The sequence below is a fragment of the Podarcis cretensis genome (genome assembly GCF_951804945.1).
Source record: "Podarcis cretensis genome assembly, chromosome: 4".
In the NCBI taxonomy this organism is placed as follows: Eukaryota; Metazoa; Chordata; class Lepidosauria; order Squamata; family Lacertidae; genus Podarcis; species Podarcis cretensis.
In genome coordinates this window covers 37517867-37589955 of record NC_137173.1, presented here as the reverse complement: position 1 = coordinate 37589955, position 72089 = coordinate 37517867, and the positions used below count along the sequence as shown (strand labels likewise).

Sequence of the window (72089 nt, the reverse complement as noted above, 5' to 3'; positions counted from 1 at the left end):
GGAAAGAGGCGGTCCTTGAGGTATTGGGGTTTTGAGCCATTTAAGGCTTTATAGATCAAAACTAGCACTTTGAATTGGGCCTGGAAACTAATTGGTAGCCAGTGTAGTTGGACCAGGATTGGTGTAATATGGTCTGGTGAGCAACCTGGCCGCTGAATTCTGCACTAGCTGAAGTTTCTGAACCATCTTCAGAGCAGCCCTACATATAACGCATTGCAGTAATCTAACTTTGAGGTTACCAGAGCATAGACAACAGTAGTTAGGCTATCCCTGTCCAGATAGGGGCATAGCTGGGCAACCAGCTGAAGCTGATGGAAGGCAGTCTGAGCCACTGAGGCCACCTGAGCCTCAAGTGACAGCAAAGGATCCAGGAGTACCCCCAAGCTACAAACCTGCTCCTTCAGAGGAAGTGTAAGAGCAGGTGACTGTCCAGCCATCCGGTCTAGGGAACCACCCACTAACAGCGCCTCAGTCTTATCTGGAGTGAGTTTCAGTTTGTTGGCTCCCATCCAGTCCATTACCGAGGCAAGACACTGGTCCAGCACTTCCACTGCCTCACCTGCAGATGTAAAGAAGAAGAGTTTGGATTTGATATCTACCTGAAGGAGTCTCAAAGCGGCTAACATTCTCCTTTCCCTTCCTCCCCCACAACAAACACTCTGTGAGGTGAGTGGGGCTGAGAAACTTCAGAGAAGTGTGACTAGCCCAAGGTCACCCAGCAGCTGCATGTGGAGGAGCGGAGACACGAACCCGGTTCACCAGATTACGAGTCTACCGCTCTTAATCACTACACCACACTGGCTCTCCATTGGAGAGAATAGAGCTGTCAACATACTCCAAACCTCTGGATAACCCCACCCACCGGTTTCATGTAGATGTTAAACAATGTAGGGAATAGGGTTGAGTCCTGCAGAACCCCACATTGAAGGTTCCATGGAACTGAAAAGCATTCACCAAGTAACACCCTATGGGGATGACTATCCAAGTAGGACTGGAACCACCAGAAAGTGGTGCCTCCCACCCCTAGTTTGGACAATCACTCCAGAAGGATACCATGGTTGATGGTATTGAAAGCCGCTGAGAGGTTGAGAAGGATTAACAGAGACATGTTTCCCATGTCTCTCTCCCTACAGAGGTCATCATGCAGGGCGACCAAAGCAGTTTCTGTGCCAAAACTGGGCCTAAACCCTGATTGAAATAGATCCAGAAAATTGATTTCTTCCCAAAGTGCCTGGATGTGGACTGCAACCTCCCGCTCCAGAACCTTGCTCAGGAAAGGCAGATTAGCAACTGGCCGGTAGTTAGTTATCTGAAGAATAATTTGTTCAAGAGAGGCAAATTAGGTTGGCTTGCTTAAAAATACAGAATAAGTGACCCGATAGCATAACTGAGTTGTAGCCATTGAATGGTCTTTTTTTAAAAAAATGTGTAGCTATTGCAAACAATTACTCAGTGGTAAACCCCAATAAGGTCAGTGGGTCTTCCTTACAAGTAAGGATGCATGGGTCTCCAGCATTCAGAAAACTGTAAAGGTTTTCACTTGTTCTATAGAGATTTCTGGAAATGAGCCATTTTAGTAAATAGTGAAAAAGGCAGCACTATGTAGAGTCAGGCAGGTGAGCGGAGAAACTGCCATGCAGTTCAACCCAAGCTCTGCTGGTATTCTTTCACATTGTCTCACTGAGGGCAAAGGGAATGTAAAGAAGAACATAAGCTTACCAGGTAGCAGTCAGGGACATGGAGGGGTTGGGCAAAAACATAATAGAGAGAACAACATAAAAAGTAAGTTAGAAAAGAATAGAAGAAGAAGAAGGGTGTTGTGAAGAGAGACATATTTCGTCATGTATCTCAAGCTCGGTAACCTTGGAGAGAATTCTCTGTGTTTATACTTTCTGTCTGTAAGGTCAGAGTAGTGGAAGGTTCTCTAATCTCTCTTACTGTATTCTTGGCATACAGGCAGATCAGTAGCCTGGGAATTTTTCTTTAATGAGAAGCTGTTTATTTCTGCACAGGCATGAAGCATCGGAAAGCTCCACTTGCCAATCACCTTAGTGAACGTATGAGCTTGAATCCCCATGACTGGCAGAGGAAGTTTGCTTGTCTTGGTAGACAGCAAGTGATATAAGACAAGAATATCTATTTTTATTATTATTATTTTTAAAATGCTTGCTTGCTTGCTGCCTGCTTTTTTATATTTCCCTCCAATAGCTTTGTGAAAAGTGTGAAATTGAAGGTGTTTCATCTCACTAGATGTTGCACAACCAGCATTCACAATTTGCAGGCGATCCCCTAAAGCACTCTTAATCCTGCCACTTAGTTCACTTGCACGTATACTAGTCTGTCTTGGCTGATCCCAGGAGGCTAAAATATTGCCCTCATCCCATATCCATGATAGTTGAAGATCATTCTTAATTATTAAAAATGGAACTGCAAGGTAGATCAGTAGATCTGACCAGTCTTTACTGTTATAGCTTATTGTTGTTGTTGTTGTTGTCATTGGTTATGATTATTTTATACATCAGATTGAGTCTCCAGTACATGTATGAATGAGAAATAAAATGACCCTATGCACACTATTTTTTTCTATTTTTTAATTTCAATGAGATTTTTTGTTGACTAAAAATATGTGTTAAAGCTCTGTTCATAGTTAAGAGCAAGATGTATAGATCTAAGGTGAAAGTTTATTCTTTGCCTCGGGCTCTATAGAATCAATTCAAGATTCAGAGTCGCTCTTCAGAAGGCAATGTCAAAAGTGATTGTCAGGTGAAGAATGAGATTAGCTGAATGATGCTTTTGGCTATGTCTCTTGCATACATAGTGCATCTTTACTGTTTCCCTTAAAATAACAATCAGATTTTGCACTGCGGTTTTTGTCCCACTGGTAAGCAAATCTCCATACATTAAATTTCACACATTAAACTGGCCCAAACCAAACTGGTATTAACAGGACAGCAACAATATGAAGTCAATATTTCAAATACTCACATGTCCCACAGAAGTGATGTACACAGCCTTCTTTGTGCTTTAGACTGTTCAAATATTGCTTAATGATTACCGTACTTGCTCACTTCCTTTGATTAATTAAATAATCAACTAGACACATCTAGTTTGCTGCTCACTGTGATCTTGAAAACTTAATCAGAGTGCGGCTATAATTTAATTGCCCTTAGATAAGCCTTCACACTCTTAATACTGCTGTTCTTTTGGAAATTAGTCATCACAACTATGTAAACCTTATTAAGGTAAATATGCCTCAGTTTTTATTGACTTGAAATTGGTTAATTGACATAATCAGCAGTACATGCTGTGCTGGACACAATAATCTCCTACTTATTTTTTCTGTGGCGTGTTGTTGCGTGTTTTAGGTCCACAGTTCCATAAGAGAACAGGTACTGCAGCATGAAATTATTATTATTATTTATGATTATCATTTAGTAAAGAAACATTAGGACATTATGATCAGGAAAACTGACACAATATTCCCCGTGTCTGAATGCAACCTAAGTCTTCTTGAAAAGATTCCTGTCAAAAGCAGAAGGGAGTTGAAATCAGGAATCATCATGGTCCCATTGACATACAAGCCCTCTTCAGGTGTGAAACAGAACACATGAGGGAGGCACAGGGAATACCATTCCAATTATCCTGAAATTCAGGTCTGATGACCTTGTGAAATGGCTCTCAGGGGTTCTAAATGTCAGGAGCACAGAAATTTCAGAGCTTTATGATAATTCTCCTCATGCGTTTGAATATTTGTGGAATGGAAAATGAGTTGGCCTACTCATCCCTGTGCCTATTCTTGCACCAACTGCCCAGGGTGTTTTCACACACGTCATGTTGGAAAAAAGGCTATGGTCATATTTCAACCCAGGCTGTTTTTCAGTTTTTAGGTAGCTGCTGGCAAACAGAGGGGGAGATAACAACTGGAGACCTGGAAGTCTGCAAGGTGCCATGAATATGAATGCTGCTGCATAAATTAATATACAGCATAATGTTTTTAAAATACCCAGAGCTTCAGTAGGCTCATATAGTTGACGAAGGATGTATCTCGGTGGCAGATGGGCACTTCGATCTAGTCTGTAAAGCATTTAGGGACCATACCCATAGGATGAGAAGAGGATCAGTAAATATTTAATTTCCTCCCTCCCTGCAGCTGCTTGAAGGCTGCTCTGTTTTCATAAGCACCTGACATTTATGGCTCAGTAGGAGCCAGAGTAACTTATCTTCATGCCAAGCGGCAAAATCTCAGTTTGGAGGAGTCAGTCTACGCATCCCTTTATCTGACTTCCTAAGGAGCATCATTGCCAATTTTTGTGCCTTTTTGTTAAAAAAGGAAAACTAAACATTTGTTAGCTAATACCGAACTTCATCACTTCCATGAAAAAGGTAAAATATCAAATGACCTTTTTGTTTTGTTTGGAAAGCAACAACAACAACCCAAAATAGTGTATTATGTTGGCAGCAAGTTTTGTTATTTCTCTGTGTTGGTGGCAGAGAGAAATCCAATTCAGTTCACTTTAAAAGGCAAACCTAGTTAATTTGCAGTTTCCAAAACAATACGGGAACTGAAATACAGCCATCCTTGGAAATATGAAGCTCTCGGAAATCGGCAGAGCAGCTCTCCAACAAAGCACCACGTACAAAAATGCTTATATTGGGTTCATTAAAATGCATCAATTAATACAAAATGCCCTATTTTCGGGAAAATTGTTTGCAAAAATGAGCATCTTTGGCAACATTGTATGCAAACGTGTACATTAGGAGAAATGCCCGTTAGGATGATAATGAATAATGAGTACTAAAAAAAAAGGTGGAAATGTGTAGAACTGAATTTAAAATTGGAAAACTGAGAAACTGTCAGAAACAGAAAGTGACAATTTCACCCACCCCCAACTGGTAGCTTGCCTCCTCTTCTCACCATAGTTATGAATTTAAATGTGAGCTACTATCCCCACTGACTTATTTATTATTTCTTTATAAAATGGATTATTAAAGGGAAAGGTATCCTTCCTTAAATCCTTGATTGGTTGCCACTCAGCAATGACCAGCAGTTCCCACTAGGGAACCACTTCCGTGACTTCATCTGGGCTTTGTAAATAATCAAACTATTTATTTTTTGTGCTTTCTACATAATCTGAAAATGCTGCTTATTTAAAGGACCTGACACAGAAAATAGGATGAGCATCCCCACTCCATGATTTCATTTTATTTGCACTGCTACATCCAAGATGCTTGCATACCCAGATATTAAAACAAATAAACAAATGGGAATAGTATTTAGATAGGGGAGCATTAAAGACACACTAAGAACTCAAAATGTTTAGAAAATAATGGGACTGATATGGGGATTTGATAGAGGGGCTTGAAGCATTTCATTGCATTCATCTTTTAAAAAATAATACTGAATCGTTGTGTTGTTTTTTTTGTAACATGCTCAGTTGAATTGTCCTCTGTAGGAATGGGGAAGAAATTTGATTCAGTTCATATTTAAGGCCAAATTTACCATTTCCAAAACAATATGAGAATCAAAATATAGCCATTCTTCAAAATTGGCGTTTATATGAATTTTGCAATGCAGTTCTGCAACCAACCATTTATTATTATTATTTTTAAAATGCATATACTGGGGGGGGAATGTGCATAAAATGAAAATATGAATGAAAATAGCATACAAAGTGCATTTTAATAGGACAAAACTGCTTTCGAAAAAGTGTACTTTAGTCAAAACTGCATACAAAATTATGTTTATTTGGAGAAATTCACACAAGTGCTAAAGAATTAGAAACTTGAACATTTTTGGCCTCCAGCAATATGATTTTTCTCAGGCTGCAGAGCAGAAGGAGAGAAGCAAAGCAGAACGATTTCATCACTTCTGCTGAGAGGCCAGTTGTCTCCCTCCCTCTTCGGCCACCTAGTGGTAGTTATTCTTCCAGAATTCCTGAACTGTTTGCATCCCAGCATGTGACTAACTGCCACTTTAAGAACTGGTGCCTAAACTTGCCCTCTCCCAAATTCCTCTTTCCTTTGGTGCCATGCATTTAAATAAATACAAAAACTGAAGGAATTGCCTCTTCCTCCTACCCCTCTGTCTTCTTTTCTCTCCAGGGGCAAAGGATGGCAATGGGGAAGGCAATTGGAACATAAATAGCAAATGGGATTGTCACAGAAAACATAAAACCATAAAAAATATAAATGAGACAACAGCCTCAAAACCATTCGACTTCTTAATGGATAATTAGATTTCCAGCGCTCACAAAATTTCTATTATACCACTTCAGGTATAGGCTAGATTCTGCTCTACAATGTAATTATCAATGAGGGCCACCTCCCAGCCGGCACTCTGTCAAATTGACTGTGCAAATTGGCATTTGAATTGCAAGCATCTATATTGACTTAATCTATCCAATTTCATCTAAGCTAACAACTGTACAAAAATCCTGTGGCACAGAATTTCAGAATAGGTGAAGAATAATGGATTTATGTACATGAGTTTTGCTCTGTGCATTCTCTATTGATAGCCCCATGACATTGCACCTGTCAGTGGGACAAAGAGAAGGGCTATTTGGAACATGTGGTTTGTAAGATGTGAGGTTGGGGCACTCTGCGTGTACTCAGACAATCATTTATTTTGCAATGTTTGTATTCAATAAATTGATTATTTATTTGTTGAATTTTCACCAGTTCATTTATTTTAAAATGAAAGGTATGCTTGGGGACGGGGGGCTGAAATATTTACTGTGGGTGCCTAGTCTATCATGCTATTTCACACAGTAACTAACCAGTTGCTTCTGGGAAGTTGAGAAGCAGGACATCAAAAGGGTTAGTTTTTGCTAGAAGGAGTTGACATCTTTCCAAAGTCTGAAAGCCTGCCAGCACTCTAGACAAAAAGAGAGGAAAAGGTTGTGTTATCTAAATCACAAACACTCCTGTGAATGAAACATTCTTTGCCACTACTACGATGACTAGGAACAGCGACTGGGAGGCTAAATTGACCTAGCTCAAAGGCTTCGAAAAACCAGCACTATTTTTAAACTCCCAGCCACCTGAGCAGAAATTGAAATGTTTTGCTGAATAGCAGAAGTTCCTGCTCCATAAATATCCAATTGAAAATGCAATGTCGGAGTCAAGGCACATGAATAAAGATTGGGACTTTGGCTGTATTTGAAGTGAATAGCTGGGTGGGGGTGAAAAAGGATGAAAGATGTGGAAAACATCTTAATATACCAAGCAGTTTCTTTTCAAGCCTATACAAAATGGAAGTTGGCACTGCCGATTATTAGAGGATAAAACACACTTTAGATCAACTGCAGTCATTTCTCACTAGGTCAGAAAGATCCATCTTGAAAGGGCATGATATGAACCAAAAAGTGGCTAGGGGAGATTACATTTTGCCTTCCTCCTCATCCTTATAATCATATTTGGCACAGATATCAGTAAATATCCAACTGAATGCGAAACGGCCAGTTTCCTTTACTGCAAGTGGGAGGAAAATATTGCATAGGGAGAATTTACCATTTCAACTTTATTACCATAAGAATTCAGAAGCTTACATTGGAAAGGTGAGAGCCCAGAAGTTGGGGAGATAGCAAGCCATGCAGAAGCATTACAAAAGGGACTGAGTGGTGAAACTGGATAATAGACTAGACTACGACTCAAGAATTTGGCACTGTGGAATAAATAATAAATACCATTTCTGCTTCTATTTTCCAGAATCATCATAGCCAGAACTCAGTAAATAATAGTATATTCCACTCAGTATTAGTAAGAACCCCCACAATCCTCTTTCCTCATGAAGATCAGAAGTTTGAGAAAAGATGTGATAGTTAATATGTGGTTCTGTTATAGTATATAAGATTTATATGTACTTTATAATTTGTATAGAGGGTCTCAGGGAGCCACAATAGAACTAAGACTGTTTTCCAGGTGCCGTAGTCCATTTTACTTTACAATGTTACCTTGGAAATGCATGAAAGGAAGAACTATCAATGACTACTACTAATGAAGACTACATGCCTCTGAATACCAGTTTCTGGTAATCACATGGGGAGAGCCATGTTGTGTTCAGGTTCTGCCTCCTGGTTTCCCCTCAGCACCTGATTGGCCACTGTGAGAACAAGATGCTGGACTAGATGGGCCTTTGATATGAGCCAGCAGGACTTTCCTTATGTCCTTATACCTCAAGCTTTTGCCAAATGTATTGCTTTGCTTTCCAATGGACCACCTCAGCAAGTGTGTGTGTGTGGGGGGGTCCTGTCATCTGGGCAGCCAAGGAGCTCCATATCTACTGGCCAGGCTCGCACCCTGTGAAGGTCACTTCAGTGCTGCTAATGTAGTGGTGTGACTTCACCCCCCCGAGGCACAGTCCATTGTCTCTTGGGACAGATGAATGTCAACAATACCTCAGCTTAGTCTTGGGAATGTTCTCAAGAGGATTTGACATAAGCCATGGCTAGCCAAGACGCACAGCTAAGAGTACAGGAGAGCTTCTCCACATAACTAACTAAGTAGCTGCCGACTTCCCATCTGCTCTGCTTATAACTGGGTTGGCTGAGTAATGGCCACACGTCCAGTATCATCAATACCTCCTTTCCCTTCTAATTCCTTGTGTCTCTTCTTTGGCATCAGGACTCTTGCATTGGCTGTCCTGTTGCCTGTGCATTTTTAGCCCCTGCCTGAGTCTCATTTGTGATTTGAAAGCTGATGTTGCATCATTGTTTGGGAGAAAGAGACACATCTGCCTAAAGCCAAGAAGAAAGCTTAAGCCACCTGCGCTTTTGGACTTCAAACTTTAAAAATGTGAAGCGCAGCTTGAGCTTAAAATGTGAACTGGAAGATGTGCATTTTTGGAAAACAAAAAATTAATATAAGGCAGTCAAAATTGCATGTTCAGCCATCTGTGACAGATGCTTTAGTTACATTGCAGGGGGTGGTTTAGATGACCCTCGGGGTCCCTCCCAACTCTAGAATTCTGTGATTCTATAAGAAAAAAGGAGGAGGTTGGCAAATCATGAAGCACTTTGAATGAGGTAAAAAGTTGAGAGTAGTATCAAACAAAGAAAGGATCGAGGAACTGGAAATTCCAGCATGCATTCAATTTCCCAGTATTGGATATCTTTGTACAAAGGTTCCTCAGATGTCACCAAATGATGCTGCATGGCTCTTAAAAGCTTCAGTTGTTCTTCAGAAGCAAAGAAGCTGTTGGGAACTGGGCTGAAAAGGAGGGCTGGGAATCTCCCCCTCCTCCCTCTCTGCTTCTTTCAGAGGAGGAGGGGGAGTGGGAAGGATCACCCCCCCCCATTGGTTCCAAGAGAAGAGAGAGACTGGGCTGGATTCCAGCAGAATGCAGAGTTGCCAAGTTATGAGATCTTGGGAGGAGAAGGGGGAGTTGGAGAACTGCCAGCAGAAACATCTTTAGAGAGCATAGAATTACCACCCTCCCCATGTACACGCAGGTCACTTAGAATTCAAGAGCAAAGGGCTCAAAGACATTTGACTGCTGAGGTTTCCTGTAGAGCCACAGGCTGTTGCTGGGGAAGGAAGGGGAGGGGATCAGGGTGAGCAACGCCACCATGGAGTACTGGATTCTTTGCCTTGCTCCACTATTACTGAGTAAAACCACAAATACAAACTTTCTTGTTTCTTCTTTGATCCTTCATGCTACTGGGGAGAGGATCCCTCGAGTCTGACAGAGGCCTTCCTTGTGATGGATTAATCATGCACAAAGCACCACCAGTAGTGCATTAGTTTCTCATTGGTTGCACCTGCTCTGCACATCTCCTGCTGCATCTACTTACAATCTACTTACAATGCATCTACTGAGGGAATACCATGTTTCTTCTGTGCTCAGATACCATTTCCCCACAAATGTTGTGTGTCCCGAGCCCTTATTAATTTATGTGTGTGATGTGCTTAGTGACAAACAACACAAATCCTTTCACCCTGAGCCAGATTCTCATGTGCTGTATTATATCTGACTGGTAAATCTGGGATACTGTTGGTCAAATTTCTGTTTGAAGCCTCTGCACGGTAACCATTTGTGTTTATACCCTGTAGGTCTTATGACCTCATCCAAGCTATTGTTGGTCCTAAGTAATATGACATGCTGCTGTAGAAGCAACTGCATGCATGAAAAAAAGTCTCTTAAACACAGCAAAGGAACATAGGATGCTGCCTTATCCTTAGTCTGACCATTGGGTCCATCTAGCTCAGAACTGTATACACTCACGGAGGCTTGTTCAGATTTTTGTGTGAACCTACCTAATTTGCACATTCCAGAAGAATGCACAAACTGAAATACAGCTATACACACTTTTCACACTCCTCCAAATGTTGTATGCATATATACATGTGGGAAGTGTGCATAAAAAGTATGTTAATAACAATAGCATAGAAAAAATGCATTAGGTGAAATTGCTTGCAAAAATATGTATATCAGGCAAAATTGCATACCATAATGTGTGTGTTAGGATAAATACTCATCAAAATGCCAATGAACTTTCATCAGGTCCCCCCCCCCCCCCAGATTGCAAACTGATCCAGAAATGTAGTTGCTTGAACTTAAAATTGAGAAAATAAGAAACTGGGGAAAACCAAAATTGACAGTTTTGTCCGTTCTTAATTTACAGGTGGGTTATTGCAGTCAAGGGACGCGGGTGGCGCTGTGGGTTAAACCACAGAGCCTAGGATTTGCCGATCAGAAGGTTGGCGGTTTGAATCCCCACGACGGGGTGAGCTCCCACTGCTCGGTCCCTGCTCCTGCCAATCTAGCAGTTCGAAAGCACCTCCAAGTGCAAGTAGATAAATAGGTACCCCTCTGGTGGGAAGGTAAATGGCGTTTCCATGCACTGCTCTGGTTCACCAGAAGCGGCCTAGTCCTGCTGGCCACATGACCCAGAAGCTGTACACCGGCTCCCTTGGCCAATAAAGCGAGATGAGCGCCGCAACCCCAGAGTCGACCACGACTGGACCTAATGGTCAGGGGTCCCTTTGCCTTTGCCTTTGTATTGCAGTCAAAGAAGACTGACTTGCCTTGCAAAAAAGTCAACCTACACATTCTAATTCATATATAGGTCTGCTTCATCATCCAAGGAAGGAGAATCTACCACCTTCTGAGGGGGTTTGTTCCACTGCCAAAAGGTTCTTCTCTTGCTGTCAAAAAGTTCTACCTGATGTTTAGTCGGAATCTCCTTTCTTGTAACTTGAATCCATTGGTTGGGGTCCTACTTTCCAGAGCAAGAGAAAAAAAGCTTGCTCCATCTTCTATGTGACAGCCCTTTAGTTATTTGAAGATGGTTATCATGTCTCTTATCAGTCTCCTCTTGTATCCAGGCTAAACATGCCCAACTCCCTCAACCATTCCTTGGTTTCCAGACCCCCTGATCATCTTGGACTGCCTCCTCTGCACATGTTCCAGCTTGTCAATATCCTTCTTAAACTGTGGTGCCCAGAACTGGACACAGTACTCCAGGTGTGGTCTGACCAAGGAAGAATAGAGTGGGACAATGACTTCCCTTGATCAGGGCATTATACCTCTGTTGATGAAGCCTAGAATAGATTAGCTTTTTGCTGCTGTATCACACTCATGTTAAGGTTGTGGTCTACTAAGACCCCTATATCTTTTTCACATGTACTACTAGCAAGCCAGGTGTTTCCCATCTTATATTGGTGCATCTGGTTTTTCCGCCCTAGCTGCAAAACCTTACCGTTCTTCCTACCAAAATTCTTTCTTTTCTTTTCTTAGCCCAGTTCTCCAGCCAGTTAAGGTTATCTTGTCTCCTGTGGCATTAGCTACCCCTCCCAGTTTGTTGTCATCTGCAAATTGGATGCACATCCCCTCCATTCCTTCATCCAACTTGTTTATAAAGATGTTGATCAACAACAATTTGAGAACATTCAATCACACACAGAAACATGTCATTTGAATCATCTCTCCTAAACCTTTTTGCTGTTTTATGCATTTATGTATTATGCAATATGTGTTATCAGATTCTCTGCATAGAATGATCCACATCCTTTCCTATTTCAGCTTGCAGCTCCAAAATTAACAAGTTTTTTTTCAGATGTTCAAAGCTTTTCTCATCTTTTTTTTTTCTTTTCTCCAGCAATTCAATTTTCTCCAACACTTCAGCCTCCTTTGTCTGCAGCAATAGCATAATGGGAGGAAGCATGAGTGTTTCTGAGGAAATATTGCTACCATCTGGGGATAGCTAGTATATACGTGTTGTCCTAGCCTTGTGGCATTAATCCCTTCTCCTTACAGCATGGACTTTGTGGAGGTTGATATAAAAATAGTATATTCTGTTTAACCCACCCTTATATCCTATCCAGTGTTTTAGAGAGCCAGATTACATGTTGCTATTCTTCCTTCAACCCTTACTTGTATGGGAAAGTGTTGTCACCACATCAATCCAAAGCACAGCATTTCCCTCAAGTGCCCTCTTTCATTGCTCCATCTCCCTCTGGAAGCTCATCGTTATTATGGCTATGTGATAAGAATCCACCTTGAAATCTGATCTCCATAAAGGATGACAAAAGCTAAATTGCCATTGTCTCAACTTGCGATCCTATCCCCACTTACCTGGAAGTAAGCTCCATGAACCTAGTGGGAGCTGCTTCTGAAGAGACATATATAGGATGGCTCTGTGACTCTCTTGTATGAAGGCATCTCTCCAGGGCCAGCTCAAAATAAAGGAAAACATGGCACCTCTATGCACTCCACATGCAGAAGCTGACAGCACTGGAAGTTGATTCTTACTTCAGTTTCAGGAACAGTTTAGTGTTTTCCAGTGCACTTGAGGTAACAGGCTGATTGTTGGGGTGGGGGCGGGGGAGACACAATTCCAACTAAGGGAAATGGCTGAGGAAATGGCTTACCAGGAACAGCCAGGTGGCTGCTGCTGCCCCCTAGCATTTGCTGCCTGAGGCAGCTACCGCACTTTGCCTGATGGTAGGGCTGGCCCTGTATTTCTTGCAACTTACTGGAGCCCAGACTAATTGGCCACGGTTGTTAACTTTTCCTATAAATTCACTGTTATACTAATGTCATGTTCTGGTGGGAGAGAATTGCCTTCATCTCTGTCACACTGAAAACCAAAACAATGGAAAACATTAAAATATTTGCCTGTCCCTGGTCATTAAGAAATAAAACTTCTAGAGAAAAAGGAAATATATTAAGAAGTTAAGGTGGCAAGCCAGTGAACATGAGCTACTATTAACAATCTGCTGCCAAAGTTAGGAAACCAGAAGGTCAATGCAAAATTGTTTTCCTCCTGATCCGTTTCTTCTATGTATTACTTTTTTATATTAAAAAAAATCAAAACTCTACAAGTTACCTCTTGAACTAGCAACCTTTTCAAAATTTGCTTCCCTTTAAGCAGTGTTTCAGCGCAAATGGAGATTCGTAGTGAAAGATGACAACATCTCTCCACATTCCTACATTTCTAAAACTACAACCAACCTTTTGAAAGTTTCTAGGATAGTGTTTACATAGAGCTCAGTACACTATTTTGAATGGAAGCAGATTTTCAGGAGCAGAGGGAGATTGGCTCCAGCTAGGCAAGGAAGCACGGTCTGAAAGCAGCCTGTTCTCACCTCAGATCTGTTTCTCAGACTAAAAAGCCAGGCCAATGCCTGATCAGTCCAATCAAACCAAATTATGTATCCCAAATTATACAAATTATCCAATAATCAAACAAATCCCAATGTTATGCCTAATTATAAATTATTATTATTATTTAGCTGACTTCCCATGCTTCGAGATCAGAGGGAATCCTAATAATCTCATAGTTCTACTGCATTTCAAAATATTACAATAATTCCCTTAATACATTCTGATGTTAATCCTTCATTATTTTCTGCAAGTGAGTTTAAGTCCAAATAAAATGTTTCTGTGTGGATTTTATGTCAAAGCCTGAGGCTATTTAACAAGGCCAGCTTCAAATTTAAGGAAGTCTTTGGCAAAGTACCAACACTGGTGGGCCTCCTCTGCCACCAGCTTACCTGGCAGCAGGTAGCTATGAGTCACCATTCAAAATTCCTAACGCTTTCCCAGAGCACCAAATGTAGCATCTCTGACAGTTGTTAAGCTGGTAATTTCCATTCTACTTTTTAGACTACAGCACCTGTGACACCAAAGTGCAGCAGAGATAGGTCCATCACCTCCTCATGCTGGTGCCAAAAATAGGACCACTAGGTCTTGTTGCCAGAGTCCTCAAATTTAAACCTCCCCAGGCTCCATGCTTTACAGAGAATGCTCTAGAACAGTGTGATAGTGGGGAGCAAGGTCAAAATGAATGAACTGAGAACCTGAAAGCTCTGGTCAGGTAAATGACCAGAGTGAACTCTATCAGATACCCAAATGAATCTGCTTATTAGGAAATCAGTTGCCCAAATTAATGTGGTTGGTAGGCCAATTTTAGGCCCATAAAAACCTGTGAAACACTAAAAGTATTCCGTTCATGGCCTCTTCTGTTCCAGAGTTATATGTGGATGTGCAGAAACTAGTTGGCTGCCCAGGTGTGCTTCATATAACTGAATTAGCTTTTGCTAGAATCCTGGCATACAAAGATATACAAAGTGCTACCAATGGCAGAAGAACAATTGATATTGAATTAGGACAGTAGTGCTGGAGGCAATGGGAACAATATCAAGAGGGAAGGGAACAGCAGACTGCTATAGGGCAGGTGGGGGGAAAACTTCATTAATTCTTCTTCTCTCTTCTGAATCTTCTCCGAGTCTGTCTGTGTTCTCATGCCTCCTTAGAAGCACTATTCACTGACTTCCATTGCGGTGTATCATTGCCAGTGATCCATTGATTAAGAGCTCCCTTAGTACACATTGGTGAGAGATTATGTCAATGATCCATGAATTAAATATGATGAGATCTGAACAGTTACATTTTTAATTGAGCAAGTGTGCCAATTCCATTGATAGTGCCAGATGTGAATATGTGTTCAGTTTTTCTGCAAATAGACTTTCAGCATTAAGAACATAAGAAAATCCCATCTGTAGTCCATTGAATAAAGACATTTGGGTACACTCAGGGTACATGCACACACACACACACACACACACACACACATATATATAGCATCCACTCTGAGTAGTTTAGTAAGCACTCATTGAACTGCCACATTACATTAAAAATGTGGAAGAATTTCATAACAGCTATCTGGTTAATAATTTGCAGCCGACTATATGAATAAAATCATACTTTGCATTTCAAATGCCATACACTGCAATAACTCTCCATTAGTCTTCTGTAGTCTTAAATTCAAACATAGGTGTCATCTGAGCTTCCATTATACTTCTTGAGCAAATTCACAATTTATGGATTTGTCTCATTTCAGTGTCTTTTTACTGTTTCCCCTTCTCTGCTTGTATTTCTTTGCTTTACCTGGTGTTTGCCCTAATTTGTTTTAAAATGATTGTATTAGATCAGAAAAGTTGACCACCTGATACCTTACAAGGAGCAGGCCTCAACACTTAATTTTCTTGTGGAGAATTTCAACAAGCACATCTCACTCTTCTCCACCTCCATAAATATACATCACAATAAATCCCAAGTCATATATTTTTCTTATGGTTGCTTCGCACCCCTTCCAAGTATTCATATTGTTTATATTATACTAATGCACTTTTAGGTTAAATACTGTCTTGTGATATTTTACATGGCAGTATGATTTATAAATATTTAAATAAATAGCTTTTTAAGAGGATTAGACAAATTCACAACTGATGCGGTTATCAGTGTTGACTAACCATGATGGCTATAGTCACAGGCAGTATGCTTCTGAAATTGCAATGGGGAGAGTGCTGTTGTGTTTGTTAGAATTCCTGGCTCCGTGATTGCAGTCATAGGATTGTTGTCTTTCACATGACGGTATATGTTTTGACTCCACAGAGTGGGAAGTGACAAAAACAGGACGTTTGTGTTACTGTGTTCTATGAAGTGGGACTATTGTCCTTTGTTCTTTTTTCTTTGCTGTCTGATGCTAAAGAGAGAGGGAGCCATGTTGCAGTGCTCCATGTGTGTTTATATGTAAATAAAGTAGACTAGCCAAAATGCTGAGTAGCTGAGGTCTGTTACGCGAGATGTGCAAACTCTGCGTATCCCTAAGTGTGCCGGTGCCAGTTGGCATTGGTCGCTGTGATGTTCAGGCTGAAAAAAGCTTATGAATCTCCTGAATGAAAGATCAGGAGGGAGAGAACATGCCAGTCGGGCATGTGTCCCTGCCAGGGTCCTACTCAAGTGTAGGCTGAACTCCTGACAGTGTTCAGGTTCTGCTTGCAGATTTCCCAAAAACATCTGGTTGGCTGCTGTGAGAATAAGTTGCTGGACTGCATGGGCTATTAGCCTGATGCAACATGCTCTCCTTATGTTCTTAAATAAATGTGTAAACCTCATATATGTAGTCTTCATTTACATGGCTGATTCCCAGTTCCTTTTCTGGGACTCCAGTGCATGATTTTGACCTTATGTGCATTAGGATTTTACATGCCTGGGTGGCCAGGGAAAGCTCTGCACTTGAGCCATTGGGATTGTTTGGACAATAATTGAAAGAGCCAGAATTCTGTGTGACTTCCAGGTGCATTAAAGCAAAACAGGTATCATTTTAACAGAGTGAGATTAATGTGTACAAGAATTTGTATAGCCAATACAGAGAAATATTTTTCACTGACGTTCCACGGGTATTTGGAAGTAAATAAAGATTGAATTTCTTAAACCGGTATGAGACTAGATGATGATATAAGAAATTTATGCTTGTGAACATTTTGGAAAGTGCTCCAGGATCAGAATGGTCCTAATACCTTTTAGATTATTGCTACAATTCACACCTGATGCGCACAACCACAGGAAAGCCATCTGCTCCGATATCAGTTTTGCCGCTGTGGGCGTTTCGTGAAAGAAGGTGGAAAAAGAGAAGAGTTAAATCTACTTGTCAAATTTTCACAAAGGCAGAACATATCAAAACATTTACGACATGTTTAATCTTTATAGATGTTGCATTTCCCCCTTCTGATCTTTTGGCTAAGATCGATCCATTAATTCCTGCCTGCCACAGATGTTCCCTTTTCCTTCCTGAAAAAAAGAAAGGATGGCAGTGAGTGATTATTACACATCCAGTCTTGTGGCTGCAGCTGCTACCTGTCAATGTATTTCTTTTTCCCATTACTTGTATCAACGCTGCCCACTGAAGCCTTAGAACTGCTAAGATGTTCTGGCAATCCCAGTCTTGTTTATGGAGGTCGCATTCTGTCCTGGAAACCAGCACATGGACATCCTGCAGTTTCACAGTGGGCTTGCCCGGTGCAAATACCAGCACAGTCGGATTGTACCGCAAGCTCTGAACATCAGCCCCGCCTGATGGTGTTTCTCTAGAGATTTTCTCTCTCTTCCCTGTTCAGTGCCTGTTCCTTAAATAGGCACTGTGACAATAAGCCTGCCACCTCTTCAATAGACAAAGGTGCTTTGCCTGCAATGGCTGGCAAACAGATCTGTGGCTAAAGCTTTTCCCATTACAGTGTTGCCATGCTTCCCACTTCTAAGATTGCCTGTTATACTCTGAGCTTATGATTGCAGTAGTATGATTACATAGTTGCTCACATGGCGGGTGACTTATTTATCTCCTTGACAACTGATGGGAGGGTGTTTCACAGAGAGGATGCCACTGCTGAGAAGGCCCTCTGCCTGGTTCCCAATAGCTTCACTTTTTCCAGTGAGGGAACCGCCAGAAAGCCCTCAGAGCTGGACCTCAGTGTCTGGGCTGTATGATGGGGATAGAGATGCTCCTTCAGGTATACAAGGCTGAGACTCTTTAGGGCTTTAAAGGTCAGCACCAACACTTTGAATTGTGCTCAGAAACGTACCAGGAACCAATGTAGATTTTTTAGGACCAGTGTTTTATGGTCCTGGCGGCCACTCCCAGTCACAAGTCTAGCTGCCACATTCTGGATTAGTTGTTAGTCTAAGCCACCATGCCAAATGGAGCTGGTAGACAGCTGCCCTGGACACAGCATTAACCTGCACCTCCATGGACAGCTGTGAATCCAAAATAACTCCTAGAGTGCACATCTGGTCCTTCAGATTACCCCACAATTACCCCATTCAGGACCAGAGAGTCCCCCAAACCTGCCCATTTTCTGTCCCCCAGAAACAATACTCTCTTGTCGGGGTTCAACCTTATTCTGCTCATCGCCATCCATTGACATGATTTCTTCCTTCCTCTCAATCCCTTTTCTTTTTGTGCTCTGTCTTTTAGATTGTAAACTGGAAGGAGGGGACCATTTCATTACTGCTATCTGTAAACTGCTTGGGCCTTCACTGACTGAAGTTCAGGGTGAACGTGTGTTAACAGAGCAAGCTTACTATGTCAGGAAAGGGTCTGGTGGGACAAATGAAGAATCCAAAGTTCATTGGGCTCTCGAGAGTAAGTTAGGAAGTGGAGGGAAGCTGGATTTCCTTTTCAGTATGCCAGCCCCAGGACCAGCATACATCTCCCTCTAATCCAAGGGCATGTCAGGAGAATAGGAGGTATTCAGATCCAGACCCTCATCTGATCTTATCCTGAGTGCCCACCATTTCTGCCCTTTTCACTATAAGCTTCTCTCTATCTCTCATCTGACCTGATTTGCCCATGGATGAGGAGATCTGCAGTACTCTTTGGCCTCAGGGAGTAACTTCCTAGGAATCATAAATGTATGCTCTAAAAAAATAGATTTGTGTTCTAGTTAGACATTTTCATGGCTGCCTTCTTCTCTCATAGTGTGCATGTTTATAAAAGACAGGTCAGAATCAAAAAATCAGTGTGTTGTTTCTCAGGCCTGTTCAGCTGTTGAAATTAGTTTCCAGAAGAGGGCAGCATTCATATATGCAAGGGAAAAAACCTGGGTGCGTTCCAAGGTACTGAAAAAGCACAGCCAGATTCATAGGCTGTCAAAGTCAATAGAAAATATCTAGTGACTTCAGTAGATTTTTTGAGTAGGCACACAGTTTGAGGAGATTTTGGCTATCACAAAACTGAACTGAATGACAAGGTTTATTTAAGGAGATGAAAAAAGTTGATATTATTTGGATATGCTGAGGGAATTGGGTATGTTATGCCTTGAGATGAGAAGATTGGGGTGGCAAGTCTGAATTATTTGAATTTCCTCGTTCAAACAGTGCTGCAAATACTATTTCATCCTCCATATTAGGGCTTTGGGTTAGGTTTGTAAGATATAAGGGAAATGAACATTTCATTCCAGTGACTGAAAGGAAACGAGAAACAAAGTGGGTTAAAAATAAAAGCAATGCCTTAAGCTTTAGTGGTCTCACCTGAAAACATATGAAAGCATAATTTTAATTTTTGAATAAGTGGATAATAAAGGTTAACATAAGTAGAGGTGCCCAGTAGTCCTACCAATTAAAAAATACTGTATGAGTCAGAATGTAGGACAAAGAAATGGATGTTTGTAATCAGAAGCTACATGAAATCAGGAGTTCACCAGAAAACAGAAGCCAGGATCAGAAAACCAAGTCAGGTATACAAGGTTGAAGAAGTGTGGCATCTAGGAGGATGGGAAGAAAAGAAAACAGCTGTAGATATAGGAGCCAAAATTAGCAACAAAAAGCAGAAACAGCTGGTGTCTGTTTTATGTTGAAACTGAGATTATTTTTTTTGCAGTATATAACAACTTTTCTGCTTGCAATCAACACTTTATAGCAACATAGGAAGCTGCCTGATACTGAGCCAATGTCCCTTGGACCATCTCGTTCAGTGTTGTCTACACTGGCTAACAGCAGCTCTCCAGGTTTCAGACAGGGGTCTCTTCCAGCTGCACCCAGAGATACAAGGTATTTGAACCTAGGACATGAAAAGCAGTTGCTCTACCGCTGAACTACAAAAGACAATTTTGTGTAGGACTTAACATGAAAGGTTTTCACAGTGTGTACATAACATTTAAGCACACAAACACACCCACACAACATGCAGGTTTTTCATTGCCTGTAAAATATATGTGTGTGTTTATGTGTGCATGCGTTCACAGATGTGAATGTAAACACACACAACCAGACACCTGCCTGAGATGAAGGACAACATGGTGTCCCTCTAATTACGTGAAAGAAGCTGACTAGGCTCACAGCTAGGAAGGAGGAATCAATTTAGTTCGCATGCAAAGTCAAATTTACCAATATTCTGAAAGAATATGTGAACCAAAACACATGTGACCTTTGAAATTTACACTTCTATAGATTTCACAATTCCAGCCAAGAAATGTGTATACAAATGCATATATAGTGGTACCTCGGGTTAAGAACTTAATTTGTTCTGGAGGTCTGTTCTTAACCTGAAACGGTTCTTAACCTGAGGCATCACTTTAGCTAATGGGGCCTACCACCGCCGCCCCGCTGTTGCTGTGCGATTTTTGTTCTCATCCTGAAGCAAAGTTCTTAACCTGAGGTACCATTTCTGAGTTAGCGGAGTCTGTAACCTGAAGTGTCTGTAACCCGAGGTACCACTGTACGTGTACCCTGGTTTTCGAACTTAATCTGTTCTGCAAGTCTGTTCGACTCCCGAAACCATTTGAAAACCAAGGTGCAGCTTCTGATTGGCTACAGGAGCTTCCTGCACTCAATTGGAAGCCGTGTTGAATGTTCCAAAAAACCTTCACAAATCGGAACACTTCTGGGTTTCCTGCATTCAGGAGCCGAATTGTTCGGGAGCCAAGCCATTCAACTACCAAGGTTGTGGTACAAGTATGCATATAAAACAACATACATTAAAAAATGCATTCCATGTGGAAATATTGCTTTGCAAAAATGTGTGCCTTAGGAAAAATTGTGCATCAAATTGCATATCGTAGGAGAAATTCGCACATACATGGTAATGAATTTTCATGAGAAACTTTTTTTTTTTTTAAAGCAACTAATTGGAAAAATGAGAAGCTACGAAAAACCAAGACTGACATATTCACCCATCCCTACTTGCAGATTAATCTTATTTCAACACTGGTCTCGGGACATACACTGGAGCACAGTAGGATGGATTAGAGGGCGCAGAGCAGAGGACACAGCACACAAAAATCTGTACTCCAGTTCCTCAGTGTTGCTACCTGCCCCTCAGTATTTGATGTCTGAGCCACCTCATCCTGTTTTGTAGCAGAAGTGGCCCTGTTTGTGTACATTTCCCCATTATTTAGAAGTGAAGTGAAAAACACTTGCAAGATGATCAGATATTGCAAACGTATGATTTTCAAAGGGTTTTGGTTTCCCTGTCCTAGTTAGAGAAAACCATAGTTTGCTGTGGTATTCAGATCTGTCACTATGGTTGCATTAATCATAATTCTTCCAGTTCAAATCTCAGAGCAAACTATGGACTGCTCAAAGTGACAAAAGAAGGTTGAATGGAAGGAGGGAAAGGAAATAAGCATGTGAATGATGGCAAAATCATGGCTTGACTGTGTGAATGAGCCACTGTGTTAACCTGCACTCTCCAATCTGTTGTCTCCAAATATCGGAACATTTTGCATCTCTCCCCTGTGCTTTGTTTTTGAAATGGCAGGAAAGACACAATACAGATATAGCCTTAAAGATCAGAAGCCCAGCCATGTGAATTTCTCTCACTTTGCTTGTTTATTTGATCTCAAAGAATGAAACAAGTTTTCCCTTTTTACAAGGCTGTCTGAACAAACCATTTTTGTCAATATTCAGTAATATGTCCAAATTGGTAACACAGAGAGAGTGGGTCTTAGTGCTCTTTTCACACTCCTGAACTTGAGTAATACAAGGATATTTTAAGTGAATCTCACTCAGTTCAGATTGGGTTGTATTGATTGGTCTTGGTCTTTCATAGTGAGGCAGATGACTGAAATACTGACAATAGTGTTCTCTTACACACAGGCAACCCGACTTAAGCTATTATTGAACTGTTATTTCCACTTTATTGTCTGCCTATAATCTTCTCTAATGAGATTTCCAATGCCACCCTAATTCACCTTTTTCGTCTGCTAAGTGTTTTTCTACGGCCTATGCCTCTTCATTAAAGCCCAGATTTTTCTACACTTCTTAAGTCTTCTCATTAAAAGGTAAAAACTTCACCAGTAATTCTTTTTCTTTTTCTAGGCTACACCAAATTTCTAGCCTTTGTTTTTCATCACAGAAAATAATGAGCAAAGGCATTAGGATTTGGTTTCTCAAAGGCTGGTGGTACTGAAATAAAGATCCCTTGTCAAGTTACAGCCATGGAGATATATTTTAAAATTCTACTAAAAATGTTGTTGTGTATGTAGATGGAATTAATACAATAGAGAAAGATGTACGGCGAAAGATTTATTTTCAGTTATTTATATTTTGGCAGCTCAAGCAAACCTCCTTCATCGTGAGATTTTCTCTAGCGCGAGAGTGAGGAAACTGTGGCTTTTCAGCTGCTGTTGAATGACAGCTCCATTAAGGTTGAGAAACCATGCTCAGTGACCAGGGTTAACATCTGGAGGGCCAAAGGTTCTCTACACCTGATCCAATGCATCTTTTGAAGAGTTGGTTGCAAGTGGGAAAGAGCACCAGTTTGGGAAATAGAAGGTGACAGTTATGGCATGCCATGCAGAATTGACATTATCCCCAGATGGAAAAACTCACCTTTTGGTTGCCTGTCAAGGGCCAGACAGAGGCAGAGACTGGAGAAGAGAGGGGGCCTAAAACCCATCTTTCTCATCTCACAAAGCAGCTCCCTAATTGTACAGCCACAGCATCAGACAGGCACACTGGCATCAGCACATGGCATGGTGGACCAAATGCTGGGGACCACAGGCCCTGGACAGCCCACCATTGACACCAGCATCCTTTGGGAGATCTTATAATAACATCTGAATTCCACCTGCCTCCCTTTGTAGGGCTTGATCATCTAAAGAGGTATGCCGGGTGAGGTGGCTACAAATGTCACCATAAAGTTTCCCCCATGATGCTTCTGGGCTTATAAGCATCTTGAGGAAATCACCATGATAGCAGTTTTGGCTCCTCCACCCAGGACTTCTCTTCAAAAGTTCCCTCTGGTAAGCTCACTGATGCACCAAATGTTGTGCTACACCTATAGGGTTAGATTCATACCACAGCTCCACAGTGGCAAGGGACTTCTGAACATGTGGTGGACCTTCCTCTTTCTCTCCTGACCTCTCTAATCCTTTACACACTCTCAAAACCAGATCTAAAGAGTTGGGGGACCCTCCAGAACAGATTTTGTGGGTGTGCAGGGAGAGGAGAAGAAATGGAAGTCCTGTTGCACCATTCTGCTGGCATGGGATTGGATACGATCCATAGCAATACATATAATATGTAAAAATTGTTCATGCTTTTGTTGGAACAGTGTGTGTGTGTTTGTGCGTGCACAACTCGCTTCTTGTTGGGATTAAGAAGCATGGTGAGAATTAGAAAAACTCTGTGTGGATAAGCTTGACAGAGATTTTCAGAAAAGTCTAGCCCCTAAGGGACGAAAGGCATCTCATGGAGCTTGCTGCTCAGAAAAGCTAATGAAATGTCCCCCTGCCTCTTGCTCTCTGTTGTAAAATGCACATGACATGGCTGCCGCTCTGTAGCAGTCAAGGGGGAGGAATGTTGGGATTCAGAACTTACAGGGTTAAGATATTCTGAGTGATGCCTCACATTCTGACGTGTAATTTGGAAGGTGGGAGGAGTTTTGCCTTACTTGTCTCTGTGTCTTCGAGAGAGACAGCAGCCATTAGCCATGAGTGCTAGAAGTCCGGGAGAATTTATCTGAGAAATGCTGAGTTGTAAATATTCTGCTGTAATAAAAGACTGATAAAATGGACACACAAGTGCCTGGTGTGTTTGCATGGATCTGAAGCAACAGTTTTTCCGCTGTGTTTTTACTCTGCAAGGCGAAACCGGAGAGACGCAGATCGGCGCAGCTTGGCTGAGGAGCGTGCCGGACCGCTATAAACTGCAGCTAATTGGGGTCGTAAACCAATTAAGCTTCATTTTCTAACCTGACAGGGCTTGTCTCTCAGCAGAGCAGATGGAGAGGCCCTGCTGCAGTCACATCTCTCCCTTTGCTAATTTACTTTATATTTTCTGCCTTAAATCACACACACACTCATAGGCTATTGCTTTCTCTCATCCCCCGCCCCAAGTAGCAGCCTAGAAAAGTGTCCTTAAAAAAAATATTATTGATTGTGGTGAATGCTGATAGAAAGAGACATGCAAATATTACTATCTTGACAAAAAAGACAATGACAGGATGAGATCAGGCTTCTTAAAAAAAAAAAAGTCCTTAAGAAACAGAAGTTATCTAATTGCTTATTTTACCTAGAGGTAGAGCAATCTATTTCTATCTATCACATAGTAATGAGAAGTCATTATCTTGAACTCTTCTTTAATTAACATCAATCCTGATTAGTCAGAATAAATTACGCCTTTGTCTGTTACCATAGTAGTAGATCCTCCAATAAAACAGGCTTTTAATCAGACATTACCGTTTGCCCAGCACTTCTGTGTAATTATTACTTTACCTTCCTTCATGGGCAGTGTATTTTGTCATATTTGAATTATGAACTATATTATAGCACCACTTCTCAGGACAGATCTGGGCATGCTACACTTCTGCATGTTAATAGTAAAACGTGTATGAAAATGAAGGGAACATTATTAGATTTGGATATAATTGGGTGCAAAAGTACAAAGCAGAAAGTATCAGAGCCCAGGGTTTTGTTTTGTTTTTTTGGCTTGGGGTGGGGAGTAGCAGATATCTTTTAACATGCAAAATATATTTGGGAACTCATTTCAGGTCCGTATAAAGGTGGGTGGAAGCAAGAGCACAAAATGGCAAACGTGCTAACAGCTGGGGGGGGAGTCTTAGGCAATACTTTCCTTATGGAAGGTCTCTGCTATTACAATCACAATGGCAGCACATTAATGAGGGTAGAGAGTGATACAGACACTCTGGCTGCCAGTTCTCTGCTTCGGTTTATGCAAAAGAAGTAGAAAGAACAGGAAAGCAACATGAGCACATCAGTTGTTAGGACCCCCCCCCTTTTCCCCCTTCCACAGTGTTACAATTCCCAGAGTTCCCTGGGAAAAGGGATTGACTCCTAAACTACTCTGGGAATTGTAGCTCTCTGAGGGTACTTCTTGTTGTTTAGTTGTTTAGTCGTGTCCGACTCTTCGTGACCCCATGGACCAGAGCATGCCAGGCACTCCTGTCTTTCACTGCCTCCCACAGTTTGGTCAAACTCATGCTGGTAGTTTCGAGAACACTGTCCAACCATCTTGTTCTCTGGAGCCTCAGCTTCAGGATCTGTCCTTCCAGCGAGCATTCAAGGCTGATTTCCTTCAGAATGGATTGGTTTGATCTTCTTGCAGTTCATGGGACTCTCAAGAGTCTCCTCCAGCACCAATAATTCAAAAGCATCAATTCTTCGGCGATCAGCCTTCTTTATGGTCCAGCTCTTACTTCCATACTAGGGTACTAGGGGTCTCCTAAGAAGTCTCAGCACCAGGGCTTTTTTTCAGCTGGAACTCATCAGAATGCAGTTCTGGCACCTCTCAGGTGGGTGCCATTGCCATGATAAGAGAACAAGGGAGGCGCTCATGGTGAGTTCCAGCATCCCTTTTTCTAGGAAAATGGCACTGCTCAGCACCCTTAAAAAACTACAGCTCCCAGGATTGTCTGGGGGAAACTATGACTGTTAAAGTGTTATAATAGGGCTTTATATAGCATGGATGTGGCCATAGCCTAACCTACCTCACAGGCTCAGTATGAGGTTAAAAGTGAAGAGCAGGGAAAACCATGTAAGATGCCTTGAGCTCCATACAGGGGAAGTGGGATGCAACAGGAATGAATGAATGAATGAATGAATGAGAAAGAGCCCTTTGGGAACAGACCAACATTATGTTAGTAGCAGATTATGCCGAGCTACTTAACACACCACTGCCTGCCCCCAAATAGTGGAAAGGTGGGGAAGTATGGATGCTCTTTAGACTTCTGTAGCCAGACCATCTCTTTCCCTCGTTCACAGAGAACTGGAATGGGAATAAAGGAAAACAAAAGATATAAGAGTGTTCCAGATAGTTCTGGAATTAGGTCCTAATTTTTAATCTGGCCAGGAGGCATGAGGAAGCTCTTTTAGCTAGTAAAGGATTTAGCACATTGAAGTGATTTTGGGATGGCCTGTGTATAAACCCAGCTGAAAAAATTGTGCAAATGATTTAGAAAAGACCGTCAGAAAGGTGCAATGCTGAACACTCATGAAAACTTGGGCCTTGCCTATGAATCATGATTTTTAAAATGATGGATCCTCCCCACAAGCGCTTCTCGTGTAACTTTGTGTTACACGATAGATGTAACTTTGTGTTGCCAGCACTGATGTGAATAACATTTACCATCAATGTTTTGAGACACAGGAGTGAATTGTGATAGTAATTTCTGTGGTTGTAACTCATAATGCATGAAGTGGGCCTTGTTTTTTGAGTCACCTTCAAAGATGCATATTTTGATGAAGTTTGTGCTAACTTTATTGATATTAAAATATATTTTTTTCTTTATAAAAAGTATGTATGTTCCCAGAATTTTAAGCTTCTGGTAATTACTATGAAATTAGTGCAATCATGTTTTGGATGGAAGGCTGAGTGGCCCTGGGAAGGTCATGCATGGCCAGGGAACCGCCAGGACTGGTGAGGGGGCCTAATGTGCCCCTGGGAAAGCCACGCAAAGCCTGGCAGCCACCACAGGCTACCTGCGTATCGGTATCAGTATAGCCAGGAGGGGACAGGGGGACAGTTCTTCTAGGTACTGAAGACTCCCAAACCGGTAACAAGGGGTGAGGTGATCCCCTTTGGGTCTAGAAAACTTCAGGTGTGGGATTGTTAAGAGAGTGGGTAACTAAGGAGAAGTGCCCCTTGCTCATGAACCTAAGTATTAAGCTGTGAAGGAAGTGGTATGGTGTTGAAAATATTTAATTGTAATATCTGCACGACAGAAACTGAGTTGAGCATTTTACCAACTATTCTATAAACTTGAATATTTACCACCTGAAGTGTAATATCTGATTTTTAGTAACTGAAGTTTAAGAGTTGTGCCTATAGTATTGTGTTTAAGCCTGAGATGTCTTATAGTTTTCTTTAAGGTAAATAAGTCAACTTCTACCTGAAAGAATCCACTTTGTTCCTGACCCACTTTGTTTCATAAACTTCTTTTTGTTTAAACTTCTTTTCTTGTTTGTTTGATCGGCTCCTGCCTGAGATTCTAAATCATTACGTTTTCCCTCACACAAGTCCCACACTAGATAATCTGTGGTAAATTGTAGAAATTTGTGTAATTGGTGTACCGTGAGGTGGGTGCACTATATTTAATTGGGGGCAGTTAGTGGAAGTGGATCTGCGACATTATTAATTGGTGGTATTAAGTGGTGGGTCCACTACAGCTTCAGAGGTGGAGGATTAAGGATGGGGGAGAAAATTGATCCAGTTCGCATTTAAAGGCCAACCTCCCTAATTTATACTTTCCAAAACAAGATGTGAACTGAAATGCATCCGCCCCTTCAAAATTCACACTTCTCTGAATTTTTCAATGCAGTTCCCCCAGCAAGGTAATGTTTATTTATACCCCGCTCACCTGGCTGGGTTTCCTCAGACATTCTGGGCAGCTTCCAACAAAAGATTAAAAGTACATTAACATATCAATCATTAAAAACCAGGATAAAGTGTTCAAGGGAATTTTCTTTAAATCACAAACTGAAATATGGAGAACTGAACTTAAAATTGGAAAACAGAGCAACTGAAACTCACAGCTTCCCTCTTCCCTTGGGAGGGAGATTCTGAAGTCCCCATTTTTCAGCTTCTGTGGTCCTTAAATTTGTTTCCATAGCCTCATTTGATCTATTCAGTTATAGAAAACTAATCACATTGAAGAAGAATATTAGCAGCCTGAATGCTCTTAATTAAAGCAATTTGGGTTTGGAGTGGAAAAGGAGGATTTAACAAATTAGATATTCAGTAAAACAACAAAAGGATTTCTCTATTGATTTATTCATTCAATATAGTGAACCCTTTTGAGTTATTAACCCATGTAATAGTAATAGAGTCTTAGGCATAAAGAAGAAAAATATATCCCAACATGGAATACATGGGGGGGGGGAATGGTTGGGGTTTGCCGCTACAACTGGTTTTTTTCATTGCTGCCTCAAGAATCCTCATTCTACTTTACAAGAGTACAGCATAAAAAATCCAGTCATGTGAACTAGTGGATATGGATTTATTTGTCCTTAGAGAACAAACATTACTTGGCACTCTTTAAATATTACTTTCCAAATTCACCAGCCACACATACTGAATGTTTTTTAAAGAAAACAATTGCTCATTGGATGAAACAGGCTCCAGACATTAGATGTAAATGTGCAAACCCATTAAAAATACTGTTTTCTTTGAGAAGATGTCCTATTATTGCTGTCACTGTTGCAGTTGGGTAGCCTTTATAAGCAGTGTTGCGATTTGTGGAATGTTAACTAACAGCCCTTGCAATTCAGTAAAATTCACAAAGAGCACCATCAATCAGTCACAGGAATGCTGTGTATTAGTGATTTTGTTCTTTGGCAGTGTCATGCTCTTCTACATAATACATCAGAGTGAAATCAGAGGCATAAACAAAAGATTAAAATGATCGTTCTTCTCTTCATTATCAGAATATAAAATAGAGCACTCTCCTCAAGGGCACACTGCAATTTATGTGTTACATATTGTTATGAACTGTGCTGTCCTCTTATTCAAAGCCCATCTATCTTTGTAATGGCACAGATAGGACATCAGCTTTATAGGATCCTATTGGCCCCTTGTCAGTTCGTGTACTATAGCTTAGCCCTCTATTTGAATGAAGACACCCACCAACCACTCATTATTCTGTATTATTACATCCAGCTAACATAGAATTACCAGCAAGCAGAGAAAGAGGTAGGAGGAATGACCCATACGGTTTTCTCCAATTCCATTGTAATGTAGGAAATGGGATTTAAGGGGTTCTCTGGTGGTTCGATCTACAAGTCCCACTTCCTATGATACAAAAGAAGTGGGGAAAGCAGAAGAAATAGCCACCCACTCCACCCACTACTGCTAGGTAATGTATAAACTAGATGAACTAACAGGGGAAAGAGATTTGGGGAATTTCTGGGTAGAATTTCTGGTTGTTAAGGTAGTTGAAAAGTTCTCCTCCTTAAGTCCAAATTCATTCTACTTGAGTTCAGGTATTTACCAGTAAAAAAATTAAAATATGCATCACTCAACCTCAGAAGTTCTTCACAATGGTAAATTCAATGTTATGCCACATCACTTTCTAAGCTTAATATTGGTTTTAGCACATTTCTCCCAATATTTCTCCTCTGTAGTCCAGAATGACTATTAGTAGAATCTCAGTCTTAATCAAGTTGGTACCCTCCAGCATAAATATCTCTGGAGGGTATGGCAAAGGCTGTCATAGCTTGAGATACTTCCAGCATCTGACTCCTACACTACACTTGATCTTAGACAAAAGATTGAGAAGTGATGGCTACTGTTAGAGAGTAAAATAGAACATCTTTTGAAATGGAGCACTGAACTGACCCCAAGATGGCTTTCCTTATCTTCACACATAATGGTCAATTATAGGTCAATGGGATGAGCTGCTGGAAACAACACATCAAATTAATTTCAGCATAGTGGTAGAGGTGGAACAAAGATTGTCAGGACAATGATTTTCCCATTTTAATTGAAGCAGTCCAGAATTTCACAATGTTGCCCCACCTGCAAGATGTGTTTCACTTTTTATGGCTTACTAATTTTGTACAGTTTGTAAAACTAACTTTAAGATGAAGTTAAAATGTAGGTAACAAGTTAGGCTGGCCTAGAACTATAGAAACCCATTATTCTCACCCTGGTCATTCTATGCTTCTTTGTGCCATTCCCCTGCTATCAATATTGAAAAGTGACAGGAGCTGCAGACCACCTCCAGAACTCTATATACTAAAAGAGGCAGCACCTGAAATATTATCACATTGTTATGTTGGGGGAATGAAGCTCACAGGTATTCATAATGGAGTTCTCCTGTGTCACACACCTGCATGCTCCAACTCCTCTGAGCTCAGTCCAGCTCTGAGCTTACCCCTTGGGAATTCACATGGAGCGCAGGAAGGAAATAACCATCCCATTTGATTGTTCTGCAGCAACAGGTAATCAGAGAAATATGGCCTTTTGAATATGGAGACTGTGGCTAATAGCCATTGATAAACATATTTATGAATATGTCTAATCATTTAAAAAATCTATCCAAGCAAATGGCCATCACCATATCAATGTACTCCATAACGTAATTATGTATTGCGTGAAGGAACATTTCATGGAAAGCATTTATCAGGTGGCTTTCAACATGGAGATGTGTCTCCAACTTCCCTCCTCCCACTTCAGTTGCCCCGATTACCCAATTACCTTCTGGCTTTTGGCTCTCTTTTCTTTTGCTATGATCCAGTTTAATACCTGTCCTGTGGCTAATGTCTAATATGTACTTTGATAAGTTTTTCTTCACTCACTTATGATTCTTCTTTTTGTTTTGTTTATTTTTAAAAGCTGTTTTTAACTAGATCTTCAAAAGGTTTATATAATTTCACAAAACCATGTTTTCCTTGCCTCTTGATAATCTGATCCATTTTTCTACATCAACTGGCTCACTTCTGGCTAGAACATTCTTGAAAATAGATTTGTCTCCTGTGTTTTGGAAATGGTGTCATAAAACACATAAATCACACAATGCATTCCTCACTTTGCTGGTTTTACATTTTATAGATGGCTCTTAGTCTTTTAAATGTTCCAGAAAATCATCAAGCTTTCTTCCTGAGGTGAAAACCAAATGCATAAATGAAAGCCTGTGTTAGGATATTTTGCCTTTCTGTGGCATATGTTTCACTGTGTTAATTTTCAGAAATTGATCTTACAGCTTCCCTATTCTTTTTCTTTAAACAATATAAAGACCATAGGCTTGCAATGGCCCTGGAAGTCATCTAGGCCAAGTCACTTCTCAATTCAGGATCTGCAATGCAGAGACATTTACTGTATACCTGGCAGAAGCAACACTGTACAGCAGTACCTTGGTTCTCAAATGGCTTAGTTGTCGAACAAATAGTCTCCCAAATGCCGAAAACCCGGAAGTAAGTGTTCTGGTTCGTGAACGTTTTTTGGAAGCCAAATGACCAACGCAACTTCCACTTGAGTGCTGGAAGCTCCTGTAGTCAATCGGAAGCCGTGCCTTGGTTTTCAGTTTTGGGAAGTCGAACGCACTCCCGGAATGGATTAAGTTCGAGAACCAAGGTACCACTGTAAATGCTTTTAAATCTCCTGAGGCAGCCTGTTCCACTATTGAGCAGCTCATACCTTTAGAAAGGTTCTCCTAATGCAGAGATGGAGAACTTTTTTCAAGACTGAGGGCCACATTCCTTTCTGGACAACCTAACAGGGGCCACATGCCAGAGACAAAAGTGGGTGGAACAATGGCTGCAAATTTCCCCTATGCACACTCATACACTCTTCTCTATCCTCCAGGTGGGCAAGAGATGTTATCAAAGCTCAATAATACATTTCCGCTGGGCAAAAACTCACAGTGAGGACAGGCACAGTTGGCAGGAAAGGGTGGTGGTGATTATTGGAAGAGGAAGGGCCAGTGTGGTAGGCGGGTCATGGCTGAGCATACCTATGGGTGGGAGCACAACCTCATCCCTTCCCCTCCCAGAAAGCTGCAGCAATGCAGATGTAGAGAGGCCACATAAGCATGGACTGTGCTCCTGCCTTTAGTTCTGCCAGTGCATCTACACATGCCTTCTCCTCTTGACAAGATGCAGTGACAGTGGTCTTAGGAAGCCTGGTAAGCCTTGCCATTCCTGCCTGCCATCTGTTCCCACCCTTGGCCCCAGCAGTGTGTCTCCACAGCACTGACCTTCCCACCTGCCTGACTCCTCCCAGTAAGCCATGGTGATATTAGTGCCGGGAGGCCAGTTAGCATCTCCAACCATCCCTGCCGTTTGCTCCTGAATATTGCGAAGTAGGGTAAGGTTCAAAACTGGGCTGGTGAGGGATGTGGCCTGTGGAGAAGGGGTGCTGACTGGGGTAAATTACAAGGCCCATATAGAGAGGCCTGGAGGGCTGCATTTGGCTCCCAGTTCAGCACTCCTGCCTTACACTTTTGCCAAAAATTGGATTCCCTACACTTTTGACTCATTGTTTGCAGTTCTGTCCTTTGGAACAGCAGAGAACCTGTCTGCTTGTCTTCGGCATAGCAGCTCTTCAGATACGAAAGTGTCATCACATCTCCTTTTAAATACTGTATTCTGTTTTCCAGAGTAAACATGCCTGGATCTTTCAGCTGTTCCTCATAGAATTCAGTTTCCAGGAAACTTCCCCATCTTGGACACCAGTGCCCCTCAGTTAAGTTTACCAATGTTTCTCATGTAAGCTTTAAAAACTTTTCAGAAGACTCACAATACTTTAGATACTTTAGGTCAGTGACACTATGAAATTGGCAGATACAAATGACATGAAGTGCTTTCCACATGGCTTGTTTGTATGAATTGGACCTAAGGTAAGCTTACAGGGCCTTTTAACATTCTGTGTCTGTTCTTTTCTCATTCATATATCACTTTCCTTCCCAGCACTGGGTGTGTTATATTCATTTATTTCCTTTCCCAAGTAGCATGGCTTAAAAGATAAATTGTGAGAGGGAGGTGATTTGAACATATGCATGTTGATGATACTTATTTCAGTGAAACATTACATATTCCACTTTCCCTTTGAAAAACTCTTCAGCATTAATGCCACAGTCTTTAGAACAAGTACAAAGTCCTACACATTTCAGCATTATTGACTTCCAAATAAACCTGCTGGGCTTTTAATCTAAGTTTCTTGAAGTTTCCTGCTGGACACGACTAGGCAATTCATTATTCCCCATATTTGTAGCATAATTCTGATTTGAATGCATCCCTGGCACTTCTTCTTTGATACCTGCCAGGATATATACCTACAGTATAATCTTGTAAATGTCAAGTACCAGTAAGCCTGAGGCTATAATCTAACGCCTCCTTTCTTGGGGGTCAGCCCCACTGAACTCAACAGGATGTACGTCTGAGTAGATGTTCACATGATTTCACTGAAACAGCATTTCAGAATGTAGAAGGTTGTCAACTGAATCCACAGCAATAAATATGGTTTATGGTAAAAGAGGTGATCATACAATGGATGTTGAACAGGTCAAGTGAAGCCACAATCATATGAAATATATTTTCTTTTCATCCATTATCGGATTTACCAGCAGTGTTAACGGTAAGCTGAAAATTCCTATTCAACGGGCGTATGGTTGTTTTTTTTGGTGGATTTTTTTTTTTATATACATGGGTTAGCCCCTGAAGTATAATTTCAGTCATTAGGAAACATCGCTTAGCATTATCTTCGCTAATGTTAAATTATGTTGTTAATACAAAATGTGCTTCATGCCCTCAAAATGCCATTGTGGATAAATGCACTGAGATAATGAAGCAGAAGTAAACAATAAATATTCATCTAAGCCTTTTTGCTTATGAATTTCTCAGAAGGTAAGAGTCATGAATAACTGAACTGATCCAACGTACAGGTGATACTTGATGCAAGATTTTCTACTAACAAAAGGTCAAAAAGCACAAACAAATATGAGGTGGAGCCCTCACCAGACATTGCTTTCAGAATGATTGAAAGGGCTAGCCATGTTAGTAGCATTGTAGAAAAATCAAGAAAGAACCTTGTGACACTTTAAAGACTAACAAATTTATTATAGTATATGTTTTAGTGTGCTAGAATCTATGTCATTAGATGCAGGGTTATCCTGAGCGATGGTTATGGATGGACGAATCTGTCAATTTTGAATTCTTTCACAGTTTCTTATTTTTCTATTCTTAACTTTAATTTGCCCCATCTCCATTGTCACACAGACTTGTGAAATTTTGTAAAAAAAAACAACCAAAAACAAATCAGAAATTTTAAAATGTATTTTTATATAATAATCTTCTAAAATATTGTTACGCATTTTGGGTGTGGGTGTTAAACTGTATGTATAACCATGCTAATCTCTGCATCCAGCAAGTGTCAGAATCTAATCAAGACCTTTAATCCTTGGATCCGGCAGATATTAAAATCTAATCAAGCCTTCTAATTCATGGAAATAACCAAGCTATCTTGCTGGTGAGATTATGGGAAATTAAGAGGCTTTCTTCGAGATGGCAAATGAGTGGGACACCCCCTCCCCCCAGCTAAAGCCAGAGTTGAGAGCAGGCAGTGACAGTGATGTGAGCTGGAAGCAAAGTAGCAAGGTGGAGGGAGAGCCATGCCTGATTTCTGCTGGGAGAAGCAAGATCTTCTTGCAGTTTTAATACTGTGAACCTCTCTATCGTAGGGTCAGGTTGTATATATGTGTAAATAAACCCTATAGCATAAAGATACCACAGTCTCTGCTGTGCCTCATTTCCAAATGAAACACAAAACTTGGATAAGTGCCTGGAGCACTGGGAATCCTGCACCACATGGAAATTGGGATGGTATGCAACAATATTTATTTTGCATGCAATTCTGCCTGGTACAGGATTGATTCAAGTACTTACTTACTTACTTATCAAACCTTTATTAGGCATTATACAGGTAAAACCATAAAAGGAAAATAACATATAAAAGCCTTGAGATATATATAAAAAGGCAGGAGTTGGCTACATACAAATATAAATATATACATATAGAATCAGTGGTTTTCCTTGTTAACCTGCTCCTTGGAGGACTGCTGCCAAAAACTCGGCTACCCCCGCCGTTACCCTTTGGTCAGCGTCGGATAGGTAGAGTCCCACACATTCAGCTTGCTGGGGTTCCAGACCACCCGAAAGGGGGGACAGCACGCGTTGACGGAGCGTACTGTACAATGGGCAATGAAAGAGGATATGCTCTACAGTGTCCGGGACATTCATAGAACATCTGCAGAATCTCTTGCTTCTGGGAATGTTTTGATATCTTCCCCAGACAAATGCTGAGGGAAAAACATTCAAACGGGCCAGCATAAAAGCCCTACGTTGGGCTGGGATTATTAATTTAGAGACGTAACTGGCTCTGCAATCTAAGATATTTAAATCGTAGAATCTGGGGGAGCAAATTTTGTTTACAGCTGCCATAATATTTTGTCTCTCGACATCCTTTAGTCTAGTTAGGATATTATGGAGAATATATTGCTCATTAGAATTGTACAGGAGCTCCAGCTCGATGCCTAAAGATTCAATTTTTTTTTCAAGGTGCTGATACCATCTTGATTTATAAGGGTCTTTGAGCAAATCAGCGAGCAGACTTGATGGAGGGCAGCGAAAATGGCAGCGTAACCAATACTTTATTGAGGTGGACCATGCCCAGTATTCCATTGTGTGTATGCCTATTTCTGCACACATTGTTTCATATTTGATCATAAGAGGGAGTCCAAGAATACGTCTCAAAAAGCTGGAGTGAATCTTTTTTATATCACTGTTATATGCTTGGACCCATAGCGGGATACCATAGAATATCTGGGATTGCACTTTTGCTTGAAATATCTGATTGGCCGCAGGAATAAATTGATTACCTTTCTGATAATAAAAACGGGCAACTGCTGATGAGATGCACTTTGCCTGTTTTATGGCATTTGTGCGATGGGTTGCCCACCCATCAAGTAATGTTACCCATCTAGAAGGCAACTTTGTATATTATTTTCATGGATATATGTATGCTTGTGTCTGCTTTTTATGAACACACACATTTCTGTATGCATTATTTGGTTAGAGAACTGGGTTGCAAAATTCAGAGAAGTGTGAAGGGGAGCTGTGTTTCTGTTCAGGAAGTACTAATCTGGTAAATTTGCAAAATGATAAAATCATTCTCGAAATGACCTTCAGAGGCTTTTGATGTGTCAGAACATCCCAACAGCCAGCTATCATGCCCAAAATGTATTGTCTGCAAAGATAAACACTATGGTGACAACTAGTTTGGTTGTATTCCTCTCTTATGTATCCTGCGGCAGGAGGTCTAGTCTGTTGAGCTATATAAAACATCTTGCCAGTGATATTGCATAGCAATGTCTGACTTCAGTGGTTTGGTCACTCTGCACTTCTAAGGCATCACTTTTTATTTCCTCTAGGGGTGCACAAAAGTGCCAACTTGGCCAATTTATAGTGGAGGCTCTTTATGTGTGGAGAGCACAGAGAGGAATTGGCCCCAGTGGGTTACACATCAGCAGTGCTGTTGTTTCTGTAAAAGTCAGGCTCCATCCTGATTTAGTGTATAGAGGCTGCAACAGTGAAGCAGGGAGAAGGCAGACAATTCTCTTGGCCCAACTCCCCTCTTCCCCTACCCAAACCATGCTTTTTAAATCAGCGAGGATGTATCTTGCTCATTGCATAAAATCTAAAATGGCACCACTCCTCATTTCTCCCTCCCAAACTTGGCTCAGCAAGGGGAAGGCAATTGGTTAGGAGATGATGCAAATGAACCAAATAGACAGTAGACCAAAGACTATGTGCAAAGGAAATCCAATGGAATATATCATCAGAAAATCCTCATGAGGTGGGAACTTTTTCAAATCTGTAAATGTAGCGGGAAGGGATCTGGATGCTGGGAACATGACATAAGGGCCCATATTAACTCTGTTCTTGTTAATTAAGCAATTAACCATTTCTGTCCAATGGGCCCTTCCCCCAAGTTTATACTTGTGACATTCTGTGGAGACTTAGTGGCTGGAATGATAAATGTTAAGAGGGAATATTTTATCAAGCTAAATGCAAATTTTATCAAATATAAACACCACCAAGCACAACAGATATGCCTAATCCTCCAGAAAAACAATCTCTTAAAGGACCTGTTGATGGCATTTTACCATTTTACTGTGGAGAGCGTATTAACTTATGGTCTCTGTGTGTGGTTTGGGAGCTGCACGGCCAGGGAAAAAACAACGCTATCCAGGGTTGTAAAGACTGCAGAGAGAATAACTGGGTGCACTCTTCCCACCTTAGATCAAATCTATGCTGCCAGGTGCCATAAGAAAGTGGCAGAGATAGTGCAGGATAGTACGCACCCCGGAAATGATCTCTTTCAGCTTCTGCATTCTGGAAGAAGGTATAGGGTTATAAAGGCCAGGACTCACCACCTGAAAGACAGTTTCTACACTAATGCAATTCTGGTTCTAAACACAGCTTAAGGGGTCTCTATAGTATAGTGTATTTTAAAATGGGGTTTCAGAGTTTTTAGGGTTTTTGAATGTTTTATGTAGTTTTGTAGTAGTTTTATGTAGTTTTGTAGTAGTTTTATGTAGTGCTATGTAGTTCTATGTAGTTTTATGTAGTTTTTCAATTTCATTGTTCTACATGGGACAATGACAATAAAGATATCTATCTATCATCTATCTATCATCTATCTATCTATCATCTATCTATCTATCTATCTATCTATCTATCATCTATCTATCTATCTATCTATCTTCTATCTATCTATCTATCATCTATTTATCTATCTATCTATCTATCTATCTATCTATCTATCTATCATCTATCATCTACCTATCTATCTAAAATACAAAATATACATCCTCATCATACAGCAGGGATGGCAGAGCTCAGGTTTGGCGCTGAACTCAGACCTCTATTTCTGACCCTTGGGGTTCTTCCCCAGTCACTCCCCTTCTTCTCAGGCTACACTTTTTACCAGCCCTACTTTCTACCCTCTGTGAGTGTTTCTGCCTGATTAGAATGTGCCCTTGATATCCTATAATGCTTCTTGCATACCTGAAGAATAGACAGAAATGTGGGAGTAGATTAGCATATGTTGCTCCACCCACTTTTGCTTCTAGTCCCGCCCACCAAAGGCAAGTGGCCCCTGGGACATTGCCTAGAAGGAATGTGGCCCTTGGGCCCCTGTTCCCTGATAATACGGAAGCATTCCTTCATCTAAGGCTGCATTCAGACAGCACTTTATTTTCCTGCCTTTTCATTACCTGATAATTCCCATGTTTTATGGGATCTCTCACACAGCATAAAAGCATAGTGGAATTTAGTGAAAATATAGTGCTCATTTCCATGTTTCCAGGGGGGGAAACAGTTTGCAACCCTCTTCTCTTGGTAAATCATGAGATGTTTTTGTTGTAACTTTGTGAGATGAAATTTGAGGCAGTACTTTAGCATACCGTTCTTTCCTGCCATTTACAATTTAGCACAGCATGGTGGAATATTGATCAAAAAGCCACAATTCCATAATGCAACAGGTACTGCTTTGTAAAACGAATGTTAGAAATTAGGGCAGAAGCACTAGCATTATAACCCGTAAAACTAAAGCAATAAACCTCACATCTGAATGCAGCTTGAGTGTAAGCTGGCTGAACTAATAGCTGCTAATGTTGTATATTCACTTTGCAACAAAAACCAAAAAAAAACTCCCTTTATTTGTTTTTTGTTTTTTAAACTGAGCTCTGCTGCTACAACAGATGCAACTTCCAAATATTTCTCATTAGAAAAGTAATTAATATGCATAAATCTGTTTGCCAAGCAATCTAAAAGTGAATCAAGAATTAAATTAGACGCAACACACTAGCTATTTCTAATTTGGCTTTAAATGAAATTTTAGGGAGGCATTCAGGACAAATTACAAAAAAGGGGGGAGGGGGTGTTCTCAATGTATTGTTGTTTTCTTCATTAGCTTCATAATTCTAAGAAAATAGAAAACTTGTTTTTATTTTAAGATCGTGCATCAATTCAGTAGCATTGGCAAACATTTTTCTTGTTCCATTGTTGGGAGAGAGGCGGGGAGTGCAATTCTATTGGTTGTCCATGACATCCCAGCAGCCTTGGACACTATTGACCATGGTGCTCTTTCTGTCACAATGTTCTCTGAGGGTCCAGGAAGTTGCTGCTTTGGGCCTTTCCTTGAGGAGATTTCCCTCTTTCCTCTTGCCACTGCCAGAAGCTTCCTTGGGTATTGGGGCTGGGTTGTGAAACTATGGATGTGCCTTGTTGTTCCCTCTACAATGGTGTAGATAATATATAGGCAAAGAGCTTATACGCTTATAGGGACAGAGGAGTTGGACTCAGAATTGGCTCTTCTGTTACACCAGGCATCCTTGTATCCCACCTGAACTGGGCTCTGGCTCAAAACAGCCCTTCTCTAGAAATCAACTATAATTCAAAAGCTGTTGAAAGGAATCCAACATCCATCCCGTCTCTAGGAAAGCTCCACACCTGCTTTGGAGCAGGGATGAATTATTTTGAATGCTGCCATTTCCTATCAGTTGTTCACAGCTGGAAGTAACCAGTAAGTTTGTTGTTGTTGTTTTAAATGCATTATGGTGAATTGCACTGGAATCCATTTTAGATGAAGAGTGGTGCATTCCATATTTGGTTTCAAAACTCATGGTCACTCAAGCTTTCAATAGGTACTGCTAGACTTCTTCAAACCCAGCCATTTAGTTCTTCCCTTCATCATGACACAGTGCAGAATTACTGGTGCAATTCAGTGCGTCCCATAATAGCAGGAACTGCAGAGCTGACGACGTCTCTTCTTGTTGAACAAAGCATGTATGTGTTCTCAGTTAAACACACACACACACACACACACACACACAAATAAAAACAGAGTAATGAACAAATAACGAGCTACTTACATCTAAATGGCACAGCTCTGTTTCCAAACGAGTCTTTTATTACAGCATGGAACCATGTATGAAATAATTCTGAAATGTTATAACATTATTTCTCAGATGTTGTTTTATAGATTATCGCCTCTGATGGTAATTGCATAGGTCTCAATCCCTCATTTTCGGCAGCTTGGTGCTTTGTACTTGTGGCACCCTATTAAACAGAACCTTATGAAAAATATTCTAAATTTAGTAATAGTCTAAAGCAGGGCATCCATCAGAAAGCTTGTTCTGTGTCATAGATGCAATATGATAATCAAACCAATCTTTAGCCACAGAAGCCATTGCTATCATCATAATCATCACCACTGCCAATGTCAAATTAGCTCAGACTTTAATTTCAAAAGACACCAACTGTTTATGTCACGCTGACATAAAAGCTTTGCTCATTTACTATGTAAAAGAATGAAATTTTACCGTCTCCCTTCATTTTCCCTTTCCTTTCTCCTCCTACTTTTACCCCAACCACATATTGCCTATAACAGTGATGTCATGACTTTCTATGACAGATACTTTATATGTACTATTGCTATCCAAGAAATATATATACATATACGTGTGTGTGTGTGTGTGTGTGTGTGTGTGTAATATTCACATTATTTCCTTATTTTCCATTATTTTCTAACCGAGTAAAAAAAGAAAAGAGTACCTTTTTTGATACTCTGCCTCCTTCAATCTGTTAATGTTTTTGAGATCCTTTCAAAATGAGTAGCACTCTACAATCAAACTGATTGGCTAGTGATAGTTTAAATTGTTGAAAATTGATGTTAATGAGATTTAAATAAGTGAGAAACATGGATTGATGATGAAAAGTGTGAGGTGGGGGAGAGATACAATCCTAACCCTAGAGTGGCAAATTATATTATACTGATATTGCAGTTAAGGCTCACTTCAGATATTACGTAGGTGGCATGGCTATCAGTAAACTTGGAAATAGAGTGGGCATTTATGCAAAGTAGTAATCTTTTGTAAGGGGAAAACATTGCATAAATGGTGCATAGACTCTAAAGAGAGATCAGGTTATGTAAGAAAATAAGAATAGATCAGGTCAGTGGCCCATCTAGTCCAGCATCCTAAACTCACAGTAGCCAACCAGATGCCCAAAGGAAACCCACATGTAGGAGTTAAGTGTAGAAGTAGTAGTAGTAGTAGTAGTAGTAGTAATAATAATAATAATAATAATAATAATAATAATAATAATAATAATTTTATCATTTATACACCCATCTGGCTGGGTTTCCCCGGCCACTCTGGGCATCTTCCAACAAATTAAAATGCAGTAAGACATCAGACATTAAAACTTCTCTATACAGGGCTGCCTTCAGATGTCTTCTAAAAGTCTGATAGTCAGATAGTTGTTTATTGCCTTGACATCTGCTGGGAGGGCGCTCCACAGGGCAGGCACCACTACCGAGAAGGCCCTCTGCCTGGTTCCCTGTAACCTCACTTCTCGCAGTAAGGGAACTGCCCGAAGGCCCTCAGAGCTGGAGAACGATGGGGGCGGAGACGCTCCTTCAGGTATACTGGGCCGAGGCCATTTAGTGCTTTGTGGTTTCCAGAGAGACATAGTACCTCTCATAACTGAAGCAGAGTCTAGCCATTGATAGCATTATCCTATATAAATATGTCTAATCCCTTTTTAAAGCCATCTGAGCTGGTGGCCACCACTGCCTTCTGAGTCAACATATTCATTGAGCTATCCACTATGAGTGCAACATCTCGCTCATGGTCATGAGTTACGATATAGATATATATTCTGCTTCATGATCTTGGGCTCTACAAATAATAATAAAAAAAGAACTGAATTCACCTTTACTAGACGCCTGATTTTTAGGTACCCTGGATCAATATGCCCAATGCCTTTAGAGCAAAGAAGGTACTAGTGTTAATTTTTTGTGCAAAAATTTGGGGCTTTCCAAATATTGCATCTGAAAACGTTTAAACTCATATTTTGCATATGACTTGGGGCTTATTAAAATGTACTTATTTAATTAGAACAGCATAATTTTGTGTTGAGGCTATCTGGTCTAATAAATTCTAGGGATGCCTAATTATTGGCTCAGATTAATTCAAATAGGTGAAAATTGGGTCTCTAAGGTCCGCTAGCTCTGGGCAGTTTCTCATTTCAAAGATTTCCAAATATTGCAGCAATATGTATTTTTAGTGCAGGCACTGAATTCACTTGAAAATATAACCAGAAACATCTTTAAACAAAGAGTATCAGATGTAGAAGCACAAACTGGCAGAGCTGCCATTTCCTCTTCAAGTCTTATGCATTGGTTAGTAAGTGTAAAATATCAGCATCAATGGAAAAAATGCCTTTAATTTCCTATTCTAATGGGAAATGGGAAACTGGGCTCTGCTTCGAATGGATGGAATTATTAGTTCAACTGGCAATGTTTGCGGACATACCAGTCCAAAACCTGTGATGTATCTGTAGGACAGCAATATTACAAAATGTACCTCACCATATTCTTGAATGGCATTGATTCTGATAATAGAGAACATTCTCTGGAGCCCTTTCCAAAGGACATGAAATATTAGGATGACAGTAATGAAAAATACTAATTACAATAACAATCAAGCATTAATTAATGGATTGTGAATTGTGCATGTTAAACTACTGTTTTTTTGTGTATTGTTGTTTTAGATTGTATGCCCTTCAGGGTAGAAATTTTTATTTTAATTGTGTACAGGAGTATGTACATTGATGGTGCCATGTAAATAAATGATGGTGATTATAATAATAATATGATTTTTATAGCAATTCATTATATATCTCTTTGTAATAAATACGAGTGACTCAAACCTTGCACTTTATTATTCCAATAAATGATAAGCAAACTCCACTTCCCTACAAACTTTTCATCGCCCAATTTGCCTTCTTATATTATTTGTCAGATGGACCATATAGGTCATTTCCCACGCCTTAGAAAACAAAGAGTCTATAAAAGGTAGGGTGGAATTTCTCCAGTTTTGACAAATTATCATTCCAGCTGCAGTTAGCAAATGGACCATTTCAATGTATTCTCTGATGTCATGCCCCTTGTTTGTATTTTTGTGTGGGGTTTAGAATGTATTTTATTTTTAGATGGACTTTAAATGAGATGGTCTGAAGACTAAATTAATAAAAAGGAGGGGGGTCCAGATGTATCCCCTCATGCTTTCAATGAAAGCTCCCCTTGCATGCTGAAACAACTGCTGACAATGCCCTGTGTTCAGTGTTAGTGAGAGAAGGATATGGCAAGTGTGCATCTAGGGCCCCTTTTTCACTAATGCAAATGTGTGGCTACCAGGCTATGTGGCTTGAGAAGTGCATCAGCTTGCGATGGTCATGGCCAGCAGGCACTTTCCTGCTAATCTCTAACATACAAATTGTGAGTGGGTTCCCCTGAACACCTCTAATTTTCTGTCCTCTCCCTCCAAACTGATAATGCTGAAATTTGATGGCTGTAAAATAAGAGACACGGGGGAATGATTAATGGACTTCAATGTCTGTACACTAATGCGCAAAGCATGGGTAATAACAAGATGAGCTTGAGCTCTTGGTACAGCAAACTAAATATGACATAATAGGCATCACTGAAACCTGGTGGGATAAGTCCCACGACTGGAATGTAATAATGGAGGATTACAATCTATTTCAGAGAAACAGACCAGACAAGAAAGGAGGAGGAGTGGCGTTATATGTCAGGGATGTGTATACCTGTGAAGAGATCCAAGATTTAGAACCTCAAAGCCAAAGTGAGAGCATTTGGGTCAAAATTAAGGGAGAGATTAATAACAGGGACCTCATTGTGGGAGTTTACTATAGATCCCCAAGCCAAACGGAGGACATAGATGATGTCTTCCTGGAACAGATGGCCAAGCATGCAAAAGGAAGGGAGATAGTAGTAATGGGGGACTTCAATTACCCGGATATATGCTGGATGTCAAACTCAGCCAAGAGCATAAGGTCAAACAGATTCCTCACTGGCCTTGCCGACTTCATAAAACTTAGGGAAGTGCTGGGTGAGATCCCATGGACAGTAATACTAAAAGGAAAGGGAGTTCATGATGGCTGGGAGTTTGTTAAGAGGGAGATAGTAAAAGCACAACTTCAGGCAATACCAATGAGACGGAAACATGGAAGGTGCCTAAAGAAGCCAGGGTGGCTATCTAAAGAACTTTTAACTGAGTTAAGATTAAAAAAGGATGTGTACAAAAAATGGAAAAGGGGGGAAACCACCAAAGAGGAATTCAAACAAATAGCCAGCACGTGTAGACACAAAGTCAGAAAAGCTAAAGCCCAGAATGAACTCAGGCTTGCTAGAGAGGTTAAAAGCAACAAAAAAGGCTTTTATGGGTATGTTCGTAGCAAAAGGAAGAAGAAAGAAACAGTGGGGTCACTCAGAGGAGAAGATGGTGAAATGCAAACAGGGGACACAGAAAGGGCTGAACTCCTCAATGCCTTCTTTGCCTCAGTCTTCTCCGATAAAGAAAATAATGCCCGACCTGAAGAATTTGGAGCAAATGATTCAGCAGAGGAAACACAGCCCAGAATAACTAAGGAGATAGTACAAGAATACTTGGCTAGTTTAGATGTATTCAAGTCTCCAGGGCCAGATGAACTGCATCCAAGAGTATTAAAAGAACTGGCAGATGTGATCTCAGAACCACTGGCAGTCATCTTTGAGAATTCCTGGAGAACAGGCGAAGTCCTGGCAGACTGGAGGAGGGCAAATGTTGTCCCTATTTTCAAAAAGGGGAAAAGAGAGGACCCAAATAATTACCACCCAGTCAGTCTGACATCAATACCAGGGAAGATTCTGGAGCAGATCATTAAGCAAACAGTCTGTGAGCACCTAGAAAGGAATACTGTGATCACCAATAGTCAGCATGGATTTCTGAAAAATAAGTCGTGTCAGACTAACCTGATCTCGTTTCTTGACAGAATTACAAGCCTGGTAGATGAAGGGAACGCAGTGGATGTAGCCTACCTTGATTTCAGCAAGGCATTTGACAAGGTGCCCCATGATATTCTTGTAAAGAAGCTGGTAAAATGCGGTCTTGACTATGCTACCACTCAGTGGATTTGTAACTGGCTGACTGACCGAACCCAAAGGGTGCTCATCAATGGTTCCTCTTCATCCTGGAGAAGAGTGACTAGTGGGGTGCCACAGGGTTCTGTCTTGGGCCCGGTCTTATTCAACATCTTTATCAACGACTTGGATGATGAACTCAAGGGCATCCTGATCAAATTTGCAGATGACACCAAACTGGGAGGGGTGGCTAACACCCCAGAGGACAGGATCACACTTCAAAACGACCTTGACAGATTAGAGAACTGGGCCAAAACAAACAAGATGAATTTTAACAGGGAGAAATGTAAAGTATTGCACTTGGGCAAAAAAAATGAGAGGCACAAATACAAGATGGGGGACACCTGGCTTGAGAGCAGTACATGTGAAAAGGATCTAGGAGTCTTGGTTGACCACAAACTTGACATGAGCCAACAGTGTGACGCGGCAGCTAAAAAAGCCAATGCAATTCTGGGCTGCATCAATAGGAGTATAGCATCTAGATCAAGGGAAGTAATAGTGCCACTGTATTCTGCTCTGGTCAGACCTCACCTGGAGTACTGTGTCCAGTTCTGGGCACCACAGTTCAAGAAGGACACTGACTAACTGGAACATGTCCAGAGGAGGGCAACCCAAATGGTCAAAGGCCTGGAAACGATGCCTTATGAGGAACGGCTAAGGGAGCTGGGCATGTTTAGCCTGGAGAAGGGGTGATATGATAGCCATGTTCAAATATATAAAAGGATGTCACATAGAGGAGGGAGAAAGGTTGTTTTCTGCTGCTCCAGAGAAGCGGACACGGAGCAATGGATCCAAACTACAAGAAAGAAGATTCCACCTAAACATTAGGAAGAACTTCCTGACAGTAAGAGCTGTTCGACAGTGGAATTTGCTGCCAAGGAGTGTGGTGGAGTCTCCTTCTTTGGAGGTCTTTAAGCAGAGGGTTGACAACCATATGTCAGGAGTGCTCTGATGGTGTTTCCTGCTTGGCAGGGGGTTGGACTCGATGGCCCTTGTGGTCTCTTCCAACTCTATGATTCTATGATTCAAGGTTGTACCAGGAGAAAAGTTTCAGGTGAGTAAGCACATTTGTTTGGGAAAGTTTTCTAGAGCCCATCGATATCACTTGGCCTACTCTGGCCAGTTAAGACACTATCCGTTGTTCCTCAGGGTCACCTGAGACTTCAAGCCATTACACTGGGAAACAGACATCAATAGTTGTGTCCCCAATGCTCTCTGCAAATTTTGATTTCAGGTAAATGCTAAGACAACCACAGGTAAAATGCTTCAGCAAGAGGGAGAGACTGTGTGTCTGGTGCCTGCCTGAAGCATGAGAATTAGAGGGAAAACATGGAGAGCTTAGAAGGGATGTTTAGCTGGCACCTGTATTTCTTTTCTCTTATCTATTTCACACTTATCGGGTGTGTGATTTTTCTGCCCAGCACACATTAGAGTCTGTAAGTAAAAATGACATTTAATTTTAAGCACCAGTGCATACCATTTTTAGTTAATGTACCGTGTCTCTTGGGTGAAGAAGAAGGAACTGCCTTGCGTAGCACTTGCCAGCCTCAAGAAACATGATTCCAGGAGAGAAATCAAGAGGAAGATTCCAACAAAATATGACTTAAACACTATATTTTAAAGTGTCTCTTACTGCCCTTGGGACAGGGTAAGCAGCACACCTAAATACTTTGGCCTAGTTATCACAGTGAATGGATAAGTTGTGAGGAATCCATTTCTAGACTGGAGCACTTCAGAGTTCAAGTAGGGACTGCTTCTCCCTAGAAAAGCAAATAAATAAGCTCCTGTGTACAAAAAAAAGTAGCATGAAAGGCTAGACTGTGGCCCTGTAAATGTCACTCGTCTTCCATCAGCTCCACCCACAATGGCCAATGGTAAGGGGTGGGCTCTCCAAAAACAACTGGAGGGCCATAAGCTCCCCACTCTTCCTTTAATTTAGCCTTCCTTCCTGACACACCAGTTTTCTATTTGTGCTATTCTGCTCTTCCTCTTTCTTATTGTCATCAGACCCTGGCAGCTTCCCAAGTTGAGAAACACTGTGGGCAGCTGAAGAAGAGGAGGTGGGGTTAAGTAAAAGCAGCAGCCATCATTGCTACCTGCCTGTTTATTGGTAGCAGCTCCTCCTCTTCCCTTCCTCCTTTTTTTGCCATTGCAGTGACACTATTGGTTGCATCTCGCCACCACAACAGCAGCGGAAATGACCTGGGAGTAGTTTGTAAAATGAAAATTAAATGTATTCCTACATTTAAATACAGTCGTACCTTGGAAGCTGAACACCTTGGCTCCTGAACAAATTGGCTCCTGAACGACAGAAACCCAAAAGTGAGTGTTCTGGTTTTCGAATGATTTTTGGAAGCCGAACGTCCGGCGCGGTTTCTGCGGCTTCTGATTGGCTGCAGGATATTCCTGCAGCCAATTGGAAGCCGCACTTTGGTTTTCTAATGGTTCTGGGAGTCGAACTCCCAGAATGCATTCTGTTCGAAAACCAAGGTACCACTGTATAATGTTGAAACTATTAGGCTACAGGCTACATTTAGGTTCTTGTTCTGTTGCATTGATTCCCATTGCAGACACAGGAGCATAAGGATTTACTTTATATTGACTCAGATCATTGGGTTCGCCTAGCTCAGTATTGTAAAAACTGCCTGGTAGTGGATTTCCTTTGAGGCAGGAATATTCCCCAGTCCTACCTGGAGATGCTGGAAATTGAACCCAGGACCTTCTGCATGCAAAGCACATGCTCTACCATTGAGCTACATCCTTTCCCGAGGCTCCCCATTTCACTCTACACCCTCTTCAGCACGACATTTCTGCCCCAAAGCCTGCTGAATTTGTCTTCAGATTCTTCAGCATATCCTGGTGTACATCACACCACATGTTTGGGTTATTTGTAAGGGCAGAATGGCATCCCTTTATCTTAAAATACTTTGCCAAATATCAGAAAGCCGTACAAGAATGGAAAGGAAGAAAGTCGTATCTGAGGGAATAGCTCGTCTTATTAATGCTACCCATTTCTTTATGAAACATTACAGTTCTTCAAAGCTAACCTTAAAAGGGAAGATGAGTTCTAAAGGAGACGGGAATCCACAGATTTGACAAGCTCTTTCTTTGCTTCCTCAGAGGCTTCACGGTGACACGCAGGGCGCCATCCAATTTGCCACGTTTTTGCTTAAATGGGTGAGAAATGTTGCGATTTATTTTTATAAATGGAGTCATTGCCTCAAGCCAGTCAAGATTCAACATCTGAATAACCATGTATATGAAACACAGAGATGTTCGAAGTGCTCCACAGATGTCCCTAGAGTGGTTCCCTTGAAGCCGCAGCAGCAGTTCTATCAAGGATGAATCTCAGCCATGATTTTTACGCTGAGGCTGAAAGGTTTGTTTTATTTTGATCGCTCTTTCCCACCGGAACCTCTGGCAATCATGTGGCTATGCAAGATAAGCTCTCTGTTGAACACAGGGCACTTATAGCTTACAGAATTTATTAATGCAGAATGCAAAGTTGAAGTTACTTGCTGCAGAAATCAGCCACACAAAAAGGAAATATGGTTTAAAATTATTGCTATAACTTAGGGCAGGGAAACTTTTTGTCTCCACGGGCCAGATATTTATCAAGATCAGCCTTGTGGGTCAAAGTTGACACATGGGTGGGACTGCTCACTTGTCAACCACATAGGCAAGATTCATTAATGAACACTGTCAGTGGAAGCTCTGCCCAAGGGCTTCCGTTTGCACAGTGAGACTTTCTCCCCCTCCCTGCGTCTGGTGAAAATGGGTCTTGAGGGGTATGAGAAAATCCCCAGAACAGCAAGTGGGGGAGCTGGGTCATTCTGTCTAGTAAGCTGATATGCTTGTGCAGATACAACATTTCATAGAATCATAGAGCTGGAAGAACCCTGAGGGTCATCTAATCCAGCCCTTTTCTATACAGAAATCTCAACTCAAGCATCCATGATGGATGGCCATCCAACCTCTGCTTAAAAACACCCGCAACCTACTGAGGGAGTCCGTACCACTGCTGAATGGCTCTTACCATCATAAAGTTCTTCCTGATGTTTAGTTGGAATCTCCTTTCTTGTAACTTGAAGCCATTGGTTGGGGTCCTATCCTCCAGAGCAAGAGAAAACAAGCTTGCTCCATCTTCCATGTGACAGCCCTTGAGATATTTGAAGATGAATATCATGCCTTCTCTCAGTCTCCTCTTATCCAGGCTAAACATACTCAACTCCCTCAACCATTCCTCATATGGCTTGGTTTCCAAACCCTTGATCATCTTGATTGCCTTCTTCTGCACATGTTCCAGCTTTTAAATATCCTTCTTCAGTTGTGGTGCCCAGAACTGGGCACAGTATTCCAGGTGTGGTCTGACCAAGGCAGAATAGAATGGGGCTATGACTTCCTTTGATCCAGACACTATACTTCTGTTGATGCAGCCTAGAATAGCAATAGCTTGGTTACTGCTACATGCTGCTACACCACCACATGTCTCTTCTTCCTCTGAGGAGTGGCAAGAATAGTTTTGTACATTGTACCTTCCACAGCCACCTCAGTGTGTTTTGAGGTCTGCAACTGCTGTCCTAGTGCAATGTAGAATTCCACCTGCAATATCATTCTGATGTCGCAAGATTAGCAGGTGTGTTGTCCCTCTGGTCCATCTGCCCAAATTCCTTGTGTAGGCTTCCTACTTGGGAACCACAGTGCATGGGACATTTAAAGCTCCATGTTTGATATTTTGGGAAGCTCTGAGCATGATCAGTCCTCCTTGGGCTGGTTTGTGGCAGGTGGTGGAAATCCCCCCCCCCACTTGTACTTATCCCAAGCCTGCCAGTACCTCCCCCTTTTGCATGGATTATGTCATTTTGGCTATATAATGCCTTGTACTCAGTGAAATGAGGTCACTATTAGTATATATGATAAAAGAAGCAGTCTTTTCCCAGGTAGAAATCTGAATATATATGCAGCAAAAAAATCCTCTTTTAAGAGCAGAACTCCATTACAGCTGATAGCTGTTACTTCAGTGTAGCTTAATTAGAAACTTAATGCACCATTAATGTAGCAAGAATCAGCGTTAAAATTACAACATAGCTGGCTGAAACTGCTATGAAACTCACCCAATGCTCTGCCTGTCCTTTATCTTATGATTAGCTCCCCATCTTACATCTATGCAGTCAAAACTGCAGAGCTTAATGGAATAATGATGTGCATGCCATCTCTTTAAAAGGTGAGATTCAATACTTTTAACACATTATATTTCTCCTACAATGGACTTCTCAAGAAGGAAAGTATGGTGAGAAATTAACTCATCATCAATTAATTATCTTATGAAGTAGTTCACAATTCACTCTAGCCTAGAGTGAACAAGGGAAAGTGTGTGCGAGCAAAAGAGATGAAGCCATTTGTTCAGAATTCTATAAAACCTGTTTTCTCCAATACCAAATCTTTATTTTTACAGAGTAAAATTTCATAGGCCCCTTGTTGCACACGGCTGAATTTGAGATGATTTGTATTTTGTTAGAATTTTAAGGGTATGTATTTTGTAATTCTTGAGTTGTCCAAAATGGAGGGAGGGTTTTTGAAATGAAATTCAGTTGAAACGATAAAGAATGGCAAAGGATGAGAAATATCAGCTGCCTAGATTGCCAAAGATGTTTCAACCGAAAGGTCAAGATGTGGTTAAGATGTCAACTCTGCCTACATGCATACATGGACAAATGACGAGTTGACCAACGATGCACACCCGTTATGATATCATCCCATTAGCTATTGTTATGGCTTTGTGACCTTTTGAGTCATTATCATGTTCCCATTGAGAAAGTAGTTTGGATGTGACTTAGAAAATTCATATACATTTATATATACATTTGAAGGCAGCTAGTGTAGTGTAGTCATCATAGTGTTGGACCAGGGTCTGGGAAATTAGGTGACCTTGGGCTGCTCCTTGTCTCTAACCTCCATTTGCATGGTTGTTGTGAGGATAAAATAGGGAAGGGGAGAGCCATGTCTCCATTGACAGCAGAGAAGCAGCACTGGCCTCAGCACCAGAGGTGAAAAGAAAGGAGGGTGGTGGCGGTGGCAGCAGGGCAGGGTAGCACTTCCTGTTTCTCCTCAAGCAGCAAAATGGGACATGCTGTCAGCGAGCTTTGTTAAATATTCACATTGGTCTGATTTATAACTGATCATGTGCCAAGCTTAACTTCCTGCTAGCAACTGGTGTGAGTTTGTTGAAGCCAAGAGCAGCTTGGACAATTGGACAACCCTCTACTCAGCCAACATGCACTCATATACCATGCTGGCGGTGGCACCCTCCCCTTCCCAGTGATGAAGGGAATTCCTAACTCCTCTAGTGCTACATCCTGGCCACCAGCAGTGTTTCCTAGCAGATGACCTCCCTGGTTGGCATTGCCATTTCCCCTTCTTGATTCTGTACTCAGAACCACAACGTGCATTGCTTAGCGACATTGAAAGCAGCTCCACCCCCCCAGCTCTACTATAAATCCAATATTTATTTGTTAAATCCATATTAAGACCCATGTTAGCAATGTTTTCTCCTAAAACCGATAAGCTCAGTCACATAGCCTATGAAGTCCACCTAGTGACTTTGGAATTAAAAGTAGATATGAGAACAGGATGAGTTCTTTGAATTGGAGACTTACTTTTCTTATTTCTAGTAAGAAAACAACCTTTACTGTCTGTTCTTTTAAAAACGAACATTTCCAGAAGGTGTCCATTAAAATAGAAATCCAACATCCATATAGAATATTTCACCCATGAAGGGTGACTATTATAGTATAAAAAGGCCCATAAGTCACAGATGCAAAGGCAGTCATGAACTATGAAGGGCATTTTCCTCCCCGCACCCAGTGAAATGAAAAGGATCACACTTCTTAGATGGGCTCTTCTGAGGTCTTCTACTAATTTGTTTAAAACCAAATCAATATGTTTATGACGTTCAGCAGTGATATTTCAATATGGGATGAGAGATAAGTTGAGCCATAGCAACTTTCAAATATAATGTTATCATTCAACCCATTGCTTTGTCTTGCTACTAAACAATAATACTGGCAATTTATGGGGTGGGTGAATGATTTTCCATTATTTTTACAGGTTGCTTTCTATTCTCAAAGCAATAAAAGTTGACTTCTCCTAGGGTAGGTGAGTATGTCAATTTTGGTTTCTCTCTCATTCTCATTTTTCCAGTCCTATGTTCAGTTCTCCACATTTTCACATCAGTTTGTGAAATACATACATTTTTTGTGAGGGAAAGTCCTCATGAAAATTAACCATTATTTTAGTGCAAATTTCTCATACATATTTTTGCATGCAATTTTTCCTAATATACACATGTTTACAAAGCATGTGTATTTCCCCCTACTATAATGCATTTTTGTAAATTATTTTCACCAATATATGCTTTTAGATGCACACTTTACCCTGGTATACACTTTTTTGTACACATTACCTAGCTGGGGAACTGCATTGCAAAATTCGGAGAAGTGTGAATTTCGAAGGACGGTTGTGTTTTGGTTCTCGTATTGCTTCAGTAAGTGAGAACTTGGTAAATTCACTTTTAAATGAGAACTGAATTGAATTTCCCATCCCTTACTTCCAGGCTTACTCATATAGGAATGTTTGGATATAGAAATGTTTCCTACAGAAGCTGGTGAATGATGGATCAGGAAAGTCTCTAGTAAATTGCTCCATTATTTCATCAGTGTGTATAAAACTACACTACCAGGCAGATCATTTCTGTACTAACCCTGGTTACAATCTAGCTTCAGCCCTGGAGTTCTCACCTTTGCAGCTCTCCTTTCGTTTAGTGGATTTGATAACCCTTGCCGAAGTCACCCAGGGTTATTCCCACTAGCTATAAACTTGTATACACAGTAAAATTCTATGGAATCATGTAACTTATCCTTACCACTTCTTCACTCTTTGCATCTTTATCTCCTGTGTCATTTCCTTTAGTTTCCCAAGTGGCCTGTTTCAGTGATGGAAGTTGAATGAGCATTTGGGGAGCGAGGTATTTCCAATAACCTTTCTCATATGTTCCTCATAATTCAAGGTAAGTTTGATAGATGCTTGAGTGGGGAACTTTAGCATGGATCCATCATACTTAACAGCAGTGATGACAGTCATTAGTAGTGGTCCATGGAAGATGTCTGGGAAGTCAGAACAATTGTGCTTTCATTGCCAACCAGCATTAGTTCAGAAAGAGGAATCAGCTTATCTAGTTTCAGTCTAGAAGATGTTTCTTTATATGTAGTAGACTATCAGTGTGCACAGAATATGAATTAATTAAAATGAATAACGTGTCCTTAGAAAATGTTTATAGTGATTAATTCTCAATGTAGTGTGGGATATTTGCATAATATCTTGTCAGGCATTAATTATATCCACAGATAGCAAATTATATCCAACTGTAACAAATTGACTGTTATCATTAATTCTGTCACAAATGGGGAAAGATTATACATACTGGTTGTAGCATGGGTTATTTAGCAGGGCACAAGCTATTAGTAAGGGAAATATCTGTCCTACAAAAAGAGTGGGGTATAACTAATGGTAATTCCATTATACTCAATTGTGGGATGACAAGCTAATTTCTATCCCCAACCCTCCCTGGCCCCAATAGAAGAGAACAAAACAGCCACAACTTGAAATAAAACTATAAAAGAATCTAAGAAACATGGCCATAAAAGAAGTTTACAGAAAATGAATAATTGTGAAAATAATTGGCAAGGGAGCCAATTGTTCAGGGTTCCAAATTACATGGAGAGTCTTAATGAGCACGCTCTGTGAGTTGGATGGCAACAAGAGGGATGGGGTCAAAGCTTGGCACCCTCATCCTCACATGTGAGCAAAACATCAGTAAGTAGGCAGACTGAGCACACATCTCAAATCAACTAGTATTTTTCTTTTGGAAATAAAATAACTCTGGTCTTTTAAAATTAACAGGATAGTTAAATGTATCCTGAATATAAAAACATTTACATAAAGTAGTTACAGTGTAAAACTATCCTCCTTGAATATCACCTTGATCTAACAGTGGTAGAAAATGAGATGATCTGAGAGTGAATGAATTATATCATGTTCTGCATTAAAATTTTGATGTCTTTGCATTGAACTCCATCTGCATATTAAAGATAGGAAATGACTTTACATTCCTTATACTTGTCTGACTAGAAGACAAAAAAAGCACCTTAATGAGGGTGATGCTTGCTTCTTGAGTTAAAACAAAGAATACGCTCATGCAAAATATTCCTAAAATTCTATTAGAATCTGGGTTGTCATATTTCATTGCAGAAGTACATTTTGTCTCAGCTAGTTACATGAAAAGAGAAATATGTTGCAATATTTAGTATCTTCGGGCTTGGAGAGGTGAGGTCAAGAATGAGACTCCATCTGCACTATACATCTAAAGCAACACCATATCACTTTAAACAATCATGGATTCCCCCAAAGAATTCTGGGAGCTGTGGTTTGTTAAATGTGCTAAGAGTTGTTAGGTGACCCCCATTTTCCCCACAGATTCTGTAGGAAGCCTTCAGGAATGCAGATGGCTCTCCATAGTCTATGGGCCAGACCAAATACTGGTATAATGTAAGATGCCAACACTTTGTTATATTTGTGTGTGTGTGTGTGTGTGTGTGTGTGTGTGTGTGTGTGTTGTATTTTGACAGGATAGCCTATTCTGACTGAGTGCTATAGCTTTTCTGGAGATTGTATCAACTCATGGAGAGTGACAATGATGGGGAGTGAAGCTAGTACACTTCTTTCCACTCATGTGTTTAATTTACTTGAAAGTATGATTCCTGTATTGGGCTAGTATCATTGGGAATATCTAAATAAGCTCTGCTGGAACATATCTTTGTCCAATTTAGTCCAGCATCCTCATTCCAGCAGTGGCCAGACAGATGTCCCCGAGAATTTCGCACACAGGGCAAGAAAGCAATACTACTCTCCTGTTGCTTGCTCCTAGCATAAGACACTCAGAGGGTTCTGTTTAGCTATCCTGGCTAGTAGCCACTGACAGACCTATGCCTTTTTTAGGATAAGAGAAATTCAAGGTGGATAAGGGTTATCAATGGCTACAAAACATGGTAGCTAAGCTAACTCGAACCTCGTAGATAAATAGTGACACTGTCAACATAAAGATGCTAGCTTTATTCATACTTTCCTTTTGTTTCACCAACTTCTTAGATTTTTGGATTAACCACAGCAAAACCATTCAATGCACTTTAAATTTATTCCGTGTAATATCCCAGTAAACTAACTGGAGACAGTGGGAGGAAGACACAATATTGATACAGTTTGTCAGATATAAGTCTGATGTGCTAGCTGTTAACCAAACATAGGTATCTGTGTTTTTTTACCAACTCAGGACATTGGTCCATCAATGCCAGTACTGACTACAATGGGTTGGAATAGCTCTTCAACTTTGCCCAGAGGAGTCTTTCTCACCCCATTTGAAGACACCAATGAATGAATCTGGGGACTTCTATGTGCAAATAATGTTCAGTGCTGAGCTACAGTCCTCCAACAACATAGCCACAGTAACATAACCACAGTTTATATGTGAGTGCTCAGAGGCCTTGCTGCAATATTATATAAATTCTCTTTTCACAATGTTCAAATTACTAGATGTCTTGTGTGAGCTGTTAAATGAGCCAATAAGAAATTGTAATGTGTGAAATGCCCCCAAGTTGTTAAGTATTGGTTACAGGTTTTCTTTCTATAGCAAGCCAAATGATAAACTGGGTGTCTCTCGTGACTATTTACTATTTATAACAAATGAGTGTGAAAGTTTCAAGCTGCATCAAAAGGTGCTGGGATTTCTGAGAATTCTTTACCTTCTCATCCCATAATACTGCCTTGATTTTATGTGGGCCTTTCCTCAACAGTTCCATCCAGCATTGCCAATAGTAAAAGATGATCAGAGTTATACGAAGGGCACTATGTTGGCTACTCGTGCCTAGTGTAATAGCCAGGAATGAGGACATCAATGAACAAGTCTATAGAGGCCTTGCTAGAATAATTAAATGGACAAAGAGATGATAAATTAACCATTCTAACCTGTTTCAACATTAGTTTTTTTATTCAATTACACTTCACCTGCTAATGAAAGAGTAGGCTTTAAAAATTCAAATGGCTCCACACTTCTGGCCTCTTGCCATCACTGCTGCTGTGCTACTGTATTTTGGAAAAAGTTCTGAGCACCAAGACCACCTGAATGCATCTGTATTCAGACTACTAGTATTTGATTGATTATATGAGCAGTTATGAGCATCCTTATAATGCATGGTCCCATCGCATTGGGTGATGAAATGTACTGTATGAATGACTGACCCTAGTAATACTGCTTTCCTCAACAAAACTAATAAATATTCATGTAGTTAGCAAGCATCACGTTGATGTTGAGTTGATGCATAAGCCTTCAGTCTGAAATTATGAGCCACCTACCTAAGTAACAAACATCTTCTCTGGATTTATGAGGACAGTTTCGAAGCGAGCTATTTGCAACCCATCACCAGAAGTACTTGACTTTGTTAGATGCAGAATTCAAGAATGATTTGAAGACAATTATGTCAGAACATGTATATGCCTCCTGTTGTCTATGCTCCGATAACTTCTAGGTTGGAGCACTGCAATGCTTTTGAATGCAGCTTGGAAACTTCAGATGATGTAGAATTCAGCAGCCAGGATGCTCACTGGGAAAAGCATGTAACACCTATCCTGACACTGCCAATTACCGTAGTTTCCAGGCCAAATTCGAAGTGCTGGTTTTGACCTATGAAGCCTTAAATGGCTCTGGGCCACAATACCTCAAGACCGCCTCTCTCCATATAAATTGACCTAAACCCTGCAGTCATCATCCGACTCCCTTCTTCATGTGCCCATCATGGAGTTCAGAGACTACTTAGTATACTCCAGTGGAATTTCATCACTTTAACGCCTTCAGCAATACACAGAGGCATTCAGCATTTCAGTGTCAATTAAATACTTATCCTTAACATTCTCTCTCTGCAGTCTTTTTGTACTCTTGTCTACTGGGTAGATTAGCACAGTGTTTCCCAACCTTGGGTCACCAGCTGTTTTTGGACTACAACTCCCATCATCCCTAGCTAGCAACACCAGTGGTCAGGAATGATGGGAATTGTAGTCCTCAAACAGCTGGAGACCCGAGGTTGGGAAACACTGGATGAGCAGACCTTGGAGCTATATAAAAAGCAGTGACAGGGGATTGGCTCTCTGGAATTACTTGATTTCCAGGGTAAGGATGCTTAATGATGGTTTGTCCCTCAGTTTGAAGTGAACTGACCTAATTTGCACTTCCTGGACAAATGGATCTGAAGGACATTATCTTTCAGGTCTCACATTTCTTTCAATTTTGCAGTACAATTCTCAGCTCAAAAGACATACAATAACGAGTACATTAACGAACATTAGGGGTAGGGTTGCCATATTTCAAGAGGTAAAAATCCGGACAGAAAAAGTTGCTGAGCCCCTCCACCGCCGCTGAGCCTGAGTTGCCCATGCCAGTGCCAGAGCCTAGGTCACCCATGCCAGAGCCCATGCCACCCACACCTGAGCCAGATCCAGAGCCCATCTAGCCTGTGCCAGAGCCCAGCCTGAACCAAAATCCAGGACATTTGCTTTAAAATGTAAAATCCACCCCCCATGGGTATGTAGAACACGCAAAAGAGGGCATATCTGGGAATTCCCAGGTGTATGGCAACCCTAATTAGAGGTAATATGCTCAATGTCTGCAATATGCATGCAAAATGCATAATTTGTGAAAAACTGAATACCAAAATAATGCATTTTTCCATATGGTTTTCGGTTTTCTTTTTAAAATGCAAATTGATGCAGAAATGGACTTATGAATGAGCAAGACTGACATTTCCACTTCTCTCTCACCATTGTTTAGTGCCTATTAATGCCTCATCTGTCCTAGTACTCGCATCCAGTATGACTAAGCCCTTATCTTGAGATGGGATTATCTCTAACAACCTGTATTTGCTACTGAATGGTGTCATGTTATAACAGTATTTGCAGAATATGAACAATTTGCATAATTTATTCTCCTTGTGGTAAACTTTCTAGAAAGCATCATTTTCATTCACTTTAACTAAACGAAGACACGTGACTGTGGTATAACTAATGTAGTAAACTGTAAAGATCTCGTGTTAAGAAGACATTAAGTTAAAATAGCCAAACTGAGATTCTTAATTGGAAATGTACATGTCTAGTTATGATTCACTTTGAGACCATTTGCAAAGAGAGCAGCTATTTAAATGCAAATTTATTTTATAATATGTTTTTCAAATATCCATCTAATCGAAAATCAGAACTTGCCCTGCACTTGGATTACTATCATACTAAATACTAAGAGCTGCCTTCTGTGCTAGTAATCTATTGCAGCTAATGGAATTACACCAGGGAGCAACTGGGTACCGTATATCTTTTACACGCTACTAAAAATAAAGCATCCTTGTATTAACTAAAAGAAAAGCAATTAACCTTTCTTAGATACTGCATATACACTATTTTATAGATGAGAATTCTAATTCTCTTTAACCCTCATGCTGTGCCTTCATCACTCAGCTAGAACCTGCATCACTTGATGTTACTAATTTAGTCACAAGTGTAAATTTGGTATTTTACATACAAATGAAGCTTACAAAAATAGTGGCCTTCCTAGTCATATTAATTGAGTCAATTTCCAGGAGCTGCTGAATGTAATTTTCAGCAAGACAAAGATCTGGATAGTTAGAATATATATAGAGTTCTTTTCTTTTCTTTTTTTCCTTTTTTATCGAGCCATTTCAAGTTTGGAACTCCCTTGTGTTTGTGTTTTAAAAGAATGGTGGAAAAAGAAGAGGTTATTATCCCCTGAGCTGTAATTGGTAAAGGAAACAAAATGAACACTTTGCATATTGAGATAGCTAATTGGGAGTAATCTATTGTGGGTTTTATAATAAATTCATATGCTTTGGAATTCTAGCTTATGTATATAGCACATGTGTCAAGCATAATATGCATTCCTTTAGTAAATGAACTTATTTAGTTGTGCCAGGTTTTGGTAGATGAGTTTATGCAAGAATATGGTGTTTTTAACCTATTTAAAAAGTTGAAAACATAGTTTTTTGCTTGTGGGGAACCTTTGGCTCTCCAGGTGTTGCTGGAAAACAACTTCAATCATCCCTGATCATGTGGGCTGGGGCAGATGGGAATTGGAGTCTAGACAGCATCTATACTGCATCTAGACAGCATCTATATGTTTCCTACGCATGTTCTAAGGATTAAATGGTACAGAAATGAAAATAATTTGTTGATTAATTATAACAATATGCATTTGATTTCCCCCTTGATCCTCCTCTGTAGTCACTAATGGGTTGCTATATGACACACTCTTAGCATATCCCAGAAAATGCATAACAGTCTAGTGTTTCAGGATCTCAGTATTCATCTTCCCAGCCTCCTCCTCCACTTTCTCCACTTCCTTTTCCTCTAAGACAGACTTCCTCAACCTTTGGCCTCCAGATGTTTTTGGCCTACATCTCCCATGATCCCTAGCTAGCAGGACCAGTGGTCAGGGATGATGGGAGTTGTAGTGTCAAAACATCTGGAGGGCCCAGGTTGAGGAAGCCTGCTCTAAGATGTCCAGCTTAATGTTTACAACGTAAAAGAAAGACCCGCATTTGGTTGTGTGTTTACAAAAACTTTTCTTCTTCTGAAATAATTAGGAGATACATCTAACTACGGCAGTTCAAAATTTAGCAAGATGTGCTCATTGTGGAATAGTGCAATATGATACATTTGTTAGTGTTCATTTAAAAAGAGCAAAAGTATCAAAGGAGCAGTGCTCTCCAATATGTATAGATGACTCCAAACCTTTAAAATGGTGTTTATTAGTGGGTGCAGAGGGTGGCAGAGAGGGGAGGGTAATGAAGAGAATAAAAAGTATTTTCCAAAAAATGTGTTAATGGAATTCACTGCCATAAGAAGTGGAGATGGCCACCAACTTAGGAGGATTTAAAACAGGACTATTTAGTTAGTCAGTTAGAGATGACATTTATGACCCTCCCTTTTTTATCTAAGGAGCTCAATGTGTTGTACAAGGTTCCCCCCGCTCCTCATTTAATCCCCACAACAACCCTGAGTGGCAGTGACTGACCCAAGGTCACCCAGTGAGCTTCATGGCCAAGTGGGGATTTGAACCCTGGCCTCCCAGGTCCTAGTCTGACACTCAAACCGCTGTGCCACGCTGGCTCACATAGATAAGAACAATTCATAAAGGATACCAATATTAGTGCTAGACATGATGGCTATACATGTAGTACCTCCAGGGACCATGCTTTCAAACACCAATTGCTAAGAAACGGGCAGGAAAGGATTGTTGCCCTCATGTCCTGGTTTTGGGCTCCTCAGAGGGCTTCTAGCTGGCCACTGTGGAAAACAGAGCGTAGGACTAGCTGCGTATTTGGTCCGATCCAGTAGGTCTTATCTTGTGTTCTTATTCACAAACAGACAGTTTCCTTGTTCCTCAGTAGAGATTTTCCAGAAGGATGTCCCAAGAGGCACTCTATGTATTAAAGCTGGAAATTACTGCTTGAACTTTGAAAAGGACTTTGAAAGTGGTTGAGGCTGAATCTGCTAGATATAATAAAGTAAAAGGTTCTTAAATACTGAATTATCAAAAGGTCCCTGTAGAAGGCTGAACACTGCAAATTGACATGGCAGTTGCAACAGTTCTCTTAAAAAATAAATCCATTTTGCAATCTAAGCTGTTCAACAGCAGAGATGCAGTACAATGCTTCAATGATCAAAAACCTTGCCAATTTGAGGTCAGAGTTAAGGTTCCCACATGTTAGCTTAAGTCCACAAAGCCAGGAAATTGAAAGGTAAGGCTGACACATAACAGATGTGCCCCATGATCAGCAATGATATTGTGCTTGCTTACAACTCCAGCCTCCACTTTCCCTTCATCTTTCAGGCCCAAATCCAGATAGGGAGCATTGAATGTCCAAGATCAGCAATGATGTTCCACATCAGCCTACACCTGTATTGTCTTCTGAAGCTTCTGAGGAATCCTCCTGGGAGTCAACCCATGCCATGTGTTCAGTGTTACCTTGTGGGATGGATTGTTTGTGTGGAGCTTCGGTGTGGAGCAGGCTGTGAATGTGGGGTTTCAGTGTGTGACAGGGTTTCTGTGAAGCATTTCACTGTGGGGATGCATGTGTGGGTTTTGGGTATAGCCCCCCATTTGTCCATGGCTCCCAAAAGGCCAGTGATCTTCCAGAACTAAAGGAATAGGCCTTGTACAAAGCATCCACCAGGTGGCTCCTACTGTAAACATTGCCATTCTGTGAAAAAAAGGGGGGGTTCAAAAATGCTTGGTGCTTTTGTCTTATTTTCCCAGTACAGTGGTACCTCAGGTTAAGTACTTAATTCATTCTGGAGTTCCGTTCTTAACCTGAAACTATTCTTAACCTGAAGCACCACTTTAGCTAATGGGGCCTCCTGCTGCTGCCACGCTGCCGGAGCACAATTTCTGTTCTCATCCTGAAGCAAAGTTCTTAACCTGAGGTACTATTTCTGGGTTAGCGGAGTCTGTAACCTGAAGCATATGTAACCTGAAGCGTATGTAACCCGAGGTACCACTGTAGTTGCTGCCACAATTTTTTGAGGCAGGAAACCTCAATAACTTTTTAACTGCTGCTCAGAACTTCACCAGACCAATGAAGGATTGTCTTCTATGAAAAGCTTGAATAAACACTCAAGAAAATCTAAACAAAGCAAGAAAATATGTGTATGAAAATAATTGAGCACTGCGGTGCTATTGATTTTTCTGGTGCTATTGGTTAAACATTAATCAGTGCTATTGTAGCTTTATGCAGCATCGTTGGTCAGCCTATATGTTTTCAGCACAACTATAGATTTTCTTTGGTCTCTTCATACTTCTTTTGCTTCTCTAAATAATCTTCAGGATACCCAAACATGTGCACTGTGTTTTGTTTAATTTAAATCTGGAATAACCATGCTACTAAGACTCAAGGATTATGGTGACATGCAGGTTGTGCCTGCATCTTCCTAGTAACCCAGCCAGAATGGAATGGAATATGATGTCATGCCATTTGTATGTGTGAAGCAGGGAAATGCTAATGTGATTGCACCATTTTCCCTTTCTTTTTTGCTTGTTTGCAGTGATGCTTTACGGGGGAGATGCAGCAAAAGATTTGGCCTAGCAGTGGTCATGCATTTCCATACAGCATGTCATTTTGGCCTTATAGAATTGACTGTCAGGTAGGGAACATATGAATGTGTGTCAATCCATTCCAACTTTCATTTGCACTTTTATCCAGTGTTTTTATGTTTCATATGGTGGTTTATTTTGCAGAAGTCTTTCTCCTATTTCATTATCTGCAAGGGATTGGACTAGGCCCATACTGAGTCTTAGTAATCACAGCACCCCTTTCTAAGTGCTCACAGACTGACTGTTTAATTATATGTTGTAGGACATTTCCTGGAATCAGTATCAAGCTCAATGGTTGGTAGTTACCTATGTCTTCTCTCCCCCCCTTTAAAGATGAGGACATATCCTCCAAGATGGAGTATACCCCCCCCGGTATACTCCAGAGCTTAGGGTGAGAAAACTAGCTGGGAGATGGCTTGAATGCAAGTGAAGGAAAGATCCGAATGAATGCAACCAAACACTGGTAAGGGCTCATTATCGAGCCTGTTGGTTTCTGCTTCCTTCACTGTGCAGCAAAATGCTTGTCACAAGACAATTGTTTACATTCCACAGTCAGAGTTACTGTTGGGTTTCCACGGGAAATGGGAGACTGGATGTGACATACACTGGTTTCCTGTTTTTCAGTGTTCTCTCGGTTTCTTTGTTAGAGAGACTGTTGCTTCTCTGCTCTCACAGAGGCAGGATGGATGTTTGTATGCTCTCAGCATAGTGTAAATAAACTTTAGCATGTATCACAATACCTACTTATCCTTTTGCTGCATGACTATGCTCTGCTTGGGCTGAAGATAAGACGAGCCTGTATCAGCTTCAGATGGACCGAAGCTGGTCAAAATCTCACAGAGCCTACCTAGTGGCAGTGAAGGCATATTTTGCTGCCTCCATGGCATCCTCATCATATCTTCCAGCAGAGCTTTTCTGGGTTGGATGGGGCCTTTTACAGGCTGGCATAATAATAATAATAATAATAATAATAATAATAATAATAATATATTATTTATGCCCCACCCACCTGGCTGGGTTTCTCCAGCCACTCTGGGCGGCTTCCAATGGAATATTAAAATACAATAACCTATTAAACATTAAAAGGTGATAGAACCAACAATAGCTCGCTGTGACTTGTTGCAAAGCATTTTGAGGATAAAATTGCTTGCATCCACCAAGACCTTGACTCTGCTGTTATAGCAGATGAATCTCACGGGATGTCCAGAGCACAGTCTAGTCCTGTTGTGTCAGATGAGTTTCAGATGGTAAGGCTCGAGGATGTGGACAAGGTGCTGGGATTGGTCAGGGCAACCAGTTGCGCTCTAGACCCTTACCCTCTTGGCTGATTAAAAACAGCAGAGAGGGAACAGCTGACTGGACCAGGGAAGTGATCAATGCCTCTTTACGAGAGGGGGTGGTCCCTGCCTGTTTGAAGGAGGCAGTGGTAAAAGCACTCCTTTCCCTGGATTCGGAAAACCTAACTAACTACTGGCCAGTTGCTAATCTCCCTTTCCTGAGCAGGGTTTTGGAGTGAGTGGTCGCAGACCAGATCCAGGTGCAGTTCCTCAGGCCCTGAGATTTGAGTTGATTTGAAATGGCTAGGTGTTCCCTTACCACCTTCTCCTATTGTGGGCTTCGACTCCTTTGTATCCTTTATTCTGTTATCATCAAGTTGGGCACTGCTTTCCTTTTGAGTGAAAACAGAGGCAAAGCAGGTGTTTGAGCAGTTCTGCCTACTGTCTGTCACCTAACAGCAAACCTGAAGTTTGCAGAACGGTTGTGCAACGTTACATTGCTACATCTGGTGTGCTGTTAATTCTTTACCTAATATGCTATTGTTTTTATTCTCATTATATAACCAATCATATGTTGTTGTGAGTACAGAGCCTGGAGTTGTGATTCTGCTATAAAGCCAACAAAATACACTTTCACAACAAGAGAATAACAATTCTGCAGGAAGGATGATAATGTGCAAACACAGTGTTTATAAAGACTAACAAGATAGAGAGAAATTAAACTAGAAGAAGCTCTCCATGGTAACTAAAGATCTGTTTAGTGGAAGATTGTTTTACTCAGTGCTATTTTTCTAGAAAAAGAGGAGCTGGAACTCACCATGAACACCTCCCTTGTTCCCTTATAATGACAATGGTGCCCACCTGAGAGCTGCCAGAACTTAGTTCCGGAGAGTTCCGGCTGAAAAAATCCCCGGTTTTATGACATACAAACTTTTATCTTGCAGTTTAAAGGGGCCAAAAAGGATATTTTGATTGAGAGACAGTTGTCACTCCTACTGATGCTAACTGAAACAGGATTCCAAACCGAGTTAAGTCACAAATAAGTACCCATAGGATTGAAAACAATTTTAAATGGTTTCCATGTAAAGGAATGAGACTATTCTTTAAACAGTTGCATGGCTGCACAGTAGCTCAAACCACAATGTCTATTTCATGACATTAGTGCGGTTGGTGAGTGGCAGGAGCGGGGGCCTCAGGCACTCATGCAGGGGAGTCCTCCTGGGCAGCAAGCAGTCCTTGTGAGGCCTGTCAGGACCCGCCCTGGGCCAGGTGGTGAGTGGCAGGAGCGGGGCCCTCAGGCACTCACGCAGGGGTAAAGACAGCTATGATGTTATGCGAATGAAGGCCTACGAGGCTGTAAACTTCACATTTCCAGATTCTTGCAAGCACCATTCATTACTACCTTAATGTAACAAGTGCATGACTGCAGACCCACACAGATACATAATTTATTTAGTAGAGTAATTGATTTCATGGATTCTAGTCTTGAGGGATGCTCACAACACAGAAAACAGATTTGTTTATTCTCTTGCAACAGAAACACAGAACAACCTTGATTGGGAATTTATTGCAAATATATTATAATCATTATTTTTATTACGTACTCAGACTTTTTAAAATTACAATTTCACAGTTGTACACTCTTTGCAAAGTGGTATGCAAAGACAGCTTTGTGAAGTAGGAAGTCACAAGAAGGAAGGGTCAAGACTGCTGGTGATTTAAAAGTGGAGGCTGACAGCTTTGTCCTTGATGCACTGAAAAATGGGGAATACTATTGTAAACATTGAAAGGGCAATACTAAATTCAACAACAGAGAAGACAAAAATTCTATCACCAGCAGTTTCCATTGATTTGTTGCATCAAACATCCAGTTTCTCTCATAAATGGAACAGACCTCCTGTTTAAAAATAAGGAGAATAAGAAACAAGGTAGTTCATCCTAGGAAGGTCTACTAGTATTCTGAGATTATTGGGAAAAAACTGAACACTCTCCATTTATTGTATACTTTACAAGCTCTATTGGGGCGTTCAGCTTGTGGTTCACAAGTTATGCTGGTCTAATTCCTCATTTCCACAGAGAGTAGCACTAATAGCCAACGGCCTTGCACTGAGGATAAGTGAATTCAAGTGGTTCCACTTGGTAACATTTTTGCAGCAGACAAACATATCCATTACCCACTGTCATTTTTTAAAAGAGTGGATTGCAGGAGCCAGACTGACTTCTACAGTTCACTATACAGGCATATGCAAAGAGGGCTAGATGGTCACTTTACCCACTGCCTGTTTGAAGCATGCTAAGTTGGCCCATGCTAGTGGTTCACATATTGACATCCTGGGCATCGGTGAACTAAAATGGACGGGAATGGGCGAATTCAGTTCGGATGACCATCCTATCTACTACTGTGGGCAAGAATCCTGTAAAAGAAATGGAGTGGCCCTCACAGTCAACAAAAGAGTGGCGAAAGCTGTACTGGGATGCAATCTCAAAAATCACAGAATGATCTTGATACGAATCCAAGGCAGACCTTTTAACATCACAGTAGTCCAAGTTTATGCACCAACTACTGGTGCTGAAGAAACTGAAATTGACCAGTTCTATGAAGACTTACAACACCTTCTAGAAATGACACCAAAGAAGGATGTTCTTCTCATTATAGGGGTTTGAAATGCTAAAGTAGGGAGTCAGGAGATAAAAGGAACAACTGGCAACTTTGGCCTTGGAGATCAAAATGAAGCAGGGCAAAGGCTAATAGAGTTCTGCCAAGAGAACAAGCTGGTCATCACAAACACTCTTTTCCAACAGCACAAGAGACGACTCTACACATGGACATCACCAGATGGGCAACATCAAAATCAGATTGATTATATTCTCTGCAGCCAAAGATGGAGAAACTCTATACAGTCAGCAAAAACAAGACCTGGAGCTGTCTGTGGCTCAGATCATCAGCTTCTTATAGCAAAATTCAAATTTAAACTGAAGAAAGTGGGAAAAACCACTGGGCCAGTAAGACACAATCTAAATTAAATCCCTTATGAATACACAGTGGAAGTGAGGAACAGGTTTAAGGATTTAGATTTGGTGGACAACTATGGATGGAGGCTCATAACATTATACAGGAAGCAGCAATGAAAACCATCCCAATGAAAAGGAAATGCAAGAAAGCAAAGTGGCTTTCCAATGAGGCCTTACAAATGGCAGCGGGGGGGGGGGGGGTTGGAGAAAACAAGCAAAATGCAAGGAAGATAGTGAAAGATACAGGACTTTGAATGCAGATTTCCAAAAAATAGCAAGGAGAGACAAGAGGGCCTTCTTAAACGAGCAATGCAAAGAAATAGAGGAAAACAACAGAATGGGAAAAACCAGAGATCGGTTCAAGAAAATTGGAGATATGAAAGGAACATTTTGTACAAAGATTACCATAATAAAGGACAAAAGTGGAAAGGACCTAACAGAAGCAGAAGACATCAAGAAGACGTGGCAAGAATACACAGAGGAATTATACCAGAAAGATATGGATGTCCCGTACACCCCAGGTAGTGTGGTTGCTGACCTTGAGCCAGACATCCTGGAGAGTGAAGTCAAAGGGGCCTTAGAAAGCACTGCTAATAAAAGGCCAGTGGAAGTGATGATATTCCAGCTGAACTATTTAAAATTTTAAAAGATGATTCTGTTAAGGTGCTACACTCAATATGCCAGCAAATTTGGAAAACTCAGCAGTGGCCAGAGGATTGGAGAAGATCAGTCTACATCCCAATCCCAAAGAAGGGAATTGCCAAAGAATGCACCAACTACCGCACAATTGCACTCATTTCACACGCTAGCAAGGTTATGCTTAAAATTCTACAAGGCAGGCTTAAGCAGTATGTGGACCAAGAACTCCCAGAAGTGCAAGCTGGATTTCAAAGGGGAAGAGTAACTAGAGACCAAATTGCAAACATGCGCTGGATTATGGAGAAAGCTAGAGAATTCCAGAAAACATCTACTTCTGCTTCATTGACTATGCAAAAGCCTTTGACTGTGTCGACCACAGCAAACTATGGCAAGTTCTTAAAGAAATGGGAGTGCCTGTTCACCTCATCTGTCTCCTGAGAAATCTCTATGTGGGACAAGAAGCTACAGTTAGAACTGGATATGGAACAACTGATTGGTTCAAAATTGGGAAAGGAGTACGACAAGGCTGCATATTGTCTCCCTGCTTATTTAACTTATATGTAGAATTCATCATGTGAAAGGCTGGACTGGATGAATCCCAAACCGGAATTAAGATTGCCAGAAGAAATATCAAAAACCTCAGGTATGCAGATGACACAACCATGATGGCAAAAAGTGAGGAGGGATTAAAGAACCTTTTAATGAGGGTGAAAGAGGAGAGCGCAAAATATGGTCTGAAGCTCAACATCAAAAAAACGAAGATCATGGCCACTGGTCCCATCACCTCCTGGCAAATAGAAGGGGAAGAAATGGAGGCAGTGAGAGATTTTACTTTCTTGGGTTCCATGATCACTGCAGATGGCGACAGCAGTCACGAAATCAAAAGACACCTGCTTCTTGGGAGAAAAGCAATGACAAACCTAGACAATATCTTAAAAAGTAGAGACATCACCTTGCCGACAAAGGTCCGTATAGTAAAAGCTATGGTTTTCCCAGTAGTGATGCAAGGAAATGAGAGCTGGACCATAAAGAAGGCTGATCGCAAAGAATTGATGCTTTTGAATTATGGTGCTGGAGGAGACTCTTGAGAGTCCCATGGACTGCAAGAAGATCAATCCTATCCATTCTGAAGGAAATCAGCCCTGAGTGCTGGAAGGACAGATCCTGAAGCTGAGGCTCCAATACTTTGGCCACCTGATGAGAACAGATGACTCCCTGGAAAAGACCCTGATGTTGGGAAAGATTGAGGGCACAAGGAGAAGGGGACAACAGAGGACGAGATGGTTGGACAGTGTTCTCGAAGCTACCAGCATGAGTTTGACCAAGCTGTGGGAGGCAGTGGAAGACAGGAGTGTCTGGCGTGCTCTGGTTCATGGGGTCACGAAGAGTTGGACATGACTAAATGACTAAATAACAATCAACAAAGTAGTTCACATATACTCCAAGCCTCCAGTGTGGCTGGAGTATGGTATTTTCACCAGCCTCTTGATTTCAATGGACACAACTGATGAATCCTATGCTGGACAGAATTGCCATGTTTTGCAGCATCCTGGGGCATCCCTGACATAAGAGGGTCTAAATAATATTTCCCATCTTTCCTGACTTCCTAGGGGCTGAGTATCCTAGCATCTATTTACTCTGTGTTAAAAGTTTGCCGTGGAGAAATGGGGGTCAATGGCTACTAGTCACAATGGAAGTGTACTATTTCCGGAATTGGATGGATATGTATTAGCTATGATGGGTGTGTACTATTTCTGGTGGTACACCTCTCAGTAGCAGTTGCTGGGGATAGTGCTATTGCATCATGTTTGTGGGCTTCCCCCAGGCATCTGTTTCATCACTATGAGATTACTGGAGTAGTTGGGCCTGTGGGCTGATCCAGCACAGCTCTTCTTATATTCTATACCCTCCAAATTCTTAATTTTCCAGGGACAGTCTCAGAATTACAGAAGCAATCCCGGTTTCTGATTTGATCCCAGAATCTCCTGATTTTCCTTGTTCCTCCCTTTCATGTATCAGTGAACAATTAAAAGTGGTGGGGAGATCAGACCCCCCCCCCCAAATTCCAGTCCTTTCTGGAAACAGGAGCTTTTGGTCTATGTGTTTGTGTAGGTGCAAAAACAGAGTCCTGTTTATACTGAAAATAAAATACCTGCACCAAATGAAGGAAATGGTGAAGCTGGCCGACGAAGCCCTTCCTATAATTTTTAAGAAAAGGGTCACCAATTCACTTTAAATTCTTTAATTGCAATGCTTCGGCAGCCAGCCATTTTTAAAGAAAACGCAGAGCAAGCAAACAACTTTCTAAAATACTTTGTAGATACCTCTTCTTCCATTCTATATACATTTAAGAAGCCATACTTTCCCAGACTGATAAATGTGATCTGAACTTGGCTGGCTGCAGTGGGGTAACCATTCACAACATTTCAGTATTTGCTTCATGAATTTCTATGGAAGTAGCCGAAGTATGGCTTTCCAGTCACCTTTATCCAACTGCCTCATTAGTTTTTATGAAGCTAACACACAACATGGCCTTAAATAAAGGCCTGAAGGATTGTTGCAAAGGAATAATAAAATAACTTTTCTGAAGTCAATAGCATGTCTCTGTGAAAAATAGAGCATATAGAATTCAAATTGGAAGTCAATGTGCAAAATATTTAATAATGCTTTTTTCAGAATATTGTGAGGCAATATTCAGGCATACTTTTAACTGGTATTTTATTTTTAATGGATTATGGGCCGCCCTGGATGAATACCAATGGATTTCCAGTGAGGGTGTTCTCAACACTGCCATCATGTCAGAAGGTCGTTCTACCTTTCACATCATCTCTGCACCATGCTGTTTCAAGGAAATTATTCCACTCTCCTTACTGTAATGTTTATAGTAACTCCTCTGGATTGCCTGAAATATTTCCATGCCATCACCTGGCACTAGCGATTAACCTTTCCAACTTAAATGGGAGGGTCCACGTGGCAAGCCACACTGAGGCCAAAGAAGGACAGCTCACCATGAGGTTAAGTTAGTATATACGGTGAAGTAAGATGTTCCCTCTGGAACACCTTTATTGAGCATTCTAGAGACCTTGGACTGCAATTCTGTCACCACATCTGACCTGTGTACATTGCAGTTCTCTGCCAAAGCCTGCACTCAAAATTCTCAAATGTTTTATTTTTCTGAGAAAGAGGCTTCTGTGTTTGTAGTTTGGTGCTATCATCATCATCAACATCATCAATACTCTGCCCATCTGGCTGGGTTTCCCCAGCCACTCTGGGCAGCTTACAGTACATATAAAAACATAGCAAAACTTCAAACATTAAAAACTTCCCGATACAGGGCTGCCTTCAGAGGTTTTCTAAAAGTCAGATAGTTGTTCATTTCCTTAGCATCAGATGGGAGGGCATTCCACAGGGCGGGCGCCACTGCCGAGAAGGCCCTCTGGCTGGTTCCCTGTAACATCACTTCTCACAGTGAGGGAACTACCAGAAGTCCCTCGGAGGAGGACCTCAGTGTCAGGGCTGAATGATGGGGGTGGAGACACTCCTTCAGGTATACTGGGCCTAAAATTCTTTTTAATTTCAATGGTTATGGGATTGAGCTTATTTTAAGGATATCATGGAATGCTCAGGAAGTACAGACATCTGGGAAGGCTGCAGAATGTGGGTCACTGGAGAGATAACTTGTAGAATGAATGAAATATACCTACAAATACCCCTCAACCCCCTCAAAAGCGCAACAACCTCCCACATGCTACCTGTGAGAATTTTAATGAACTTTTCTCTCCCTTTTGATTATTTCTGACCATTTCCCCCCATCATTAATTGCTAAAGAAAGGTAACACCCACACCCACAACATTGAAATAATTGGCACAACACTAGTATCTAGTTCCTGGATGACTAAACTTGGCAAGATCTTTACTATAGCTTTCCCTGTTAGACAGGTGGCTAATTCCCCCCACCTCTGAATAAGACTCAAAAGCCAGCATATTGGTGGAATGGTTATATTTATTGAAATATAATATAAGATCCACAAATCAAGAGTGAATTAATAGGTGAGAGCAGGTGACCTTAATTTGCTCAGTTGCCCTACACTATATGCCAATGCTACCAAAGAGACCAAATTCAACAATAAACAATAACTAGTCGTACCAAATTCATTTCTTTCCATTAGCAAGTGAGCAGAATGTGGACAAGTAGAGGTCGGATTGGCCAGATCTGCTCTACCACAATTGGTCATGCTTACCCAGGTGACCTCCTTGCCACCTCCCCTCAGGGAATCCCAATGGAGTCTCCTTCAGGTAAGGGGTAGGGCATTGAGCAAATTCACTCCTGCTAATGGTAGAAGTGACATTATTACAATAAGGATTTCCCCCTTTCACAAAAAAGCAATGAACATTAAACCACGCTGTTTCCTTTTATGTCATTATGCAGGCATGATAGAAGATGACCACATTTTCTTTCCAAATAGCATTTTAGGCTTTCATCATTGGCAAGGTTCTGCAGTGAAAAGTTGTCATACAATATAGGATTCTGAAGGGAAAGCACACCAGATGAATTTTTTTATAGCAGATATATTAATCATTTCTTCAAACTAGAGTTCCTGAGAGATTTTCCAGTTCTCAGTGAAATATTATGCACTTCATGAGACCAGAAAATCAATGCTGAAAAATGTATTCTATTCATTAGATGCACGCCTGTGTTCATTGCGTTGTTTCTTCTGCCATGATTTACACTGGGTTTTGTTTTCCACAGCTCCAAACTAATATCAGCATAATGCTTGATTTATTCTAACATGCATTATGATGAATGGAACAATAGTAAACAATTTAGGTTTCAGGAGGGACAAAATTGGAGGGATCACCCAGGAGGCACAGAGGAATGTCACAGGGGTATATGTGTTTTTTCACAGTAGATAATTCCAAATAAATCACTGCAGCTATGGAAATGTAAAGACGCTGAAAACCACATGGGGAGTCTTCCCCAAACACTTACATGATTTGCCAAATGCTGCTCAGGAGAACTTAACTTAAGTCTTCCCAGAGTTGGTTTTCAGGGCTAAGGAAGCATGTAATAACGTATGGGTGCCTTTTGTGAATATGCAGTGCCTTTCATTAAATT

At 40.9% G+C, this 72089-nt stretch overlaps 1 long non-coding RNA gene across 1 annotated transcript; it reads left to right on the top strand.

The window, feature by feature from the left end:
- The first annotated feature begins 32335 nt into the window (after positions 1–32335).
- Positions 32336–55356, top strand: LOC307215455. The gene is made up of 3 exons (XR_013838515.1): positions 32336–32445; positions 52754–52850; positions 55170–55356. It is a non-coding gene; the product is annotated as an uncharacterized lncRNA (long non-coding RNA).
- The last annotated feature ends 16733 nt before the right edge of the window (positions 55357–72089 follow it).